The following is a 60948-nucleotide window of genomic DNA, read 5'->3' as shown; positions in this document are numbered from 1 at the left end:
TGGAGAGGCCCAAGTCATGGGTAGGTGGGAGGTATCTGTGAAGAACGCAGGCCTGGGTCTGGTGCCGCCCTGGCCCAGAGCCCTGAGGTCCGAGCTGGCCCTTGGCTTCTTGACCCAAGCCTGATAGCTCCGCTCCTCTGGGGGCCCTACCCTCGGGCCCACTGGCTGCTTGGACACCAGCTCCCAGATGCGGGGGAAGCTGCAGGAAGGCAACGCCAGGCATCTGCCGCACCCTGCCTGCCTCCTCGGCTGAAACAACTCTTTCCCAACAAATTTCCCCTTTATTAACTGCCTCACGTGATACTGTTATACAACCAGGACACGGTTCAGGAATCAAGCTGTGTGGAAGCAAGCGAGCTGGGGCCTGGGAGCCGCATCATCCAGAAGGGCACAGAGCCACGGGGGACGGTGCCGTGACGCCGCGTGGGCTTCCCCTCCACCAGCACACCTCGCGCCCTGGCCCCTCAGCCTTGGGGAGGCCTGGAGGCCCCCAGCTCCAGGCAACCCTGTCTCTAGGTCCTTGGGAGCTTAGGGATCAGGGTACAGACCCAAGCCAGGCCACGCACATGGCAGGAACTGGGCAGAGCTGAGCTAGTAAGCAAGGGACTTCCCAGTCCCCACCCTGACAAGGGATGAGCTCGGCTGGTTCCTCTCCCAGGAGGAGGCCGCAGCGGGTGAGGTGCTGGGCGCCTGGCCCGACCTCCTGCTCAGCTTCTGGACTCAGCCCGGGCGCGGCGAGGACCCATGGAAGGGCCTCAGCTCGGCGCCGCGGGCCCCGCTGGGGGACACCGTCCCGGACTTGGTCAGATCTTCGGGAGCCCAGGGGGAGAGGGAGCGAAGGAGCAGGGCCCGGTGGGTGGCCCAGCCCGAGGCGGCTTGGCTGTGGCGCCGGCAGGCCTGAGCAGCAGGGCTCAGAGCTTGGCCTGCGGGTGGCTCTGCAGCAGAGCGCGCATGTCCAGGAGCGCCTTCTCCAGGTAGTGCGCCAGGCGGGCCGCGTTGGTCTCCGCGCAGCTGTTGTAGGCCGACACGGAGAAGTTGATGTGCGCCTCCATGGGGTTATAGCAGACACCGTAGCCATCTGGGACCACGGGCCCAAAGAACATGACACAATCTGTCTTGGCAGGCACCTGAGAATGGCACAGCAACCGAGGCTCTCATCCCAGCCCCACGGTGGCACCAGCCTGCCCTTCCACGTCGGCTCCCACCGTGCTCTGCCCGCGACACCCTCTCCTCGTCTCCAGCCGACAGCTTGCTCCCTCTCATACTTTGGGGTGCGGTTCTGGTGTCACCTCCCTACAGAGACTTCCCTGATGTTCCTGGGGGGGGGGGGCCTCATTCCCTGTGCTTCCTGCCTCGACTGTGAAGCCCTGGGGGCGGGGACAGTGGTCTGTCCCTGCTCTATCCTGGTGCCCAGCACAGGCTGGCATGGATCAGACGTTCCTTAACATCTGACCAGTGAATGAATGAAAGCGGGCGGTGGGGGGGGCCCTGACCCCTTCTCATCCTGCCTGCGCTGCAGCAAAGCCCCCTGACCCCAGCTCCTCCTCCAGCACTCAGCTGCTTCGGGAGCGCGCCCGTGTGGGTCACAGCACCGCCAAGTGACCGTGTTCTGGACCTCAGCTCCTCTCACGGCAGCCTTTGTCCGGCTCCAGTTTCTAGTGGCTTCTGGTCCCTCCACCCCAGGGCACCTCGGGCAGCGGCCCACCTGGCTGGTGGACAGGTTGAAGTGCATGGCGATGGCGTAGGAGGTGTCCATGAAAACGTCGGGCATGCTCACCAGGTCTTCGATGGCCTGCAGCTTCAGGCCCAGGAGGTGCCGGTCGAAGGCCTCCCCACGGATGGCCTGCAGGAGGGCGAGCTGTCAGGAACGGGGGCTTGAGGTCCACGAGGCACTGCCGCCCTCCTCAGGAGCCTGTGGCGGCAATGCCTCTTCCATTCACTGGCCCCCCAGACCCGTGAGACCAGAGCAGCCAAGCACGAGAGCCCTCACTTCACAGATGGGGAAACTGAGGCCCAGGGACCCACCCGGGGGGCAGGAAAGTGCAGCCTAAGAGCACAGGACTGCAGCTGAGTGGCCTGGCCTCATCCTGGCAGGGACCTTGGCAGGTGACTCATACCTTAGGAGCCTCAGTGTCTTCATCTGTGAAATAGGGACAGTCACTAAACTCCCTTTGCGGGGCGGCAGTGAGATCTAAATAGACCTCCGCGTGTGACATGGGCAAAGCCTGGCACGTACAGGCGCTCGGGGCCAGGATGGGAACCAGACCTCCACCCCTTGACTGCAGCCCAAGCTGTCAGAGGGCAGGAACCCTGCTGCCTGCCAGCCCGAGGACACCGTCAGCATCCTGGGCTCCAAGGGCATCGGGGGGGAGCCCTGATGATGCCAAGATCCAGAGGCCAACCCGGGCAGTCACTGGGCCTTGCCCTGGTTTCTCCCACTGTGAAATGGGGATGTTCAGCTTTGCTCCAAGTGTCCCAAGCCTCAGGGGAGGGGAGTCTGAGGCTCAGGGGAGCAGCCATTCGCTGCAGGGCTGGACAGGCAGGCGGACAGGCCGGGGGGGAAGCGCGCGGGGCCGGGAGGGGCCGGCTCACCCGGTCGGCGTGGGCTCGGTGGGCGCGCACGGCCTTCCGCAGCAGCTCCACCTTCTGGTGCTCCTAGGCGGGGGGGTGGGGGGGGGGACAGGGAGCTGAAGTTTCCTCTTCTGGCCACCCTCCTCAGTGGCCCACTCCCCACTCTAGATCCTGAGCTCCCTGAGAGCGGGAACTGGAGCTGCCATCTCTCTGGCCAGTCCCCAGCCAAGGCCTGACACAGGCTAAGTGCTCACTGCTGATGACTGACCCGTGAACAACTCAGGTTTGAACTGTGCGGGTCCACTTTCACGTGGATTTTTTTCAATAAATTCGACAGTATGACACGACCCGTGGTGGGCTGAACCTGCAGATGCAGAACCATGGATACAGAGAGCTGACTACAAAGTTACATGTGGATTTTTGACCGTGCGGTGCCCCTATCCCCTACGTTGTTCAAGGGTCCACCGCGGTTTCCTTTTCTCTTTGGCTGAGAGAAAGCTCCACGCTGATAAATACATGGCTCCATCTTCCCCTAGATGCCCAGTATCCACCACAGGACTGGAGCACAATAGGCGCCCACTGCGTGTTGAGAGAATGAGCAGGAAGGGAGAAGGCTCAAACCCAGCTCTCCCACCCTTGCCCCGGGCCTCTCACCGTCACGTTAGGGTCATCCACGGCCTTGACGAAGGTCAGCGAGTCCATGGAGGCCGAGCGGATGGTGTCGGTACGGCCCAGGTGAAACATGCGCAGAGAGGCGCTTTCATAGGTGGAGCACGCCTGCCCGTAGATCCTGGGTGGGAGGCGGGCTGAGCACACCCCTGGCAGCCCCCCCCCCCCCGCCTCTGCCCCCAGGCTTCATCCCTCCTTCGTGGGGGGCGGGGCGCACCTGTAGTAGGCCAGCTGTAGTGCCATCTGGATGAAGGAGTCTGGGCTCAGCTTCTCAGACTTGGGGAAGTCCTTTCCAAAGTGGTGGAACACCGACATCGTGATGTCCAGGTCCTGGATCATGCTGGGGGTCGGGGGAGGTGGGTGAGGAGTAGAGAGCCGGCAGCCTCTGCCAACCCCAGGGAGGGGCCGAGGGCAGTCTCCGAACCAGCCAGGCACGATGACAGAGCTGACTCTTGGTCTGGCTAGAGGGGCCCGGCCCCGCCCGCCTGGCACCCAGCACTCACATGCTGAGATTCTGCTTGGCCTTCTCAATGTCGCTCTTGATCTCGGGGGTGATGTTGAACCGCAGCTTCTTGGGCATGGGCAGGGGCACCATGGGAGACCGCACGAGCTCGGGCTTCTTCCTGCAGAGGACGTGGGGGTCTCAGGCTCCTGCCGGGTGTCTCGGGAGCCTGGGTCCATCCCCAGGATTAGGATGAGGAGGATGGGTCCCCGAAGCTGGCGGGGACCAGCCCGGGGAGACTCTTGGGTTTGTTCCTGTGAAAACTGCCTTCATTTCAGCTTTTAAATGGCGAAACGGAGGAGGGGAAAGGGACTTGTCCAAGGTCACAAGGCTGCGAAGTGGCAGAGCCAGAATTCAAACCCAGGTTTGATCGACTCTAAAACCCATGCCCTCTTCTGGCTTCCTCTGAGGAAACAGATTCCCGGGTACAAGGGAGAATGCCATTGCTCCTTTGAAGGCTACTCTGTCGCCTCTGTGTCACCTGTCGTCAAGAGCTGGAGAACTGGCTGGAGGATGGGGGAACCACACTCACGTGAACTCAATGACGTGGTCCACAAGGGTGATGATGGGCGGCCCCTCTGCTGCCGCATGCTCATAAACGAGCCCACAGGAGCCGTCTTCCGCCACGATGAACTGCAGAGGAGAACGGGGACCCCGACAGCCCCAGGTCCCGGGAGCCACTCGCCGGTTGGGTCCCATGGGTAGCGTGTCCCTGAACCACCTCAAGGGGTTCTGCTGACTTATTACTGTTATTCCTAACAGCTAACACTCACTGGGGGCCTTGGAACACCTGTCCCAGCTCACGCTAAGCACATCCCGTGCTAAACAGAGCTTTCCGAGTCCTTGCAACAACCTTGCGGGTCCTGCCACCCCATTTTACAGGTACAAAGTCACGACCAAGGTTGTGCCACTTCGCCTGGCCCCGCATCCCAGGCTCTCTCTGATCTGCTGATGGATACGCTGGAGGGGTGACGCGGGTTACTGGGCCAGGCCCAGTAATGACGGGCCGACTGCTGCTAATTATAGCCGCGTCCACTTGCTGGCTTCCCCCCTGCTTTACAAGCTGGGAAGCCAGGGACTCTGGGCTCCAGGGGAGGGGCAGGAAGTCCCGGGGAAGCAGTGGGCCAAGGCTGGGTGCACGCGGGGGCGGGAGTCCTGGCCCTGCCCGGTCGTCACCTGCAGCGTTTTGTCGAACCAGCGGTTGCCGCTGTTGAGCTTGCTGCCGCCCCCGTGCAGCATCTGGCCAGCCACCTGGCTGCGGTACGTGTCTTCCGAGACCCAAGGCATGGGCGCGTCCAGGCACACGGTGAAGATGCTCTTCTGGATGGACTGCACCGACTCCCGGTTCACCTTGTCTGTGGAGATGCGTGTGCGCGTGTGTGCTGGGGGGCGTGGGGGCCAGGCCTGCGGGGGCCTCCGGAGCTTCCCTTGGCAGGGGCCTGCAGCCCCCCGGCACCCCGCGAGGCAGGGCTAACACCTGACTCACTTCAGAAAGGAGGAGACAGAAGCCCAGGTCACGCAGAGAACCGGTGAGGCAGCCGGGGATCCAACCCTGGGGCTGACTCTGGGGACAATGCCCCTGACCAACACGGGATTTGGAGGGAAGGTGGAGGTGGGCTCCTCGGCTAGAGGACTTGCATTCTCACTGCAACTTGCTACTTAACAGAAAGAATAAACTAACTGGACCCAACCGCACTGCAGTTTCCTCTTCTGTGGAATGGGGCCAACAGTACCCGCTCCGAGTTGAGTGGATCCAGTGAGACACGTGGCTGCCCAGGGCCTGGTGTGGGCCTCTGCTCCCCTCCCAGGGGTACCTTTGATGAGGGTGCTGTATGCCTTGGCCCAGGAGTTACGGTGGTTGGAGGTGAGGATGCCCACGGGCTCTTTGTTGGTTTGCAGGGATGAGTTCCAGATCTTCTCCAGCTGCAGGAAGATCTGATCCGAGGTCAGGGGCGTCCCATCGCTGTGGTACACATCCAACTCAAAAAACTGTCCGGGCACAGGCAGGTGGAGAGAAGGGGGTTCGTGGGAGCCTCAGATGGGCAGCAGTCACCTCCCAGCATAGCCTCCTCCTGGCCTTGGCAGCCCAGCTGAGAGGACGGCCGGCGTCAGGCAGAGGGCGAGGAGACGGGAGGAGGTCCCTGCACTGCTCTCCCCGGGCTGGCCGGGCCCATAGCCCTTCCTGGCCTCCCCCAGGCCGGGGCCTGGCTGGACACCCAGGGCAGAGAGAGGCCCAGGGCCTGCCTGTTCCGGGGGCACACGGGCAGGTGTGTTGGGGAAGCTGACCCTCGGTCCCGCCCCTCTCCTCCCCGGCGCGCGGGGGCTAAGGCTGCGGGGGCCCACCCACTTGGTAGTTGTGCACCACGGTGACGTGCATGGGTGGCTTCTTGGTCTTGCTGAAGCTGGTGACCGAATCCTGCTTGGGGCCCGGCACGCGGCAGGAGGACAGGATCTGATAGTACTGGTTCATGCACAGCGGCTTTCCCCCCAGGTACTCCACGGGCAGGCTCTCGCTGCAGGGGCAGAGGGTCAGGCAGGAGGGCGGGACCCACAGGGAGCTGCTGGGTATGGCTGCGGGCTTGGTCAGGCAGTGGGGCTCACAGAAGCAGTGCTGGGCCCCTTCGTGTCCCCCGCCCTCTCAGCGTGAGGCTGGGGACCGGGGGGGGGAGGGGGGCTCTCGGAGCCCGAATGGGTCAGGAGGCCTGAAATCCACCCTGCTGGTGAGTCACCCTGGAGACTCCCTTCTCCTTTCTGGGCTTCAGTTTGCCACAGGGAAGGCAAAGCGGCAAGTCAACCCTGGGGGGGGGGCGGGGTCCTCTCTGGCTGGGTCGCCAATTCCAGGGGTCTCTTGGAATAGGATCACCGGGAGGAGGTCACAGCAGCTGGAGCAGAGGACCCAGGTGTCCCAATCCCCACGCTCTGTCTCCCCAGCCCCAAAAGAGGCTGGGTCAACAGGAAGTGAAAGCGACTGAGCTCTGGGCCTGCTCAGCACCCAGGCAGGGGGTGCGGGGGGCAGGGAGGGGGCTCTGGCTTAGGGTAGGGCGGGGCCGGCTGGAGGGGCTGTGGCAAGTAGGCAATCGAGGTGGGAGGAGACAGGGTGGGGGCGGGGCCACTCACTTGTCAATCCTGGCCTTGAAATCCAACACGCCCTCGATTAATTTGGCAGCGAACCTGGAGGGACCAGTTAGAGATCAGAAGGCTGTGTGGACACCCAGAAGGAGGTCCCTGGGTCAGAGACACCAGGGTGATGGGAGCAGCCTCGTCCAGGGAAGGGACCTACTGCCTTCCTCCTCTCTCCCGCTTACAGAGAGCCCGAAGGAGTTCAAGTGCAGAACCTGCGTTCCAGTCCCAGCCCGGGTAATCTCTAGGGAAAGGGATTAGGGAGATGCACTGGCCAAGCGCCTGGCAGGAACAGCGGCATGACGGTGGCTGGGTTATGAGTCAGTGCCCTCTGACTCCACCGCAGAGGGCCTGAGGCCCTGGTCCACAGCCTGGAGTCCGGAAGGCCGTGCCCCTGCTCTGAAGCATCAGTTACGGAGGGACCTAGGACTGTGCGGGTAGGGGGAGGGTGAGTGGGGGGGCAGTGGCGTGAGCTGTTGCCCTCTCCCCGACCCCCTCCTGTCTCTGGGCCTCTGTGTCCCCCAGGCCTCCTTGCTCAACCTGCCCTTCATCCCTGGCCTGTCTGGGCCGTTTCAGCCCTGCCCGAAGCCTGGGGCTGCTCCTGGCCCCCGACATGGGGCCCACTGGCTACAGTTCCTGGGCCCGAAGCCCTGGCCCTTCCTGGGGTGCCCTGATCCCTTTAAGAGAAGCAGTGATAGCCGTGAGTGTCCAGTCCTTGGGCAGGAGATCCTCGTCACTGGTATTTTTACCCCTGGTAGGACTGGAACAGAGGCCAAGGCAAAGTGACATGGCCAAATGTGGAAAGGGGACTGTGTACAAAGGTCACCCCTGTGGCCAGCCGGGGAGAGCGGGAAGGAGTGGTGAAGTGCCAGAACTGGGGTGATGGGTAGCCTCAGGTTTAGGGGGAGGGAGGGGACCTAGTCTGCAGTTTGGTGGTTAACAGTTATGAAGCTTTGAAGCCAGGAAGATCCTGCTTCCTGTCTGGGTCAGCCAATCCTGAAAGGTGATCTTGGGCAGGTGCCTTCACTGCTCTGATCCTCAGTTTCCATACCTGTAAAACAGGGATGACGCTCCCTACTCCCTAAGGCTGTTTGTGGGGATGAAAGATAAAGAACAGGGCTGGGACCCCTCTGATCTCCTGGCAGAAAGCCCAGAGCCCCACGCCCACCTTGGCCACTCACCTGAGCTGGCCCTGCCGATCCAAAAAGTCTTGCCTGGGCAGCACCAAACCAGGGCTGGAATAGATGACTAGGGGCTGGCGGTACTGGAGATAGGCTGTTTTAAGCCACCAGTCGGACAGCTGGGGGAAGGACCAGAGCCTGTGAGGAGGGGTGGGCGGGGACCAGGTTGCCCCTTCCCCACCAGGGCCAGTGGACCTGGCTGCGCACCCTCTGTCCCCTCTAGGGAGCATAGATTCTCAAAGTGGATGTTCAGATCCAGAGCCCGCCCAACCCCTTAAACCCAGCAGCATCCCATCCTCTTCCCTTTAGATGGAGCCAATCGGCATTAGCGAGGGAAATCAGGCAACACTGCCAAGAAAAAAAGACTGGCAGGAAGCCTGGGGTGGGGGCAAGAACAGAGGCAGAAATATCAACCATCTTTCCGTATCTTACACATCTCAGCTCAATGATTCTAATACTTTTAGAAATAAAAACGTCCGTCTGAGAGACAGAAAGGAAAACAGAGAAAGCCATATAAAAAGAAAGTCTGATGAGTGAGTTTTTGCCCATCTCAGGTAGGCAGGAGCCTGGGGTTCCGAGGAGCCCTCAGGAATCCTGGTCCTCTGCGGCCTCAGTTTTGTTGCTGTCAGACTATGGAATGGACACCCACTTGGATCTCAAGGTCAGGGTAATCTGGGGAGCTCACTGTAAAGACAAATAAATCATTGTACTAGTGACAATTTGTAGGTGACACGTGCTGCAACTCTACTGGGCTGGCCGTCCTCCGCCCAGGGCAGGGTATGTCTGGGGATGAGCCGTGGACATGCTGCTAAAGGCTCCAGTCTTGGGACAGCCAGGTGACTGTCACCCTTGTACCTTAGGGGCTGATGGCAACATCGCCCCCACTACACACGCCCCCAAGCACAGGCCCAGTGTGCCTCTTTGTGGCAGGTCCCTCAAACCCTGGAGACCCAGGCCCCACTGTGCTTCCGCTTCCCATCTTAAATAGTACTGGGACGTGCCTCTTCACCTCACAGACTCCCCCTGGGAAACTGCTGGCCTTGGGCCCCTGGCAAGGGGTGAAGGAGGGCAACGTGCCCGGGTGGCACAGCAGGCCAGTGGGCGACTGCTGTCTCCTGATTGGTGACCTGCAGACAGGGCCCCTGATCAGCCAGACCCTCCTGTCTAACTCGGAGCCTCCTGGAGAGCTGCTGTGTGCCTCTGGGATTTCAATCTATCCCTCTGGGCCTCAGTTTCCTCATCTGTAGATCAGGGAGGGGCAGACAGGAACTCCCTCCCCTTGAGGACAGCCGGGCTGGGCTGCCCTTTAGCCAGGAGCCCTCACGCCACCAAGGACCTCAGAGCCTCTGACCCGAGCTCGGGACTCAAGGGGAGACCCTGTAGATCTGGGCATTCCCTCAGTGAGAATCTGCTGGGCAGTGGTAGAGCCCCTTCAGAGCCCTGTGAGTGGAGAGGGGGTGGTGTCCCCAGCCCTTTAACCAGCAGATTGTGTCTGAAGCAGTAGTTCTGGGCTAAACAAAGTTGGAAAACTGCCAGGCCTCAGACTTGCTGAGACCCTGATTCCAGGGTCCAAGGCCCTGACCCGCCAAGGCGCATCTGTGCCCTCCGCCAGCTGATGACTCCCACCTCCTCTGTGCAGCCCCCACCCTTCCACCCGCTCCCTCACAGCACCCCTCATGTTGTAGGGCCAGACCTGGCTCTGGTCCCCTCCTGCACTCCCGCTTCTCCCTCATTCGCCCCCTCTCAACACATCCCCCTTCGCTTCCCCCACACAGTTGCTTTAGGACAGGACTGTCCACCCCCCACCCCCATCAGCAAGTGCCATGACACCGAAATATGCCCTGGACCAGATGCCTTCCCACCCTCTCCCCACCAGCCTCCCCACGCGCTCCTTGTACCGCCCTGCTCCCCTCCCAGCAGGAGGGCAGTCCTCTCTAACTTCACGTTGAGGCCTAAGATGCGCACAGACGAGGGCCCGGGGCGTCAGCGCAGACACATCTGCACACGCGGAACACACCTTCGTGACAGACTGAGACACAGAACCAGGACCATGAATCACTGTCCATGTAATCACCCTGCAGCCCCCTCCCACTGAGCTCAAGTCCAAGTGCCGAATTCTCCCGGGGGCCCCGCCCCGCCCCCTCTGTGTCCCGGAACGCGCCGGCTGTTGCCACCTGTGCCCGTGCTGTTCCCTCTGTCTCAGACCCAGCAGCGCCTCCTCGCTACCCTCCCTGCGCCTTCAGAATGAAGATGCTGCTGTTCTCCACTCTCGCTCTCGCATCGCCCTTTTTATTTCTATAGAACTTCGCTGCCTGAGATGACCTCGTCCACTCGCGTGTGTCCTCTTCCTGCCCTGCTTGAATGTCAGCTCCAACAGGCCGCTGACGGTGCCCTTCTTGCTCACCCAGCACCCTGCCTGGTGCCAGGAACAGAGTAAGTGCTCAAGAAACTCCGCGGTGCAAATGGATGCACCAGAGCAGCCCGTATTGGAAAATTTGGGGTGTGCAGCCAGCAACAGGCCACAGGAGGGACGCTCACAACGACCCAGGGTCTATGGTGGGGGGCGCCCTGTTCCCCTAACCCTCCACGTGAGCCAAGGGGACTGGTGTGCCCCTGCCTTCTCACTCACCCAGTTCTCCATCTTCCTGGCCCTGCGCTCCAGCCCCTTCTGCAGGCGCTCCCCTACGCCCCCCGCGGTCTGAAACTCTTCCACCAGCTGCTTGGTTTGGGCCCACTCCTCCTCGCTCACGATGGGCTGCAGCGCCTTGAGATAATGGTCCAGGGTCTGCTGGAGCGGGGGCACGGGCAGCCGGGGTAGCGAGTCCTGGTGTGTCTTGAAGCGACTGGAAACCTTCATCAAGGAGGTGGGCTTGAGGAAGCCCAGGGGCTTCACCTGCAGGCGGCAGAACATCCTGTCATTCTCTCACCGGCTCCGGGAGGCCCTGGCCATCCCACAGCCAAAGTGCTGGGCACTTATGTGCCCACTCCTGGGGTCAGAGACGGTCTCTTGGGTGGTGCCCACCCTGGTCTCCCAGCTCTCCAGTTGTAGGTGTCTCCTCCTCTTAGGGGCCAGGAGATGTAAGTAGGGATGGAGGAGGAGGGGGAGCGGCCACTGATCTTGGCAGCACTCAGAGGAACCGAGTCAGGATGAATGGAACCTACTGGGGGTGGCAGAGCTCAGAGGGACCTCTCACCTATTGGATGCACAGGGCCCCACCTTTCTCACCCTGGGACGATGAGCCAGCCAGCAGTGAGGTGACCCCTCCCTCCCGGAGGTCCCCACCTCCTTTTCTCCCATCCTTACCAGGTGGAGACATAGGAGGGAAGAAGAGAAAATCAGATAGGGCCAGACGACGACAGTACCTCTGGGCGAGGGCGAGGTCTTGGGCTTTTTCCTGTCTGTGGGGTGGGGACAGGGCTGGCATGGGGGCAGTGCTGTGCCAAGAGAGAGCTGAGTGGCCTGGCAAGGAGGGTGAGAGCTGACAGAGAGGGAGAGTCTGGGGACTCTGGAGGCGGGCAGAAAGAGAGACAGGAGGGTCCGAGGCTGCTGGCAGCAGTGGGCAGGCAAGCGGCAGAGGCTCCGTTTCATACCTTCTCTTTCTGCTGCCCGTCGTCCATGGCAGGACTGAGGTTCTGAGCCCTGTCTGTCTGCCTTGGGCTGGATCTCTAAGCCTAACTGTGCTACCAAGTGGGTGAGCGGAACCTAGCAAGAGGCAGCCACTTGCCCGGGCTGGAAAGAAAAGACAAGAGCCAAGCTTCAGGGGGAGGCAGAGGTGGCAGTGGCGATGGCTACAGCAGCTGTGGTGGCATCTGGGGTGAAGGCTGTCGCAGGAGCAGCTGCTCCACCCTCCTGAGCTTCCAGAAGTGGAGGAATGGGGAGCAGGTGAGAGGGCTGGTGGTGCGCACCGGAGTAAAAGGAAACCTGGAAAACTTTCCCCTTTCTTCCCTGGGTGGGCCCAATGCCGCGGTCTTAAAAATGCACCTGTTGGAATCGACATAGGTGTGTTTGATGGGGGACAACTTGGCTGGAGGACAGAAACTGCTTGGCCGCTGAGGTTAAACCACAACCCTGAATATAGTCCTGAAAATTGGGGTTGGTGCAAAGGAGCAGACGCTGGGAAGGGAGTGTAAATGGACATTTCCCTCCAAGACTCTTGGGGCCCTTCTGGGCCACCCTTCCACCAAAACCTGGTTCTCTTGAGTTGTGACTCATTCAGCTGGGGGTTACGAGACTTTGGGGCATTAAAAATAAACCAGGGGGGCTTCCCTGGTGGCGCAGTGGTTGAGAGTCTGCCTGCCGATGCAGGGGACACGGGTTCGTGCCCCGGTCCGGGAAGATCCCACATGCTGCGGAGCGGCTGGGCCCATGAGCCATGGACGCTGAGCCTTCGCGTCCGGAGCCTGCGCTCCGCAACGGGAGAGGCCACGACAGTGAAAGGCGCGCGTACCGCAAAATAATAATAATAATAAATTTAAAAAAATAAAATAAAGTAAACTGGGGACTCTCCTGGTGGTGCAGTGGAAAAGACTCCGAGTTCCCAATGCAGGGGATCTGAGTTTGATCCCTTGTCCGGGAACTAGATCCCACGTGCATGCTGCAACTAAAGGGTCCGAGTGCCACAACTAAGACCCAGTGCAGACAAATAAATAAATAAATAAATAACTTAAAAAAAAAAAAACCCAAACAAAGAATGCTGGCTTTGGGACTGGACTAGATCTGAGTCCAGGGGACGCTGGCCAAGTCTCCCCTTGCCTCAGTTTTCCTGGCAGTAAAGTGATCAGGCCATTTAGCAGGTCCTAGAAGATGACCCAGAGGCCATCTGTGGGATGGGAACAGAGCTCAGGTGGCAGTGGCAAGGATGAGATGGAACTCTGAGGTCCTAGAAAATCTGGAAAAGCCTCTGGATGAGTACCTCAGCCCTCTGAGCCTGGCAGTGTCTGAATACCCTTCTTGGCCCAGACAGAGAGAGATACAAACAGAGATATGTTTGGAGTAGAGAGCAAAGGAATCCAAGTCAGGATAGCAGCACTACCTGCTCCAAGCTGCCCCCGGGGAAGACTGGGGGTAGGGGTGGAGGCATGGGGGTGTGTTGTTGTTAATCAAGTTGGGGGAGTGACTGGTGGAGAGGGAGGGCATGGGGCTGCCACCTGCTGCCTTCTGCCAATTCTGAGGACTTTCTGAGCAGCCCAGCTTGATGCCCTCACTGGAGTGTCTCTGGCCACACACAATCCCCCAGGGGACATCTGATAAGCCCGGGGAAGGTGACCAACTGGATGGGGTTGGAGACGTGGCTCTGGCCTGGGAGGAAACGGCTCAGGCTGAGCGTGCGACAGGTGTGTGACGCACAGAATAACCGTGAGGAGACACTCCTGGTCTCTCTCCGCTCCTTGGCTCCGGGCCTAAGGGTGGAGGGGCTGCCCGAAGCCGGGGTCCTTACTGTGTCTGCCGGGTCTTTGGAATTTGGCGCCACAGAGTGTGGCTTTGATCTAGCCTCTGACCTTAAGCCTCAGTCTCCCCCTCTGCCAAGCAGGGTTAGCCCACATGCCGACCCCGGCCCAGCAGCTGCTGGTGAGGCTGGACTGCAGGCACCGGGCCGCGGCGCCTTGACGGCCGGTTTTCCCACTCGGGCTTAGCTGCGCTGCTGGCCCGGTCTGCGGCCCGCCCGCCCGGTCCAGGGCCCGCTAGGCCCGCTAGGCCGCACTCACCACGGTCCTGGCAGCGAAGGCCAACATCTCTGCGGCCCGCTCGCGGACACACGGTCCGCTCCGTCTCCTGCGCTGGGCAAAGTCCGCGCCGCCGCCGTGGGTGGGTTCCCGCTAGAGCCTCCGGGCCAAGGTCGTCGAGTCACGGCCGCCAGCGGGTAGAGGCGGCCCCGCGCCCACCCATCGGGCCGGGCAGGCGGCCCGGGGTAGGCGGACTCCTGGGGCGCGGCCTCGGGCCAGTTGCAGGCCCCGGCGACTAGCCGAGAGCGCGGGGCGGGGCCGGGGGCGGGACCAGGGCGCAGTTAGCGGTTGGGGACCCCGCGAGGTGGTGGAACCCCGGAAGGAGAGCAAGGCGGAGGCCGCCGTCCAGCTCGCCCTCTCCCACCTCCATAAGACGTCCAAACTGTTAGAGGCAGTGGTGTGCACCCCTCTCAGTCCTTTTGGTGCCCTTGAGCGCTGCTCTCAGAGTGGTGGGAAAACACAACCATGTTGACAAGGCAATGTCTTCTACTAGTCCTAGGGATAGCGTCAGAACCACGCAACAAGATGACAGGTGGGGACCGCCCCGCAAAAGCATGGCTGCCGCGCTTCCAGGGCCCTCCCCGCAGGCGGTTGGCGAGTCTCGCGGCGAGCCGGCCGTTGGTGCGCATGCTCTCCGGCGCCCCGCACCAAGATGGCCGCCGCCTCCGGGTGAGCGCCGCCGCCGCGAGTTGGCCGTTGCTGGGCATGCTCCCTGAGTGCCCCGCACCAATGTGGCGGGCGTCCTCGCTGGGGTGACTTTAATTCTCGGTTTTCGGCTCTAGCCGGCCGGTGCTCATTTCTCTTCGGAAAGCTCTGAGCGCGTGGTGGGGCCGGGGAAAGGCAGGGTGGGTGCGGGGGTGAAAGGTGAGAGGGGACTGCAGGCATCCAGGCCGGCTCCTGGCGGCAGGAAGATGGCTGAGGGCGAGCGGCGGTCGCCGCCAGGTAGGGCGGAGGGGCCGCGGTGGAGTGGGGGGGTCGGGGGCGGTGCCAGGCGTGGGGGCGGGGACGGGTTGTGGTGTGTGGGGTGCTCGGAGAGGGGAGGAGGGTCGGGAGGTGGGGGAACTCGAGAGGCGAACGCTTTTGGGCCCCGAGGAGGAGCAAGAGTTGAGGGGCCCCGAGGGAGAAGTGCTGGGGAATCTGGAGGTAGGGCAGGATCCCGGGACTGCAAAAGGGCGATGGGTGGGGCGTAACGCCAGGACTTGGGGAGCCTGAGTTGCCCGAGGGTCGGGTGGGCAGCCCCGTGGCCCGAAGGGGAGGCGTTTTCCACACCTGGGCTGCGCCTGCTAAAGTCAGCTCTTGACCCGGCGGGAAAGCAGCCAGGGATGGGGGCTGCTGTCTCCCTTAGACCCTGCACTGGGGCTGGGGGCTGCTGCTCCGTGGGGCCTGCCTTGACCCCTCGGCCCTGACCACCCCTTATCACCTGCTCTCTTTTCCCCTTGGAGACCGGGCTCCGGAGTTTCAGTGGCTAAGAAGTTATCGAGGGAAACTGCCCTTGGTCGTCTAAACCACTGATTTAAAAACGCTGGTTGTGCAAAGAGACGACTTTCTTTCTGGCATCACCATCTGTAACTTTTATTTACACTGTTCATCTCAAATAACTGGGATGGAGGTGCGAGGGAAAGGATCCTCTTAGACCGGTAACGTGGGGAAATGGAAGGGTGTTTGCTGACCCCTCCCCCTCCCCTCCCTTTTGAGCTAAGAAGGACTTTTAAAATTCTGTCAGAGGTGCAGATAGGTTGGCAAAACAGCTAATGTTTTGAAACCATTCGCTGTTCCTTCTACCTTGTCTCCCCTTTTATGACCTCTGGGAAGGTCTCAGGAGGGAGAAATTTTGAAGATCAAAAAAGGCATCCCCTCCACTCCCCACCCCGCCTCAAAAAAGCAAACAAACCAAAAAAACCCAAAGAGCTGGGTATGGTCTGTTAAGGCATTTGAAACCAGACGTTTATTTTGTTTGGTACAAAACTTCTGTGCATGTGCCCTTAGGAGTTCCGGTAATGACATCAGGATATATAAGGCAACCAGAATTATCAGTGAGATGAACGTGTCTGTTAAGATGGGCCGTGGGAGGGGTGCGGGGAAAACCTGTGCACTGAGACGGAGGAAGGCTCAGGGAGGTTATCTATGGCTGAGAAGATTCAGGGAGGTTATCTATGGCTGAGAAGATTCAGGTTCCCAGGAGGTGTTCCTTCTTTGAAGTTTGAAACAAGGGATGTTTAGGAACAGTGGAAAGACCTGCTTAACTCAGACAGTGTAGTGATGAAAACCTTGGATTCTGGAGTTACATAGACCTGGCTCTACCTGGCACGCTGCCGCCTCTGTGAGCCTGTTTTCTTACCTCTCAAAATGGGGCTACTGTAGATTCCTCACCGAGCTGGTGTTGTGTGTTCCGTAGATGGGGTGGGCAGATCATGGGGCGTGGGGGTAATCGGTAAATCTGGATCACTGTTACACTTTTCAGAGATGGTACAGGTTAAACACGTAGACAGGTTCCCAAATTGTAGGTGATAACATATTATACTCTCTGGGATTTTTTAGGAACACCTCTAAAACTCTGGATGTTTCCATCTTATACTGAGGGGCTGTAGGGGATCCAACTGTCCCGTGGCACCTTTGTCAGAGGCGGAATAATCTGAGGCTAGAGAGGCTGTGGGTCTGACCTCATTGATCACAGTCTCAAGTTTGAAGGCTTATCTTTTTGATTTGGGATTGCATGTTCTGGCGAATTGTGTGTGTGTGTGTGTGTGTGTGTGTGTGTGTGTGTGTGTTTCATCAGTGATTGGTCGCAAAACTTCCAAGTAGCCTTTCCTCTGGGAACAGGGCCCAGCCCTGTGGAATAATGTCGGGAGGGCTAGTACCTGTTCTCGCAAATTTAGAAAAGGGCTCTGTTCCCAAAGATCATTTGCAAAAGGATAATTTGGAATGTAGAACACATTTTCCCATAAAAACAATGCCGTTAGGTCACCAGCCTGACTTACAAAGCTTTTAATTTAGTATCTTACTTGAAGTAGCAATTTATTAATAGTATGGTCGTCAATTTAAGGTTCTGGGAACAGGACTTGCAGAACAGGTGGGAGGAGGAAGAGAGTTTCCAGTCTGGTTTTTTTGGGCCCTGGGTTGAATTTGAATTAGGCAGAGGTTTGCCTTGGTCTTATCCCAGATTCTCTGTCTCCTTAGGTCTCCAGGTCTCCTGGCACTTTTCCTTTCCTCAGGACCTCTGGAGGCAGGCTCTAGTTCCCCAAAGGTCACATGTTCTAGAACCTACTTAGGTCTATGTTCCCTTTTCTCCATGCAGCTGATGTGAGCTAGGTTTTAGGAGGACAGCAATGGGACAGATTTATACTACATTGTGAGTGACTGATAGTCCTTTACACTTCTTGGAGAGTTTTCATTTTCATTTTTATTTATTTACTTATTTTTCTATAAATTTATTTTTAAAAAACTTTACTTATTTTTGGCTGCATTGGGTCTTCGTTGCTGCACACGGGCTTTCTCTAGTTGCAGCGAGCGGGGCATGGGCTTCTCATTGCGGTGGCTTTTCTTTGTTGTGGAGCACAGACTCTAGGCACGTGGGCTCAGTAGTTGTGGCTCATGGGGGCTAGAGCACAGGCTCAGTAGTTGTGGCACACGGGCTTAGTTGCTCCGTGGCATGTGGGATCTTCCGGGACCAGGGCTTGAACCTGTATCCCCCGCACTGGCAGGCGGATCCTTAATCCCAGCGCCACCAGGGAAGCCCTATTTATTTTTTTTTAAAAAATTTTTATTTTTTGAGAGTTTTCATTTTTAAAGAAAGGGGCTTACTAATCTGACAAATCTCCAAGAGTAGATTCAGGCCCACAACTCCCAACCCGTAACCTTTGGGACTAGGTGTATTTTGGAATTCAGAGTTTTTCAGATTTCAGGAAGCAGTGTCCCATAATCAAACAAAAAGATTTATGCAGCAAAACATAAACTTCAGCTAAATGAGATACACAAACTACCCTGTGTTTTCCTTTCCCTCAGCTTCTGAAAATACAGAAACTATTTAAAATAGTTTATTTTTGATTACAAAAGTACTACAATGCCAGTTTTTAATAGTAATATGTAGCTTAGAAAGTGGAAGTCCTTTATAAATCTTACCTCCTAGAGATGACAGCTATGAACTTTGGTGTTTAATCCTTTAGATTTTTCCAATGCATAAGCTAATAGGTATATGTGTTATTTATATTAGTATGTAAATTTTTTTTTACAAAAATTAGATAACATTGTATAATATACTGCAGTTTTGTTTTTTCATTTATTAATATTTAGGCTGTTTTTCTCATGTCAGTAATTTAGATTTTGTTCTATTCAAAAGCTAGGAAGATTTCCATCATACGGGCATATCATTATTAATCCATCACCTATTGATTGATATTTGGGTTGTTTCTAATTTTTTTCGATGCAGTAAGCACTTTTATATACATCTTTGTCTATTTCTGTGGGCACATCTGTAGGGTTGATTCCTACTGTTGGCTCAGTGGGTGTAGTATGCAGTTTTTACTTCAAAAGACAGTGCTGAGTTGCCCCCTCAGCAGATTCTACCATCTAAGACTCCCCCCAACAGTGCAGGAGAGTTCCTGTTTCCCCTTCCCCAATCAGTGCCAGATGTTTTTAATCTGCCAACCTGATTTAGAAAAGCAGTCTCATCTAATTTACATTTCTTTGCTTATTCGGGATGTTGGTAATTTTTTTCAAATGTTTATTGGCCATTTTTTTTTCTTCTTTTTCTTTGAGTTGCCTGTTTTTGTCTAGAAGGTCAACTTGGCTTTATTTTTCTAACCTTTCTGCCTGCTTGGGGAGCAGGAGGAGAGGGCATGGCAGATCCACTGGACGTATCAGTTGTTGAGGGGGTTGCCAGAATTGCCCAGCTTCTTGCAGAGTGGCAGGAAGCCAGTGGGTTTGGCTTAACAAGCCACTACGTTATCCTGGGAGTACGTGTCTGGTTTACGCTAGGGCTTGCGCGTTGGAGTCTTGGTTTAAAAGTAAGTGTGTGTGTGTGTGTGTGTGTGTGTGTGTGTGTGTGTGTGTGTGTGTGTTGGGAGGGAAAGATTCTATTTATCTGATTGCTTTTTCATTTTCTTTGTCAAGATTCTTCGGAGGATATCCCTGCAGCCACTCAGAACTTCATCATTCCCAAAAAAGAGATCCACACTGTTCCAGACATGGGCAAATGGAAGCGTTCTCAGGTAACAGTGGTCTCTGCACTGTAGGGTCAGAACTGGATGAGAAACTTGGGCTTTTTCAAAGCCAGTGGTTTTCTAGGCCTGAGTGGGGCTGTGAGCTCCTGACGCTTCTTGCTTTTGGAGCCAGAGCTGTTTAGCAGCTGTGGAAAGAGGTGACAGGGGAGCTGGCTGTCTCTTCCCCCTCAGGGGCAGTACTCAGGGCGCTTTAGTGGGAAGGTCTCTGGGGGCTGGGGTGAGGATATAACCATGGAGAGTTCTGCTCCAGATTCTTGTAAGCCACCGCCCCTTGGGTGTTACTGTATTGGCTGAACATTCTACATGGTAGAGTGGGTCACTCTGATGCTTGGTATCACAGGGAGAGGAGGTTACCACATGGAAACCTAGGCCAGGGGGGTGGCTGAGCCTAAAACACCAGGGAACTTGGATCCCAGTTTTCTGCGCTTCTCAGTCTTCATGGTGGGCAGAAGATAACAGCTTGTACCTTCCCGGCTTCTGGCACAGGCTGTGGAAAGACTGGGACTAAGAAAAAGAAAGCCAATGTAAAGTTCTCAGGGAAGGCCTCGCGTCCAGCTCCATCCAGTTGCCTGCACCTGGTCTGGGCAGCTGCAGTGGGGAGTGTCACTTGTATAGAAGGGTGGCCCAGGGTCCTGGCAAGCTTGGCAGGTTCTCTGTGAGGAGTCTGCTGTGCTTACGTTGAGCCCAAGCCCTACCGCAGCCATATCTTGGCCTTGTTGGGGCCGGGGTCATGCTAGCCTGTGTGGCTCCTCTTTCACAAGCCTGCCCTTTAAATATCTGGAGACGGTTATCGTGTCTTTTCTGAGTTGTTTTCTCCCCCAAGTCTTCACCAGGATAAACGCCTTAGTTCTTTAGCTGCTCAAAGGATGTGGTTTGAGTCCTTTCATCATCTTGGTTGCTCTGCCTCAGGGTTTCTGAAGCTCAGCACTATTGACATTTGGGGCAGATAATCCTTTGTTGTAGGGGGCTGTCCTGTGCACTGTAGGATGTTTAGTAACATCCCTGGCCACTACCCACTCAATGCCAGTAGCAGCCCTCCTCCCAGTTACCACAACCAAGAATGTCTCCAGACATGTTGGAAGTCTCCTGGGAGCTGTCTCGCCCGGGTTGAGAACCACCACTTTTCTCTTCCCTGAACCTGCAGGATTGTCTGAATCCAAACGTGGCTTTAGTTCCTTGCTTTCCCCTAGATGTTTTCCAAAGAACATTGGGTGTTTATGATGCGCCAGGTACTTTAGCTGATTTAATCCTCACAAAAACCCTGGGACTCTGACTGAGGTCATCTCCATTTTGAAATTGAGAAAACTGAGGCCAAGAGGTGAAGACATTTAGACATTTAGCAAGGCACAGTTAGTGGTCGAGATGAGAGTCCAAAGAGTTATGTCCAGGTTGCCTGGCTCTGGAGCCCCATGGGTTGAGCTGCTGTGCTCTAGGCTATAGGTGGGCAGCCTAATCTGGCCCTCTGCCTGTTTTTTTTTAAAATTTCTTTTTATTTTGGCTACACTGGGTCTTAGTTGCAGCATGCATGAGGGATCTAGTTCCCTGACCAGGGATCGAACCCGCATCCCCTGCATTGGAAGGCAGATTCTTAACCACTGGACCACCAGGGAAGTCTACCCCCCTCCCACCCCCCCGACATCCTTAAGTGTTGGATAAAGAGGAAGGAAGAAAGTGAGAGGCAAAAGGGATGAAGAAGAAACGAGACCATACAGAAGCTGTCTGCTGCCAGGAACTGCCTCTACAGGGGCCTGCACCTCAGTGCTTTCTTAGCCCTGTGCTGGCTGTAACCTGCAGCCCCATAGGAAAGAGGTTGCCCAGTTGGAAGCTGGGGATGGGTGTGCTGGGAGACCTGGCCATGGGCAGAAAACAGCTTCGTGTCCTGGGAGCAGGGCATCTGCAATGCACATACACAGCCTGGCCTGCCTGGTGGGGGAAACATCTGGAAAGTTACCAGGGGATGGACCCTTGGTGGTATAGTATAATGGTGGAGTAGTCGCCGCTCTACTTTGAGTTTGGCTGGCTGGGTCCTAGCTCCACGTCTAATGACATCTTGGTCTTAGGAGTCACTTCCCCTGAAGCCTTGGTTTCCTCATCTGTAAAATGGGGACAATGATAGTGTCTCCCCGGTGGGGTTGTTGTATAAAGAAACTGCTGGCAGCAGTGGTGAGTGCACAGTAGACCCCGGTTGGAGGTCCAGGTGTTACTGTGGTCACTGGCCTGCCAGTGGTTTGGGATGGAGGGTCAGGGTTGCGTGTTTGGCGTTATCTTTCTGCTGCCCCTGCTGTCGTGTCGGGAGCTGGGGGCGGCTTGGCGCTCTTTGGTAACTGGGTGGAGCTGGGGGCTGGCAAGGGTGTAGAGAGTGGGGCCTGACACCCTTCTCCACGTCCCCGCCCCCCCTCTGTTTGGCAGGCTTACGCTGACTACATCGGATTCATCCTCACCCTTAACGAAGGTGTGAAGGGGAAGAAGCTGAGCTTCGAGTACAGGGTCTCTGAGGTAGGCAAAGGCAGGAGCCTGCCGGGCAGGGTCTTTCCAAAAAGAGCTCCCAAGGGCCCACAGTGGGACCACTGCAGAAAAGATCATCCAGACACATGTGCAGCTGACATTTTAGTGCCTACATTTCTAATTTAAAAAAAAAATCTGTGAATAGATGTGTATTTATAAAATTGAGATCAAGGTATATAAGCTGTTTTATAGCTGCATTTTTGTTTTGTTTCATTTTGTTGTTTTTTTGTTTGGGGCAGCACCGTGTGGCTTGTGGGATCTTAGTTCCCCGACCAGGGATTGAACCCGGGCCCCAGTATTGGAAGCGTGGAGTCCTAACCACTGGACCCCCAGGGAATTCCCTAGCCTGCATTTTTGTCAACTGGTGTCTGTATATAACTTTTTAAATTAAAAGTGATCACAAAAGAGGTAAATATGCTCACTGAAGAGATTACTGTTAGCGGGGACTTCCCTGGCGGTCCAGCGGTTGGGACTTTGCCTGCCTTCTGGTGCAGGGAGTGTGGGTTCGATCCCTGATCGGGGAGCTAAGATCCCACATGCCTTGCGGCTAGAAAAGTAAAACATAAAACGAAACAATATTGTGACAAATTCAATAAAGACTTAAAAAAAAAAAAAAAGGTCCACATCAAAAAAATCTTAAAAAGAAAAAAAGAGAGAGATTGCTGTTAGAAACGTGTATAACACGAACAAAAAAGCTGGCCCCGCCCTGTATTCCTCCCCATAACCGACTCCCAGGGGCGGCCTCCTGCTCACAGCGTGGGGACGGTCGCCCAGACCTGCCCTGGGGGCTCCTCTGCCCCCTGAGCCATGCCCTCGCTGGTTTAAACAGTCCCCCGCTTAGACTTTGAGGCTATCTCCCTAAACGTTGCTGCTCTGAACACCCTCGCACGGAGACCTGTGGGCGCTCGTCCCCAAGGATTCACTCCGAGAGGCGGAAGTGCTGAGTTGCAGGCTGTGCACTGCTCGGTGCTCTTTGGCTGTGCTTTAAAGACCAGCTTGTTTGTAGAGGGAGGGTGAGAGCTGTGCGGAGGCTGATAGGCACGGGAAGGTGTGGTCTCGCAAGCGCCTGGTTCTTGCTGGATGCCATCCCAGCCCCGGGGCCAGGCCTCCAGCGGCCTCATGTGTTCCTGTCCCAGGCAGCCCGGAGCCCCCTTGAGCTTTATCTTATCTTAGACCCCAGGCCCAAGCAGCCTCTCGGTGCCTTGTCCACCCAGCTCTGCAGCTGCAGCTTCGGTCTGTCGGCTAAGGCCTGGCCCTGCCCTGTTCCAGTCCCTCCACCTTTCGCAAGGCTGGCACAGCCCTCATGCTCCTGGACCCTAACTGGCTGCTGGGTGGCCGAGGTACTGTCCTGTCGCTGCGGGGAGCCAGGCCTGTGCTGGGGGTGCGCAGCCTTCTCTTGGGAGCTGGCCCCCCGGTGGCTTCTTGGGTTCCTCTTGGGCCTGCTCAGTGCTCTGGGGCTTTGGCTGTGGGCGCAGACGGCGGCAGGGGTGGGGGGGTGCAGAGGGCCGCTCCTTGAGCCTGTGATAAGGAAGGCTGAGCTGTGCTCAGTGGGCTGGGGAGTGCGGGGGAAGCCTAACTAAAGGGCAGTGTTGTAATTACCCCAGAAGATCCTGAGCTGCCAAAGCCCTCTCAGGTCCCTTCAGTACCCCTGAGGCTTTGATGGTAGACGTCCATACCCCCAGGTGTCGGTGTCGTCTCAGCTCAGGAGCCATTCTTTTGGCGGGATTGCAGCCTGGTTAAGTGCTTGGGTTCTGGAGTCAGGCTGGTCAGGTTTTGATGACCTCTCACTTCTGAGCTGAGTGGCTTTGTTGCCCCGCCCCATCTTCTCATGTGTAGAGTGGGAAGAGCCGAAGGCCGACCCATGGCCCCTGGGGAGATCCCGCATGTACGTTTCTTTTTCTTAGCACAGAGCCTGGCACATACTAGATGGCATTGTCATTATTAGCTATTGTTACCGTTAGCCGATTTTCAGTTTTAATTTCCAGTAACACTGATGTTGTTTCACTTGGGGCTCCTTCTGAGCTGGGTTCATTCTCACTCAGGGGACAGGGGTGGCCCGTGTTTCCTGCCTGGCCAGCTGCGGCTGGAGGGGAGGGGGCAGAGTGGCCTGGGGGCGGCTTCCAGACCACCTGCAGCAAGGGGAACCGGCGAGGGCCGTGTATGAGGTTGTCTAGACCCATGTTTAGAATGCTCTCCTTCCTTCTGAAATTATGTCTGTCCTATTCTTTGGGGGTTAAAATGTTTTAGTTTTGTAAAATAAAGGTGATAGTAGATAGGAGGCTTATGTTTTATTGTTGTTCCGTTTGATTTTTTTAAAATGAGGGCAGAATTTAAAGTTGGCGAGTAAGATTTTGGAGAAAATTTTACTGGGCCATGAAATCTGAAAAGGAAGCTTTGGTCCAAGGAGGAGGAGGGTGGCTCAAATTATTCTTCAGGCTTCCTAGGGGCTTCAGCCCACAGCTCCCTCCCCTCCACCCCGCTCCCCCCAACAAGCCAAACAACAGAGGCAGCCCCTGCCTTCGAAAACCCTCTCCAGAAAGAGGAGCCAGGGGCCTTTTAATTATTCATCGGCCCAGCTGAGCTAGCAGCTGGGGCCTGGCTCCCTCTGGCTTCAAGCACCTTCTTTATATCCCGTTCAGTGCCTCACCAAAGACAGTTCTCTGGGGAATCTGTTCTGGTGCTTCTGGGGCCAGGATTACCGCACCATCCCTTATAAGTCCCAGCTGCTGCGTGGGGTTAGGTTTGCTCTGTCCTTATCAGCTCTTCCTGGTGACCTGGTTCTTCACAGAGCCAGGCTCTGGCAGTGCGTTGGTCACATTTCAGCAACGCAGCTCTTTGTCACCCTGGCCCTTGGCCACAGCCAGGTATAGAGGGAACTTTCTCCTCTTACAGATAACTTTCCTCTTCTCCCAGGCCCCAAGCGTAGGGAAAGGGGAGGTGAGGGAGGGCAGCATCAGGGCACTGTCACGTTGCCGTTTGTGTGGACTGCATGGACTGCAGTGCGGTTTGTGCCTCCCGGTGCGGGGGCCACTGGCTACCACATACCCCGTTAGCTCGAGGCCGCCTTTTCCCTCCCCACAAATACACACTCAGCTCTCGGGACCACTCCTCTGCAGAGCCTCAGCAGGGGCAGGCCTGACCATGCCTTGACCTCTGTGTCACAGCTTTCCCCGTGGGCACCTCTTATTAGTTCCTACCAGCGCCAGGAGCGCCTGGAGGTGTCTCCTTATACCATTTGTACCCGGCAGACACAGGCAAGGTCTGCTTCTGGGCAAGGCCCCTCCTCCCGGCCCACCTGTCCCCTGTGTCATGTGCTCCCCGAGCCTTTTGTTACCTTTGTCCTGGCCCATTTCTGCGAGCCACATGTGGAAGGGGCACTTTTGGAGCTGCCCTCACAGACCTTTGTTTTTGATAGATAGCATCACCTGATGCCCTCGATGAGTAACATTTGGTGTGCTAACGCTGCCTGGCCTGTCACACCGATTCCACTCCTTAGTCCCTGCCCTCTGTAGGAAAGATAGAGGTGAGAGATGAGAGATGGGTCTCAGACACTGCTGGCCCTGCAAAGCGTCACCCACGTTCGCACCTCTGACCCAGCATTTCTACAAAGGGTATTGTTCACGGAGTGAACAGTTGGAAGTAACGCAAACATTTAACAGTGAGGGCGTTGGTAGGTAAATCACAGCACATTGGTACAGTGAAATATTACTCACGCGTTAGAGGCTTTTGCAAAATTATGTTTCCGTGTTGCTGTGGAACGAGGGTCATGAGGAAACTGGTCGGGCTACAAAGCGGCACGTGCCCTGTGACCCCTGTTTTAGAGTCTGTGTGTGGATGTATACCATCACCCTGTGCCAGGCGCTGCGCTAGCATGCCTCATGGATTGTCACTTAGTCCTTGTGACGGCCCCTGGAGTTATTTACCGTCATGCCCGTTTTTGAGATGAGGAAACAGGCTCAGAGAGTTCAAGTCACTCGGTCAACGTCTTGCAGCAGCCAAATGGTGTTTTAGCTGTGATTTGAAGGCAGGTCCAGCTGCCTTCAAAATTCTTACCGTGATAAGCAATGGAAAACACTATTAAAGAGATGCAACAGAAGAGTACGTTAAAATGTTAATACAGGTTCCCCCATTATCTGGAAGTAGAGCGTTTCTATGAACCCTTTTGTAAACCGAAGTGGTGTAAAGTGAAAATCCTCTTTAGATTTCTTTCGGTTAGCGAAAGCAGCTACTAATGTAGTTCTTCCGTAAAAGTAAAGTGGCGAAAAGCGAACTCTCGAAAAGCGGGGGATACCTATGGTGTGGATTTCTGGGTGGCAGGATTATTGGTCAGTTTTGTTTTCTTCCTTTTTACATCTCTGTTTTCAGTGATGAGCAGGTATTGTGTACTAAACGGAAGACCCCCCAAAAAACGTAGTAAAACAGGTCAGGGCCGCAGCTCGTGCTTGTGCAGCAGCTCCCCCGGGTGAGCTGGCTAGAGAAACCGGGTGCAGAAGCTGCGCTGGTCCTCCAGCCTAGTGCTGGGCCCTTGCTGTAAGGCTCCCCGTGTTCACCTGTCCCCTCCCTCCTATTCAGGGCGGTTGGGAAGAAGGGGGACAGCAGGGACGTGCCAGTCGTGCCAGGCCTTGCGGTCGCCGTCCAGCAGCCGTTGGGACTCCCCTCTGTGGCTCTAGCTTGGGGACACGCGTCATCGTGGCTTGGCGCCCTTTGTTTGCCTCTGCAGGCCATTGAGAAGCTGGTCGCTCTTCTCAACACGCTGGACAGGTGGATCGATGAGACTCCTCCGGTGGACCAGCCCTCTCGATTTGGGAACAAGGCCTACAGGACCTGGTACGCCAAACTTGACGAGGTGAGGCTGCCGCAGGACAGGCTGGGGGCTGGGCTGAGGCGAAAGCTGTCAGATATCAGAATCGCTGGGGAGTTTGTTAAAATGGCAGTTCTGTTTCCCAAAGTACAAATGCGTTTACCCTCTCCCCCGGCCATCCTCCGGTAATCACCACTGTGGATGTGCAGTCCTCTGCACAGGGCTGTTTATTAGGTGATTGTAGCAACGGATGGAAACGTCCCACGTGTCCGTCTGCAGTTTATTATCCATTAAATAGACTGGAAAGTCCGCCCAGGGAGTACCATGCAGCTCTGAGAAAGAATAGGGAGGCCGACTAGAGAACTCAGGGGAAGGGACTGCAACTTCCAGTGGTCCCTCGGTATCTGGGGGGGATGGGTTCCGGGACCCCCCTCGGATGCTCAAGTCCCTTGTATAAAATGGCGAGGTTCGGTCAGCCCTCTGTATCCACGGGTTCTCCATCTATGGATACAAAGGGCCAACTGTACTGTCAGGTTAGAGGGGAGCTGGGGTGTTATGCACACGGCAAGCTGCCTTTTGGTAAGAAGGGAAACAAAAAAAGTATGTTTGTATTGCTCAGTTTGCACTGGAAGGATATGTAAGAGGCAAATAAAGCTGTGGTTTCTTTTTCTGAGGGTGGATGGGAAAGGGTGGAGTAAGACTTCTCAGTGCATCCCTTTTATAATGTATTTATTTTTGAGTCATGCAAAGGTAATACCTGTTAGAAGCAAACAAAAAATAAAAATGCAGGAGAGCCACCCCTGGGAGTCCAGATTCTCACCAGGTCTCCAGGAGATTCTCATGCCAGGTGATTTTTGGGGTTTTTTGTTTTTCGGCCACGCCACGTGGCATGTGGGATTTTAGTCCCCCCAACAGGGATTGAACCCTGCGCCCCCTGCATTGGATGCACAGAGTCTTAACCACTGGACCACCAGGGAAGTCCCTCGTGCCAGGTGTTTATAGACTGAACTTAGAGAAACTTGCATCCTAGTTTCTTTGGCCTAGTGTTTTCACATGGAACAGAGGGGAGTCCCAAGGACCCAGCAAAACACTGTCCCTGCGTAAGAGTGGCCTGGGGCTGCTTCTGGTCTCTAAGATGGCACATGGGCATATATTTTTTTATTAAGTTATAACTTAAAGAAAACTGACAGATCATAGTTATCAATCATGTACAGCTTGATAGATCTTTTTTTTTAATAAATTTATTTTTATTTATTTATTTTTGGCTGCATTGGGTCTTCGTTGCTGTGTGTGGGCCCTCCCTAGTGCGGTGAGCGGGGGTTGCTCAGCAGTTGTGGCGCAGGGGCCCAGCCGCTCCGCGGCACGTGGGATCCTCCCGGGCCGGGGCCCAAACCCGCGTCCCCCGCATTGGCAGGCGGACCCTCAACCGCTGCGCCACCAGGGAAGTCCCCTTGATAGACCTTAACATGTTTTTGCCCTTGCATCCATCCATATCAAGCCGTGGAGCATTCCAGCACTTCAGCAGGGCCTTTGTGCCCCTTTCTAGTTGATGTCCCGCAGACCCTTCTGACTGCTATCCTATAGATCGATTTTGCCTGTTTTTGAACTTCATGTAAATGTCTGGCTTCTTTTGCTCAACATTGTGGGATTCGCCTGTGCTGTGCGGAGCGGTGGGTCTTCCTCACTGCCACGCAGTCTTCCAGGGTATGACCGTAGCACAAGTTATCCATTCTACCGTGGACGGGCAGCTCAGTTGTGGGTTGTTGCCACGTTCTGGCCGCTGTAAATAATGCTGCCATGAACGTCCTCGGATGCGTCTTTGGTGGACGTCGGGCACAAACTTCCTTGCTGGGAGTATGAAGAAAGAGGACGTCTCTGGAGATGGCAGTGAGTCACTAGGTGGGAAAGTCGAATGGCTTCTTTTTAGATCCCTCCTGTCCTGCCCCCAGAACCGTGTCCCCCGGACGGGGGGTCAGCAGATGAAGAGCCACCCCAGGGTGGGGTCTCTGTTGTGTGAAAACAAATGCTCTCCCTCCTCTTCCTTCTGTGGGCCGTCAGAGCAGGGAGCCTGGACTGCTCGCTGTGACGGCCTGGCTCCAGCCGAGCTGCTGCCTCTGGGCGCCTGGCCACCGAGGTGCTGCCTAATCTGCTGCCACCACTTTGTGTCTCTTGTGTTATCAGGAAGCAGAAAACTTGGTGGCCACAGTGGTCCCCACCCATCTGGCAGCTGCTGTGCCCGAGGTGGCTGTTTACCTAAAGGAGTCGGTCGGGAACTCCACGCGCATCGACTACGGCACAGGTACCCGTTACCGGGGCGGCGCCTGCTTGGCTTCCCAGTGGCCCTTTCTGGGGTTGCGTCCTCTTTGCTCTGGGTTGTGTTGGTGGGGTGGGGGAGCCAGCTGGGGTGCAGTGCGGCAGGTGCAGGGACGCCCGCTGCTCTGGCCTGGTCCTCCAGGGGGAGCTGGTGCCGCGTGCGTGGTGGCTGTAAGCACAGAGCGGACTTCTGTTCCTTGTAAAGATGGCCTCGCCGTGCGCTCGTCGTCATCACCAAACTAATAATTTGTTGAGCACTTACTGTATCCCAAGACAACCGCTTATGGAAGCCTTGAGAACGGAAAGAGCCTGGTAGCGTCTGGCAGCGCTGCGGCGCGTTGCTGTTAGCCACTCGGTGCCCTTCGGGGGGAGCGCTGTGGGCATCTTAAAAGGGAGGCGGGGGGTTTTCGGTATCTAGGTCAGGCGTGGCTGAGGAGGGTCGCTGCTTTGATAGGCCCGCCTTTCTTTTCCTTTCCACACTGAAGCAGGCAAATGCAAGAGCTACCGCTCTCTCGGGCCCTTCCCTTGCCTCTGGAGGAGCCCAGGCCACAGGGGCAGGCCTGGAGAAGGGCCCCCTTGGACCTGGGTCATGGGAAATTTCTGCCATCTGCTCCCCTGATGCTGAAACAGGCTTATTATCAAGCGGGACTTTTAGGGGCGGCGCTTTGACTGAGACCGAGCAACCAGGAAGACCTGGAGGCGGGAGTGGCCAGGTCAGCAGGGCCTGGGTTTTTCCTCCACTCTCACATGCTCTTAGTTGTGCAAGGGTGATGACTGCCCCTGAGTGACGGTGGCTTGCACTCTGGCTGCTCATGATCAAAAACTGTGCAGGTGAAAGTAACAGCTCATAAGCTTTCCAGGCCCTGGGAAGGGACCCTTACTCTGCAGAAATAGGACAGGAAGTCACTGAAATATTCTCTCCTCCCCTCCCTCCAAATATGTTTATTATGACACCATGAACCATGGGATTCGGCCCAGAGTCCAGCCAGTGGTTTCTGTAGCGCTGACCATTTCTATTTGACATGACTGGGAAGGAAGGGGGGTGCCTTTTGACCCTGCCGTGTGGCCATGCTTAGAAGCCTTCAGTGGCTCCTATTGCTCTTAGGATAAAGTCTGAACTTTTTTACTGTGGCTGTAAATGCCTGTCTGATCTCCAGCCTCATTGTGTTACACTTTCTCCCTTGCTCTCTCTGCTTTAGCCAGACTGGCCTTCCTAGGGTTCTTCAAACATCACGGTTGGTTTGTTGTTGTTGTTTTTTTTTTGCCTCAGGGCCTTTCCATATGCTGTGTCTCCTGGCTAGGTGCTCTTCTTGCTTCCCTCACGCCCTGTGCCTTGCCAGCTCTTACTCATCTTTCAAATTAAACATTATTTCTGAAGGGAAACCTTCCTGAACCCTAATGTCAGGATCCCCTGTGATATCCTCCAATTATCACCCTATCCTTCTCCTTCAGAGGTAGGTTCATAGAAGTGATTGTATATTTAATGTCTGTCATCCTGATAGGTCTTAAACTATCAAACAAGGGCAGGGACTTTTGGCCTCTGTCCCTCTAGTGCCTGACATGGACAGTGATTTTTTGCCACCTATAGTAGGTGCTGAATAAATAGGGTAGAATTGATGAGTGAGTTAAACCTCCAAAATAAAATGTGAATGCCTATTTAAGAATCACCAGACTGGGCCTTTTTAGGAGTAGAATTATAGTACTTGTGGTTCTTAAAAGAACCTAGTTCTTTCTGGATGGGGAAGAGGCCCCGTTACCTGCATGTTGACCTCCCTCCTTAGACGGGAAGTTAGCAGTGATTTGGACTCTGGTGAGACCAAGAACAGTCCCACGCCTTCTGGAAGACTGTCAACCTCGGCTGTTTTTTCTCCCCCAGGACATGAAGCTGCCTTTGCTGCTTTCCTCTGCTGTCTCTGCAAGATAGGGGTGCTGCGAGTGGACGACCAAATAGCCATTGTCTTCAAGGTGTTCAATCGGTGAGTGAGCCAGGAAGGAGGGGTGGCTGCCAGTGGGAGGAGGAGCCAGGGGTCTCTTTCCTCCTTGTTACCATCAGACTGGGGACAGGGTGCTAGAGGGGGCTCCCGCGTGGCTGTTGGTTCTCTTGTCCTGTCCTAATCAAGCTGTGACTGTGAACAGGGTGTCCAAGACTCCTCCTTCCGACAGGTTCAAATTCAAGTAAAAATAAGTGAAGGGAATGTTACATAATGACCGCTACTGCTTCTGTGGCATTTATCACGTAGAGGTAACTTCTAAGCGCTTTACATACAACTCTTTTTGTTCTCACGAATACGCTCATTTCCATTTTATAGATGAGGAAACTGAGGCATAGAAATCAAGTCCCTTCACGGAGGTCACAGCCAGCTGAACCCAGGCAGTCAGGCTCTGACCTGCTCCCCTCCCCACCCAGACCACCTCCCGGCACGTGGGTGTGTCTCCGTCACCAGAGGGCGCTGACACATCTGTTCTGGGCCCCACCCTGATGCTGCTGGTGCCGCAGCTCCAAGGGCGGTTCCCGAAGGGATCTAGGGGATGATCTCCTTGGACTCCCATCAGCTTTCCTATGCGCAACCTGAAGCAAGAGAAGCTGCGGCTCCTGCCCAGGCTCTCAAGTTGTCAGGAGGTGATGGCACTGACCCCCTTTCCCAGTTGGTGTTTTGCCCCTTTCCTGGGCCAAAAGGAGGCTGCGTGTGAGAGAAGAAAATGAAGTTCCCTAATTTTGAGTGTATCAGCTGATGCATAACATAGGCATGTAGGTTGCAATTGAAAAGGAGACCTGTTACACTCTGAGGTGGTTATTTCTGGCCTCCTTTGCTCCCAGTGGCTGAAGGGTTGAGACTGGCTTTCTACTTTTTGCCACCTCCCCTCCCTTCCCTGCCCTCCTGTGCAGGTACCTTGAGGTTATGCGGAAGCTCCAGAAGACGTACAGGATGGAGCCGGCCGGCAGCCAGGGCGTGTGGGGCCTGGATGACTTCCAGTTTCTGCCCTTCATCTGGGGCAGCTCGCAGCTGATAGGTACTGAGGTACCCTGGCCCTCCTCCCTTCCCCCCTTCCCTCCCCGCCTGCCCAGGGCACACAGTGACAGCTTGTGAAGCAGGCGTTAGAGCGGCTATTGACGAGGCTGCGCTTGCTGCCGAGGTGCTGCTGCAGCTGGCGTGGCAGGCGGGGGAGGCCGAGGCAGATAATGGAAAGTGACGTGGGTTGGGGCGAGGGCGCCTGGCGCGTAATGGACTGGTGTGAAATGCGCCCCGGCTCCTGGCAGCAGCTGCGGGGTCTTATGTTGAAAATGAGGGGGTCTTTGGACTCAGTGACCAGCCTCATCCACTGTTATTATCGAGCCGTGCACAGGGGGGCCCGTCCAGGAGCTGCCGCTTGCCCCGGGCCCGCTCTGGGGGTTCCCCCCACTTTCCCACGGGCAAGCCAGAGTGGGTGAAGGGTCCACGTCTACGTCCACGTAGGATTAACCGCCGACGAAATAACGTGAATAAACGACCCTCTGTTGAGTACTTCCCCGTGCCGGGCACTGCCCTCCGGGCTTCAGGCAGGTCACCGCGAGGGCCCTGGCAAGGGTCTTTGCCGGCAAACCGCTGACCAGCACTTCCCTGTGCAGGCACCGTGCCAAGTGCTTTACGGTGGTCCTGGCGTTCAGGTGGCGCCCCACAGCCCCGCGGCGCGGACGAGGAAGCTGAGTTGCGTGGCTGGAAAGAAGCAGCTTGTGACACTAGAGTGCAGACCCGCACAGGGCCACTGATTGCTCCCGCGAGATCAGGCGCGGAGGGCGGCGGGCAGGACTGCAGCCCTGGGGCGGGCGCAGGTGGCACTGGGCTGCGGTGCCCTGGCGGTGCGAGCGCCTGGTTCTGAAGCCCGGGGCTCTTTGCTGTTTCCAGACCACCCGTATCTGGAGCCCAGGCACTTTGTCGATGAGAAGGCCGTGAACGAGAACCACAGGGACTACATGTTCCTGGAGTGTGTCCTGTTTATCACCGAGGTGAGGGGAAGGCGGTGAGGGAGGGGCCCGTGGCAGCCTCCGGGCTGAGCGGGACTGAGGCTGGTGGCTTTGGACCCAGGAGCCCGAGCTGCTGTCGGAAGATGGCAGGGCCAACCCCTGAAGTGGGTTATTGAAAAGGAAGCCCAACCAGGCCTCTCTGAAAGGTTAAGCCACCTTCTGACTGTCCAGGCTCTCTTCCTCTAAATCAGTACTCTAGAGTTTCTACTGGAGCCGACGGATTAAGACCTGGTCATTAGGTGGACTTGGTGACCGACGCAGCAGGTCTGAAGGGTGGGTGGGTATTGTTGGGGGGGGGGTGTCAGCATCTTGCAGGTGGGGGCCACAGGGTCTGTAGAGCTATGTGGGTGTGGACGTGTGCAGCAAAGCCATTGCAAGAGTTGGAGAGACGAGTGGACGGCGGGACAGATCCCTGCTGAAGGGACACACCTTTGCTGGACCTGGGCCACGGGAGGTGCTGGAAGCGCAAGTGAGCAGGCCTGGACCCCCAGCCCACCCAGCGGGGGTCGTTGAACTGGGTGTCGTTGTCCTGCTAGGGCCTCCCGCCAGTGCAGCCTTGGACCGCTTCCTCAGGGTCACCTGGGGAGCTTGTGAAAATGCACGTTCTCGGGCCCCACCTCAGCTTTCTGAATCAGAATCTTGGGGGACGAGCGCTAGGAACCTGAATTTAAACACATATGCCGGGTGATCATGCATGCAAGTTGGGGACCCACTGCGCTTGGGCCTCTCTTTCAGGAGGTGTGGGGACCTTTCATCCTCCCTGCCTGGTACCCGCCCCACAGACTTCCAGAGGGCACCCTGGCTCTGCCACCTGGAGAGGGTCTTGCCCCCGTTCTCTTTCCTGACGCCCGCAGGCATTCCTGCTGGCCCGGTGATGTCCCTCGCACAGCTGTGGACACCCCTGCCTGTGCGGGCTTCTCGGCTGCCCGTTCTGAGCCCCCTGCAGAGGGGGAGACGCCTGGCTAAGCAGCCATAGCTCCAGACTCCTGGTCAGCATTCGGCTCAGGCCTCCGCCAAACTCCAGAGGCCAGAGGGGAGTGCCACGTTCTTCCAAGTCAGCAAATGAAGGCCTCCTGACGGCTGGGCGGCCACCACTTGCTTCTCAGAGATCTGCTGCCTTCAGCACTGTAGGCAGCCCAAGGTCGGAAGGACTCCGGGGCAGCCTGGCTCGCTGCCTTGAGAGCCAGTCACATGCTGCTCCCTCCAGAGTAGAATGGGAGGGCCTGCGGAGCTGGGGAGACCCCAGGAGGAGCTGGGTGAGGAGAATGGGTGGCCTCGCCCGCTCCTGGGGGTAAGAGGCTAAGCTGTTTTGGCTGGCCAAGCCTCTGGGTCTTTGTCAGTAACTAACAAGGAGGAAGGCCAGGCTGGGCCTCAGGGAGTATGGGAATTGACTCCAGGTTAAAACTTTGTTTCCCTGTTTGTTTGTTTGGTTATGCTGGTATGAAAACCCCAAAGCTTTCCTAAAGTTTGGGACCCAGGTCCTCTGCTAGAGGAAATCCTACAGTGGCCACTAGGTGGCACTAAAGACACATTGAACTCGGAGGAGGTTTTCATAACAGTTGAGGGAGAGTCATGAACTGGGAGGAGGCCGGCAGGCCCTAGAGTTCCTTGGTGGTTCCACACGCTCTCTGCGAGGCCTGGTTTTCGCCCTGGGCCTCGGTGCTTGGGCCTGGTGGTGGGCGCTGGGCGCTAGCAGGGGACGTGCCCCGGAGCCGAGGTGACCGGCAAGAGCCCCTCTCGCCCACTCGGCCGGCCTAGAGCAGAGGCTGGCGCAGCTCCTGATGGGGGCGCACGTTGTGCTAGTTTTCCGGAGCCTGGGCTCACCGCCCAGGCCAGGGTTTTCGCAGCCCCCAGGTGGTGGTGAGGGAGGCCGAAGGCCTGGTGCTGCGACGTGGGGACCTGGCGGCCCGCGTGGAGCCCTGCGTGCTGTGGTCAGGAAGGGGGCAGTGTTGCCTCTGGAGACCCCAGGGATCGCTAGAGCTGGTGCAGCTAAGAGATTTAACAAACAAGAAGTTGGAAATGAGACTGTGCTTTTCCTCCCGCCGGAACCAGCCTGTGACCTGCCCCGGTGGCCCTGAGCTTCCGGATGAGGGACCTCACCTTGCACGGCTCCTGCCGCTTCGGGAAATGCAGCCCTGGCGCCTTTAAGAGCCCAGGGCAGGCAGGAAAAGAATTTCAGTTTCAATCTGGCTTCTAAATTTGGAGTTTTGGGAAGGGAGGGATCAGATTTCAGCTGGAAGGGAAGGAGCTGACAGGAAGGCGCTGTGCAGAGCCTCGCGCCCCCCCCCCCCCCCTCAGTTACTGACAGAGGAACCATTTACAAAAGGCCGATTCTCCTGGGAGTGGAGAGGCAGGAACGCTGCGTCTGTGAGTAATTTCCTGCTCAGTATGGCTGCTCTGACTCATGCGATTCCCCTGGGGTCGCTGCGGGCCTGCGGCTGGCTTGCTCCTTCTCGCTCTTTCTCTTCTCCCTTTGTGGCTAGAAGGAGCGATTTTTTTTTGTCTTCCCGATCCCATTCCTTTTCCCCCCTTATCTGCTTTCCTTTCCAGGGTTGCAGAGGCTCCTTCTGAAGGACCTAAGGAGACCTTGGGACCCTGAAGGCTGGGGGAGGGGGGAAGCGCCCCCCCCCCCGCTCTAAATGGCATCTCTGGCCTTTCCATGGAGGCGGCCCAGGCCACCGCGGCTCCGGAGCTCGGGCCTCCCCCCGGCTCTGCCCGCGGGCCAGAGAGGCCTTTTGGGTCTCCCACCCCATGCCCCTAGCGGGGGAGGCTGGCCCACAGGCAGAACTCCCTGGTTTCCCCACGTCCCTGGGCAAGCCTTGGCCACGGAGCCCTCGCTGAGCAGACCCCTGGAGCTGCGGCTGTGACAGAGCCGGCAGGGTGCCTCCTGGGTGGTTCGCTCACGGGGCCTAGTCCAGAGTGAAACTGGTTCCCCAGCTCCAGGGATCCCTGAGCTTCTCGGGGCCTGGAAGTACGCAGGAGAGGGCTGGAGCCTTGCGCTCCTCCCGCGGGGCAGAGAGCCTGGGGAAGGGGCGGGGCGAGGGGAGGGCGGGGTGGAGCCTGGCGGAGTGGGACTTCGGGAACAAAGCGCCCTGAAGGCCAAGCCCCTGCAGGCTGGGGGCTCCTGGCTGCCTTCCTGGAGGAGGGAGCCTTACAGAGAGGAGGGGAAAGATTCTGGGTGAAGGGACTGGACCAGGAGAAGCCCTGTGGGGACCATGGGCCATGGCCTCACTGCTCGAGGAAGGAACCTGTTGTCCTTGCTACTGAACCCCAGGGGTTGAGACAGGCTTTGGGGGGACTTGGGCCAGGGGAGGGAGATGGCAAGGGTAAAATGGCAGCTTTTTCGACTTAGATCTTACAGTTTTGTAAGAGTTGCCTTGCTGCAGGAGCGAGAGGCCTGCGAGAGTGGGTCACCAGGCGAGTCCACAGCTGAAGGGTGGGGGGTTTGTGTTCCTGGGACCTTATGCTTATGATGCCCGGTATGGAGACCCATCCCTTCTCTCTGGGACAGCTCTCCACCAGCTCTGCCTCCACACACAGCCTCTTCTGGAACCTTCCACTTGCTCAAGGTCCAAGTCTGCTTTCTTGCCAGCTCAGCCTCTTTGCTTTTCAAACTCTTTCTTCTGAAAACTGGGGCTCCGGGTGCTGAGCCCCGTTCCCCCCGGCATCAGTGTTGCTAATCAGTCCAGGAGGGGACTGTGTGGCAGGGGATTGTGAACTGCTTGTTAGTAAATACAGGCGTGCTGGCCTTGTGCTGTTCGAGGGGTTGTGCTCAGGTGCGCGAGCTTCCTCCTCGCAGCGCTGTGGTTTCTGATATCATGGGGGCTCCGCCGGGCTTGCCGCGGAATTTCTTCCAAGAGGAGGGACTGGGAACGGAGCTGTCCTTGCTCCTGCCTGCCCCTCGCTGCTGCCCGCTGCCCTCCCTTGCCCACTCCCCCGCCAGGTCAGCCTGGCTTTCTAAACAGACCTTCCTCCTGCATCTGTTGCAGGTACCCTGTGGCTCACGTCTGCCCCTCTTTTCCTTCTTCTGCCTGCCATGCAGAGGGCAGTCAGATGCCTGGGTTTGGTCTGGGCCCTCCCCCAAACCGACCCTCCCTCGGCTCTTCCAGCTCTGCCTGTGGCAGGCCAAGAGGGACCCTGTCTCTGGCACTTGTGTGTGTGTGTCCACGTATACGCACGGGCCTGCAACTTGCGCGCGTGTGTACGTGTGTGTGCTCCCGCGGCCTTGCTGCAGGGCAGCAGGGGACGTGCCCCCGGGCGACCCATCTCTCCAGCTTGTGGCCTCTGTTTTCCCAGATGAAGACCGGCCCCTTTGCAGAGCACTCCAACCAGCTGTGGAACATCAGCGCCGTCCCCTCCTGGTCCAAAGTGAACCAGGGTCTCATCCGCATGTATAAGGCCGAGGTGAGTGGGGACTGGCCTGCACGCTTGGTCCTGGGCTGCCGCCCCCTCACCCCCACCCCGCTGTTTGGCTCTGAATCCAGCTCTGAACTGTGGGCCAGCCCCTCTGACGCTTGAGGCCGCAGAATCTCTTGGCTGTGGCATGGGCAGCTAGAAGAGCACTGGGCTGAGGCCCAGCCTGCCCTGTGACTGAGCCAAGGCCCCGCTGCTCGGGGGTCTCTGTTCCCACTTGTCAAATGGCTGGAGGCCCTTCGCCGCCCTGTCTCCTGTGGGGACACGAAAATGAAAACAGGCTTGGGAAAGGGTTTTATCCTTCGGAGGCATCATCCAAAGCAATGTCTCTCCAACTTTGGTGGGTCTGATCGCTGGGCAGGTGGGAGGGCTTGTGGGGAGGCTGGGAGCTGGCATTTTTAATGACGGCTTGAGGTGGTCCTCCCTGCTCTCCAATCAGAGAGGCAGGGAGGGGTCTGGATTTCCTGGGCTCCCCGTGCTGGGCGGAGGCGGCCCCTCCCCTGCCCTCTCTGCTCGTCCACTTTGGCACCCTTTTCCCAGCCAAGGAGGTGGCTTCTTTTCTGGCAAGTAGGGAGGAGACATTTCTCGCCACCCCGTGCTTTCCTCTGGCTCCTTCCGCATCTCATGCAGACCAATCCTGGAGCTGCTTGGCCTTGGCCAGGGGAGGGCCCGGGTGTGAAGTCCCTCACCTGGAGTGGTGGGCCCCAAAGTCCCCCCTCTCACCCTCAGGCTGGCGGTCTCAGGTGTTGCCCTGCAGGGGCGCCTCTCTCGACCCTTGGTCACCCCTCTCCTGGGGACGGGGGTTCTTCGGGGGGCCTCCTGACACCCAGAGCTCACTTGGACCCGTCAACAGAGGCAGAGGAGCAGGGAGGGCAGGGTGTAGGGGCTTGGGTGCATTTGGTAGTACCAGTGCTTCCAGTGGGCCTGGATCCCTCTGCGTGGCCCTGAAGGGGTTAAAGGCTCTGGAACCGACCGGGCCTGGCCCTCTCTCTCCCTTCCGCTCCCTCCGCCTCGCCTCCGGTCCCCTTCCTCTGGACTTCACATCCTGTGTTTAGGTTCCAGCCCACATACCTCTCTAATCTGAGAGGAGCTTTTGCTGGGGCTGTGCAGGCCCCTTCCGGCCACAGCCCGGCCCTCCATGCTGGCCCTCCTGCTGGAGAGCAGCCGGGGTCCTGCTCTCTGCGTGTTCTGTTGTCCTTGACACCCCTGCCCGCCCCAGTCCCACAGTGGGCGCTGAGGGGGACTCACTGCTGGCCGCACCCCCCGCCAAAGGCGGGACTCTTGGGTGTCTTTCTGCTTGGGATCTTAAGTGCCGTCCTTTCTGCAGGCTCTCGTTTGAGTGACTAAACTTATCTTGACCTGGGCCCCTGAGGGCGGAGGAGACCCTGCCTCCCTTCCCTACCTGCCCTGTCTGTCCAAAGGCTAGAGAACTCTGGCTGACAGGTTGAGGGAGGAGCAGATTAAGATTAGAGATGGTGATGGGGCCACACAAACAGAACAGTCCATGGTGTGACAGTTGTCAGGATCTCTCTGGGTGTCCAGCACAAGGAGGTCAGCCGCTGAAAACCGCCCGCAGCTCGGGACCAGACAGGGGACACGAGCAGGTAACCCGGCGCCCTGCCTGAACCCGGGGACTCCCACGCTGGGTGCGTGCAGCCTGCTGGCCGCTGGCGGCCGCCGGCTTTGTAGGGCAGCGCTGGAGCTCACTGGCTTGAGTTTAAAGACACCAAGTGTCTGTGATTCGCGACACCCGTTGGGAAGTTGCTCGCAGGTTGCCCTTAGTCTTCCGTGTCCCTGCGAGTCCTGTGGTCATAGGCTCTTTGCTCGGAGGAAAGCAAGGAAAGGACTTGCTTTTCCAGACCAGTTCTTGGTCCTTGGGGAAGACCTTTGAGGCTCACCATTCTTGAAGTCCACATGGGGGTTAGCAAAGGCCAGAGCCCCTGGCCAGAGATGGCTGCTGGAGAGGAGCGGGTCCCCTGAGCTGCCATAGAGGCCTGACCGGGCCTGGCATCAGGATCTGGGACCAGCTGTCTGCATCTCCCAACTGCCTGTCAGTTCAGCCTTTCTGGACTGAAGAACCACATGCTTTCTGGGACCCCTGTGGGTGCTGGGGCTTGTCTTTCCTGAGGGCTGTCACCGTGCTGGTGCCCCCTTCAGAAGGGCCTGGCAGGACTTGGGGAGTCCGTTCTCCCCCCGAGTTGCCGGGACCTGGGAGGGCCTCCAGCTGGAAGGTCTGCACGTGGGCAGGCAGAAGCTGTTGCTCTGCCCAGGACACGGGAAGCGCCGGGGCACAGGTCACTGGAGAAAGGCCTGGCGAGAGGCTCCCTCTGCTGTGACCCTGGAGCCCCCGACTTCCTTTGCCCCAAGCAGCCTTTTGCCTTTAGCCCAGCTCCCTCTGCCCCAGGCCTTGGGGAAGCTTGTTCTGGGTCCCTGAGGGCGGAGTGGAGAGAACCTCTGCCCCTGCGCCCTCCCCCTAAGCCTCCTGCCTTTGCAGCTTCTCAGGCCTGAAAGCTAGAAGCAGGTTGACCTTTGACCCTTTCCGGAATTCCAGGACCCTGGGGGGGACCCCCCTTTGACAAACTCCCACCACTTCCTCCATGACATAAGCACAATGGCAGCTGCCTTTTCTTCTGGCCTGGATCTGCTGCTCTTCCCTCCCCCCACCCCCAGCTGCCTGCTCCCCACTTTCTGTGCCCCAGGCCCAGGAGCCTGGCTGTGGCCTGGAGCTCTGCTCCCACACAGAGCTTGGTTCCCCATCCTTCCATCGTAGATTTCCCTTCCTGCTCACCTCCTGGTCCCCCTTCAGGCCTTGTGGCCCACCCCCCTCTCTGACACACACACGCGCACGCACGCACGCACACAGACACACCACACACGCACGGACACACACGGACACACACACACACACACACCTGGGCAGAGACCTCCTTGCTTCTGCGGCTGGTTGTGGCGGTGAGGGAACCTGGGCCAGCGCGGGCGTGCCTTTATTCCTCTGAAGGAGGGCACAGTCACAGGATGAGACTCTTGCCCACTTGGAGGCCATAAGTCTCGTTCCACCCCAGCCGGGAGGTGCACATTCTGCCTGTTTCTGTGGCCAGAGGTCTGAGAGGAGGCAGATCCTTTTTCACAGGTGCGGCTGCCTGTGTGGTGGGCAGGCATGGCAGGGCTGGTGCAGGGGGCTGGGAGCTGGGGGCCCCTCACCCTCCCGGTCCTGTGTGGTGTGGGCCTGGGGTCCGGCTGCCTGTGGGCCAGGCCAGCTTCTGGGTCGGTCCTGCTTCTCTCTCTGCCAGAGCTCCGGGGCTGAGGCCTGGCGGGGCTGGGTTCAAGGAGCAGCGCCATCCGCTGCTGAGCCACCCCCTGCACAGGGCTGCTGCGAGTTGCTCTGGGGGTGGGGAGGCTGCCAGCTGGTTCTTAGTGTCTCGCTCTGAAGTGCCAAGATGCCTTTTTCAGTCTAGAGAACTGAACATTGGGAAAATGGGCCTTGGACCCTTCTCAGGCTTGGGTCCCAGTATCCCTACACCTCTTCTCCAGGGCTGGGAGAAACCCCATGATCTGGAGGGTTCTTTTCACCTCTGGTCCCCAACTTGTCCCTCTGGGCCAGGTGAGGTCACTTGGCTGCCTCTCTTCTTGGCTTCTGCCCTGCGGGGTTAGGCTGCCTTCTCTCCCTCCCCCTCCCTCGGTCCCTCTCATTCACTCTCATTCTCGTTATTTGGTGGACCTGACCTGATTGTCGTGGACTGGGGGGTCTTTGGATGGGAGGGGGTGATCAGGAATGGCTCAGAAGCTCTGCCCTTCCCCAAAGGCCTGGCTGCTTCCTGGGCCCTGGGTGGACTCCTGCTGGAACTGTGCTGCTCCGGGCCTCCGGAGTCGTGCAGGGGTCCCTCGGAGGCCCGAGAGGCTGGGCAGGCCTTGGCAGGGGTGCAGTGCGGCCCTCACCTCTCTGCTCTGCTCCCTCCTCGCAGTGCCTGGAGAAGTTCCCGGTGATCCAGCACTTCAAGTTCGGGAGCCTGCTGCCCATCCATCCCATCCATCCGGCCGCGCCGCGCTAGTGCCGCGTCCCCCCACCCCCGCTGTGTCCCCCTCCCCACCCCCTCCCTCTGTTCTTTCTGTTTGATGAGAGGCTGTTTACTGGGGTGGCTGGTGAGCGTGGGCTTGAGGGAGGTTCAGGGCATAAGGCTGAAGGACCCAAGTTGGGAGAAGTGACCAAAGTGTGGCCAGTTTCCCGACTTCCCCTGGGGCGGAGGGGCGGTACTGCGCTGTCACCGTTGCTTTCCCTTCCCAGGTTGCCTTCTCCCCTCGGCGTGGGCCAGTTTCCCGAGCCCTGTTTGGGTGGATGTCTGGGTGTCCTGAGGGCTGCGGGCTGAGGCTGGCGGCCAGCCTGGGGGGGTCAGGAAGGCAGAAGCCGTGGCTTTTCTGGCCGGTGACGCTCCCAGCTCCTCGTCACGGCTGCCCCCCGGGCCTGTGGGCCTGTGTCCACTGCCTCATCCTTGCTTGTCTGCTCTTTGGCTTTTGGTTCAAGGGTGGCCTCTGGGGGGCGCTGGCAGAGCTTGCTCACCAGCGGATTGGGTGAGGCCTGCCTTTCCAGAGCTCTCCCTGGCTGGGAGGGGCTGGCAGAGCTCCGAAGGAAGTGGCGGAAGTGGCGTGGGCTTGGGCCAGGGTGGCCGTGGAGAGCCCGGCCCGTCCTCAAGCCCCTGTAGCTGGGAGCTGGGTGAGCGGGCCGCGGGGGGGCTCCGGAAACAGCAGCCCATGCCCTTCGTCCTCCCGCCTCCCCGGCCTTGCCTGCTGGAGTTCCAGGATGAGCTCTGAGGGCCGGCAGGGCCTGGGCCGGGCAGGCCCACCTGGGGGGTGAGGGGGTGCTGGGAGCAGCAGGCCAGTTCCCGAATTTTCTTCTGCAGGGGGCTGCTCCCAGGCCTGGGTCTCGCAGACTCTCCCCTGCCCAAGCCCGGGTCGGCCCATCTCCACTGCTTCCTCCCCCTATCTGGGTCCACACAGCCTTTGGGAAGGGGGAGCACCCGAGAAGCACAATTCAGGGGCTTGGCCTTCAGGTCTAGGCCGGCGGCCGGGGCAGAGGCTGGGACAGGAGCTGCAAGTCACAGAAATCGTTTTCCTAGTAAAGGCTCAGTCCCTCCCCTCCCTCCCTCCCTCCCTCCCTCCCTCCCAGGGTCCAGCCCGCAGCTTCCTGGCCCCTCCTTCCCTGGGCCCCCCCGGGCCCCCCAGCCCTTGGCGCCTTCATTGCTCTTCAGATTAAAGCCTCTGTTTACACCTGTCCCCTGTGTGCGGTGTGTCTTTTCATGCCACGTGATTGTTCCTTCTCCACCTCACGGTCTGTCCCCCATCAAGTACCCTTCCCTTGGGCCACGGAATCTGGGGCTTGAGCTGGTCCGGCTGGGGTCTGGGTTGCCTGAGCGGGCTCGAAGTGGAGACCCGACTTCAAATGCTGGTTGTCTCCACCCTCAGCTACAGGGTCTTAGGTAAGTTCCTGAATCTCTCTGAACCTCAGCTTCGTCATCTATAAAATGGGGATACAGGGCGATTGCCAGGAGAAAATGAGGGGTATGAAGTCCTCAGCACAGGGCCTGGCACATAGCAAATGCTCCGTGGTTGCTGCGGCTGTTTCCTGATCAAGGCAGCCTTTCTGAACCCCTGGGCCAGCCCCGAACTGGCCTGCGGAGCCAGTGGACTGGGCCTGGCTGTGAACCGTGCCCCTGCAGTTTTTAAGGGGGTGCCCTCTGCTTTCCTCCACGCCTCGTGTCCCTGCTCTGCTGGAGTTGGGAGTCTCTGTGGGGCTGCTGTGCCTGAGACTTGGCTTCTGTCTTCAGACGAGCCGCTACCTCCGAGAACAAGAGCCCTTGGCCTTTCTACCAGCCTCGGAGGGGAGGCCTTGCACAGGGCACAGAGAGCCTGGTGGCCAGGAGCCAGGCCGACGTGAGTTCAACCCAAAGCCCACTGCTTGGTAGCTAGGAGACCCTGATAGTTGACTTCATGTCTGAGCCTCAGCTTCCTGATCTGAAAAATGGGCATAATAGTACTTAGATGACGGATTGTGAGATCCATTCATTTCACAAACTGTGGCTACATATTTCTCATTCTAGTGTTGGTGACAGTAAATCCCCAAATACCAGAGTGTTAGGTAGTGGCGTGTTACTACAAAGAAGATGAGAGCAGTTAGAGAGGGTCAGCGAGGGAGTGTGCCTGAGCTACAAGGGTCAGGAAAGACACGAGCTGAGACCCCACCGAGGAGGAAGAGCCATGGGGAGAGCTGCAGGCCAGGGCAGGGGAGCAGCTGGGGTGCAAGAGCCTGGCTCCAGCCAGCGGGAGGAGGGGCAGCGGAGGCCAGGCTCTGAGGCGGCGTGGCGCGTGGGGGTGGGGCCCTCGTGAGCTCTGCTGAGGGGTTTGGGGTCCAGGCTGGGAACTGTCTGTGGGAAGGGCCTGGGGGGATGGGGGGAGGCAGCCCCATCTGCGAGGCTGGCGCCCTAGGTTAGGGTTCGGCGTGGAGGTGGTGAGGAGCAGTCTGCTTTAGGCTGTGTTCAGAGGGTCGCCGACAGGAGGAAGGGGGAGAGGGAGAAGAGTAGCCAAGGACAGCCCCAGGCCCTGGCACGTGTGGCTGGATGCCGCTTCCTGAGGTGGGGCTGGGTGGGGAGGGCGTTTGCCGCCGGGCGTGGGGATGCTGTTAGCCGCCAAGCGGGGGTGTGGGCTGGGCAGGTGGCCCCGGGGCAGCCGGGCTGCCGCGGTGCACGAGGGACTGCGCAGCAAGTGATGGGTCCCAGGCTCCCCCGCTCGCTGGATGGTGGGAGGTGAAGGAGAGAAGGGACCGACTCTGGACACACCAGCGGGTAGCCTGCGGGCAGTGCCGTGAGGGACCCTGGAGGTGGTGGCGACACGCCCGGACGTGTGACTAAGGACAGAGGCAGGGCCCTGGGTCTTTGTGTCCTTGCGAAGGGCTGCTCCAGGTGGGGGGGAGCTCGGGAGTGGGCTCGGGAGGGAGCGGGGACGGAACACGGAGGTGCAGGTGAGCCTGGCGCCCGCGCTGAGGCTCGGTGAGGGGCTTGTGGAAGCACAGCGGTCCCCCATCCGAGCCCCCCTGCCCGGAAGCAGGGGTGTGGAGCTGGGCGGTGTAGTTGCTTTGCTCTTTACCGATGCCCCGCTTCCCCCTTCAGCAGTTTTGTTGTGAGGGGAGCAGAGACTGGGAGGGCGGGCGGGGGCTCAAGGTCGGGGAAGCCTTTGGAAGGGGTGATGTTCAGGCCGGTTGCAGGCTGCTGTGTCCGCTGTATGCTGGGGGCGACCCGGGAGAGGGGAGAGGGTGGCGATGCCGGCCTGAGGGGAGAATTGATGCCAGCGGGCCTTGGAGAAGGCGCCAGGCTGCGGGTCCTTTCTCACGGAGGGAAGGCAGACCCTTGGCATCCATCAGGCGGACTGTACTGGGTTTAGCTCTGCAGGGAATGACGAGGCCATCAGCTGCCGTGGGGCGGGGAAGGGCGGGATGTGGGCACGGGCTTCGGGGCAGGGTGGGGAGCCCACGCAGGACCTGGGAGATGGAACACGGCGACGGTTCCTGCCGCCTGCCCACCTGTGCTCTGTGAAGGACGGCTGCGCTGCTGCCATCCCCCGAGGGCCAGCGGGTCCCAGGGAAATCTGCGGGTGGGGCTGGCCCCCAGAGCTGGAGGGGCGGGGGTGTCGGCTTCCCAGCATCCTGGGCCATAGAGGCCCCAGGGAACAAGTTGAACTCCAGCTGTGTTCCCTTCTGGCTCAAAGGGGCTGAGGCCAAGCCGTGCTCAGGGGAGGTGAGAGCAAAGGGGCTTTCTTCTAGGAGGAGAATTCCAGGCAGGAGCTGGGTTGGAAGGAGAGCAAAGATGAAGGCTTCTTGTGCCCCAGACTCGTACCCAAGTCGGGTGACAGGTTTTCCATGAATCCGAAAAGCATGAAGCGTACGCTCCGTACTAGGGAACGTGGAGGTGAGAAGGTGAGAGTCCTACTTTCCAGAAGCTTCTGACTTAGTGGGAGGAATAAGAGCCAGCGGGCCGGCCGCGGGGGAGGGGGTATGAGGGACTCTGGGGGAGCGGGGGGTGGGGTGGGGGGGGAAGGCTCTGTGGAGGAGGTGACATTCTAGCAGGGCCTGGAATGTGGGCACGGGGGGGGGGGGGGCTTTCTGGCGGGGGCGCGCTGTGAGCAGAGATGCCAATGTTGGGCCACAAGAGGCAGCGCTGCAGGGCGGCCGCCGGCCATGAAGGGCTCTGGGCCGCCTCTGCGAGACTCCCAGAGCCCTCTCCGCAGCCCCCCCCAGACAGGCCACACGACTGCATCCCGTGATCTGCGAATGGGTGTGTTTGATGGCTTTTCTCCACTAGAAGATGAACCACAGGAGGACACGGACCAGCTCACTGCTGGATCCCAGTGCAAGCAGAGACTGGCACACAGCGGGCAGCGGTAAACGTCGAAGAAGTGACCAGGGGGGGCGTTTAACTGGCCGCTTTGTGTGTGTGTGGGCGGGGGGAGAGTGAGAGTGAGAGTGAGAGAGAGAGAGAGAGAGGGAGGGGGGGGAGAGAGTGAGGGAGAGAGAGGGAGGGGGAGAGGGAGGGAGAGAGAGAGGGAGAGAGGGAGAGAGTGAGGGAGAGAGTGAGGGAGAGAGAGAGGGAGAGAGAGAGAGAGAGGGAGAGGGAGAGAGGGAGGGAGAGAGAGGGAGAGAGAGAGAGAGGGAGAGAGGGAGAGAGGGGGGAGAGAGGGAGGGAGAGAGAGGGAGGGAGAGAGAGGGAGGGAGAGAGGGAGAGGGAGGGGGGAGAGAGGGAGGGAGAGAGGGAGAGAGAGGGAGAGAGAGGGAAGGAGATAGAGGGAGAGAGAGGGAGAGAGAGAGAGGGAGGGAGAAAGGGACAGGGAGATAGAGGGAGAGAGAGGGAGAGAGAGAGAGAGGGAGAGAGAGGGAGAGAGAGGGAGAGAGAGGGAGAGAGAGAGAGGGAGAGAGTGAGGGAGAGAGAGGGAGAGAGAGAGGGAGAGAGAGGGAGGGAGAGAGAGGGAGAGAGAGGGAGAGGGAGGGAGAGAGAGAGGGAAGGAGAGGGAGAGAGAAAGAGGGAGAGAGTGAGGGAGAGAGAGAGGGAGAGAGAGAGGGAGGGAGAGGGAGAGAGGGAGGGAGAGAGAGAGGGAAAGAGAGGGAGAGAGTGAGGGAGGGAGAGAGAGAGGGAGGGAGAGAGAGAGGGAAAGAGGGAGAGAGTGAGAGAGGAAGGGGGAGAGAGAGAGAGAGAGAGGGAGAGGGGGGGGGAGAGGGAGAGGTAGGGAGAGAGGGAGAGAGTGTGGGAGGGAGAGACAGAGGGAGAGAGTGGGAGAGGGAGAGAGAGGGAGAGAGAGGGAGAGTGAATGCTAGATTGCCCAGTTGCGATTTTGGAAGCTCAGGGCAGTTTTCTTGGTGCTGAGTTGGAAGCTGTGCTGGTGCCTGTGCCCAGGTAGGAGATGTTAAAGGACCTGTGAAGGGTAGAGAGAGTCCTTGGGCGTGGAACAGGAAGATTGGGGTGGCATTTGGTGCCGAGGGAGAGTGTGAGGTTCTTGATGGCCCTGGGGACACCCCCTCTGTGCCAAGGAGGACCCCAGGGGAAGGAAGACATCTGGGTGGGAAGGGGTTCTGAGTTTTGAAGAGCTCTGTCAGGTAGACATGTTAGACCTGGCTGATTGGGAGGCTGGCAGGGCTGCTGAGACCCAGTCCCCAGTGCGGAGGGGGAGCCCGAGGCTGCAGGGACTTCCAGGACTACCCGCCCCAAGTCCACACCCCTCCCCGCCCCGCACCTCCGCTGCCCTGCCAGTGCTGCAGCCTGAGGCTGCCTTCCCACCCCCTGCTCTCTGAGCTCCAGAGGCCCTGGCCTCCTCTCTGTTCCTCAGACTCTCCAGGCCACTGAATAGTTCGGATTTGGCCCCTTCCCCAGAACCCTTTTCCCCCCTGGGAGCCCCTGGCCCCTCTTCAAGGCTCAGCTGAGGCCTCACTTCTTCTGAGAGGCCTCACCTGGCCCCCTAGACCAGGGCAGGTATACTGAATGTGCTTGCGTGGCCGCCCTCCTGTCCCTGCTCTGAGCGCTGGGCACACCCAGCTCTGGGCACTCCGTGTGTCTGTGCAGCTGCTCCAGGATCTTTGGGGAGAATGGGGGGGGCAGCCATCTAGTTGGAAGATGGGGTGGTAGGGGGCTGCTTGCTCTGCAGACACAGCTTCCCTTTCCTTGGGGTTCCTTGGTGGGGGCTGAGGCCCTCCCCCCATCGCTCAGCGCCCACTGTCACTGCTCCCTGCCACGTCCCTCTGGTCTCCCCGCTGTCCCTCCAAGGGTGCTGGGGGCGTATCTGTGAATGGCTGTGATGGAGTTAGGGGCACTGCCCAGGAGAATCGGGAGGGAGGAGAGGAGGCTGGGCACCCGGCCTGGAGGCAGGGAGACGCTGCTGAGGCAGAGGGGGTGCTCAGCCTGTCCACTGCTGTTCTGAGGCCAGCCGGCCAGCACAGGAGCTGGGTGCGCGGGGGACCCCGAGGGGTCCCCCTGAGGCCACGGGGACAGCGGTGGAAGTGCAGTGGGCAGCGCTGGGGAACCTGAGAGCAACGGCAGGCTGAGGACCAGAGCCACGGGGGAAGGGGGTGCTGGAGAGGCTGGCTCGCATTGGTTCATTCATCCAGCAAACGTCACTGGAGCCCACTGTGCTCCAAGCCCTGTGCCAGGCGCTGGGGTGCTGCCGTGGGCAAGACAGACAACTCCCCCTGCTCCCCGGCACTCCTCCTGGAGCCTGTTCCAGCATGACTTCTCCCTGCGGAACACTGGACAGCCCCTGTGTGTCCAGCAGCGGGGGATTGTTGGAGACCAGATGGAGAAACCGTACAATGGGCCATCAGATGATGTGCTTATCCATTTATTCTTTTGGAGGATGCTTATGACCAGTTGTGAAGCAGGGAAGGCAGCTGTAACAACTATGGGTGAAGTACACCCGCTTTTTGTAAGGAATTGAAAAAATCTACATTTTTGATCGCTCCGTCTCTCTCTTTGTCCATCTACACGGACAAAGGACCAGAAGGCTGTTTCTCTAGATAGTAATGTGCTTATCCCTGGGTGGTGGGGATGTGAGGGTTTTGGTGAAATCCGTAGTGCTTTTTCTGCCTCCAAAAGATGGTTATGAAAATGTTTAACATTACTGAACCGCAAAAGAAAAAGCAAAGGATTGTGGGTAAGTTTTAACTTTGCTTGTTGTTTTTCACATTTGATTTTTAAATCTTTCTATAGTGTCCACATATCATTTTTTTAAAATTAAAAAAAAAATTTTCCCTTCAAGAGCGCTGGAGTCTGGTGTACCTCTGGCAGAGAGGCAGGAGGGAGAGAAGCAGGAGGGGAGACTTGCTCAGATATATCAGGAGGCAGGACGTGAGTTCTAGCAGTCTTCCTGCGAGGGAGGAGAGCTACTGGGGGACCTGTGATGAGGGCTCCTGCAGGCTGGACCCCGCGAGGTAGCTGGGATTCCTCTCGGAGCCTTTGGATGCGGAAAGTTGAGGTGAGTCAGTGGCTCCTTGCTGGGCACCTGCAGGATCCCAGCAGACAAGAGTTGGGTCCAGAAACCAATCCCAGAGGGGAGGTGCACTTTCTCCTGCCTGTGACGTGGATTGGCGGTGGACGTGGTCGTGGTTATAAACCAAGGGACAAATGGGATGGATGGTTCCATTTTTCTCAACACTTTCAGTACCGCAGAGGCTGGTTTCCTGAGTCCCAACAAAGGGGCAGAGCCCCGAAGCCCCATCCCCCACTGAGCACGGGCCCCGTTGAAGGCACCATGTCCAGCTCCAGGGAAGCTGGGAACGGCGCAGGCTCTCTAGGGAATGTGACAGTGGAGAGGACCCGGGAGCCAGGCAGGCCTGTGTGATGACTTGAACAAGGCCCTTCACCTCTCTGAACCTCTCAGTTCTCTTCTTTGTGTGTGTGGATGGCAGTCCAGAGCCGTGACGCCGAGGTAGCGTGTCAACAGTGCCCGGCACAGAAGTCGACTCCCCACATGCAGAAAGAAGCGGGAGGTGCAACCCCTCCCACGGGGCATCCGGCTGTGTCCCTGGCTGGTCTCAATTCGCCGCCACTGCTCCAGAACACTTGGCACCCTCTCCAGCTGGATTTTTGCTGACCTCTAGACAGACCTCTTGCGTGTGGACACACCCCTTTCCCCTCCTTATTTGCTTGGGACTAGATTGGGGCTTTGCAGAAGGGATAGCGCAAAGGCAAGCAGAGTGCAGGCACTTCGTCCCCAGATAACTAGAGTCCAGCCCTGGGCGGGGGGGCCGCAGGTGGACCAGACTGCCCAGACCTCCACCTGCAGACATTCAGGATGGTCTGCTCCCTGAGCAGACCCTTCTGGACCTGGCTCCCTAACTTCTGCAAGGGGTGGGGAGTGCAGTGGTCAAGCTGAGCGTGGGCTCAGGACTCAGCTCTTGTACTTGCAGCTGTGTGACCTTGAGCCAGTTACTTAACCTGTCTGAGCCTCAGTATCCTCATGTATAAATTGGGGATAAACAAACATGGCCTTACAGGGGTTATTGCACGATCCATTGGAGGGGGACCTCTCAGCACTATCTTGTTTGATCCTCACAAGTCCCCCTGTGGGATGGGTGTGTGGTGACCGAGGCACAGGGCTCAGGATTTCCCGGGTAAGAAGTATTCACACCCAGACCATCGAGCCCCAACACGGACATTCTAACCCTTGAGCTACCTTATGGCTTTTAGTTCCTCATAGAGGTTTCAGGATGATACAAGAGGGCCTGAGGGGGGTGATGGGCACCGTAGATGATGGGAGGGGAGTGGGGAGGCTTCCCTGCGAGTGGGACCAGCGCCCCTGGCAGCGAGAACCCCTGGAAAGGCTCTGAGGTGCAGCTAGGGCGTGACTGTCCCACTGCTGGCTGCCGACCCAGGCCTGACCTCCAGCCTGGAACACACTGGCCTGGTGAGTCCTCCTGGATGAACGAGCTCCTCTAGGGGCTGCTCCCGCCCCACTCTATGCACGTTCCTGGCCCCCCATTTCCTCATTTGCCACTGCTGCTCCAGGCCCCAGAAGCCACATGCACCCTGACCGCTGGAGGTGTCCCCACGGACCCTGGAGCTGGTGGCTCCTGAGCTCAGCCTGTATGTCTGAGCCTGGGTGAAAGTGCCTAAAAGCATGTCTCACCTCATCCTCACCATGGGCCGACTATGTACCCATTTCTCAGAGGAGGAAACCGAGGCTCAGGTGGGTCAAGGCACTGGCTGGACAGGGGAGGTGTTGGGTCTCTTTCCTGTCAAAGCTCATGCTCCTCTAGCCTCTCCCCGGGGCCCGAACTGAAGCCTCGGGGTGGCCCTGGCTACCCTGTGCTGTCTCCACTCAGGTGACCTGAGAGCCCTCCTCCTCTTCCTGCTTTTCACAGCCCATCTCTCCAGGACTGGCCCTGTCTGAGAGGCACCTTCTCCCAGAGCCCCGTTTCTGGAGGCAGGGCTGGTTCACACAAAGACAAAGAAGCAGGATAGCAAGGCCGGTAATGACAATTCTGGCAGATAGCCATGTGTCAGCCCGCAAGATGTGCTTTACATGTGCCTTCGCGGAGTCCCCACAGCGAGCCAGGAAATTGGCATCGCTTTCACATTTTAGGGACAATGAAACTGGGACTTGGAGGATTTTAGTGACGGCCCAAGCTTTCTAGCTCCTCCTGTGGAGTCAGGGTGGAACCAGGCTTGTCTGATACGGCTCCTCCGTTGGTCAGCAGGACGAGGCACTTCCAGCTGCGCGGGAGGAAGACGTCTCTGCAGCAGTGGAAACTGCTTACGGCCCGTGGCCCCTGGCTCTCCCCTCAGACCCAGGCAGCCCCTCCCCGTGGACAGCACCCATCTGGCCCCCAACTCAGGCATCAGCCTGTCTTCCATTCCCCCAATCCAGCCCATGAGCAGGTCTCATTGGGTCCATCCGACGTATAACCTCAACCTGTCCACTTCTCCCTGAACTGCCCCGTGGCCACCTTGGTCTCAGCCACTGTCAGCTCTCATTGGACCCCTGTGGCAGCCTCCTCTCTGGTCTCCTGACTCCACTCTGCCCTCTGAACCCACATTTCACGCTGAGCCAATCAAAGGGGTGTCCCATCGCTTCTCACCGCCGACGGAAAAACCCACTACGTGATCTGACCCCTGTGACCCTCTCCACTCTCCTCCCGCTTGCTGAGCTCCCTCCCTGGCTGTCTAAGGTGCCAAGCTCACTCCTGCCCCAGGAGTTCCCTCTCCCGGGAACCTGCTGTGCCCTCTGCTTGGACTGCCCGGGCCCCAGGGGGAGCAGTGGCTCTGTCTGGTTGTTTCGGGCTCAGCTCAGATGCTGCCACCTCCCGGGGGCCCTCCCTGCCTTCTCTGAGTTGAGAGGGAGCCTCGCCCACGCCCGCTGTTCTCCGGCCTGACGTAGGCCCCTGCGGTCGTCGTCTTCCTGACTCTCATCATGATCTGCGATTCTGTTGTCTGCTGACTCGTTCGCTTGGTGACCCTCTCCTCTCTCCGTAGATTGTGAGCTCGGTGGGGGCAGGCCGCGGGATAACCTGGTCACCCCTGAATCGCCAGTGCCTGGAACAGCGGCCGCCTCACGCATGTAGGTGCCCAGTAACTCCTTGTGGAGTGAATGAATGCATACAGCTCCCTGTCCCTGGACTTGTTCTAGAAAAAGCTGGACTGCGTGTGCCGGACGGGGGCCTCGGGGGCCGAGTTGCCCTTCCCCCGGGTCCAGCGCAGGAGCTCTGTGGCGCCACGGAGGGTCAGGCCGGCGGGACAGGTTCCCAGGGTCCCGAGCTCTGAGGAGTCACCGTTCTGTGGTTCACTCAGAGAACCGCAGGGCAGCACTCTTTTTTTTTTTTTTTGCGGTACGCGGGCCTCTCACTGCTGTGGCCTCTCCCGTTGCGGAGCACAGGCTCCGGATGCACAGGCGCAGCGGCCACGGCTCACGGGCCCAGCCGCTCCGCGGCACGTGGGATCCTCCCGGACCAGGGCACGAACCCGCGTCCCCTGCATCGGCAGGCGGACTCTCAACCACTGCGCCAGTGGGGAAGCCCTGGGCAGCACTCTTGATGGACGCAGGATAGACCATGTGAACCTGGGTAGGCTGAGTCTGTGGGAGCTCCCCAAGGGTGGAGAAGCAGAGCAGCAAGGACAGAGATGGAGCGGGAGTGGTCCTGCTTTGGATAACGTACAGATGCCCCCTGACATAGGAGGGGAAGGTCCAAGTGTTCATCCTGGCACTCAGGGCCCTCCCTGAAACAGTTGAGCCCCCTTGCTGGCCTCCTTTCCGCATCTGAGGCCTCCCCCTTGGGTCTCCTCTGCTTCGTTGATGGGGGCCAGCACTTATTCATACCATCTTTCCAGTGCCTCCCTGACCCAGAGAAGTGGGTCCATTCAGTCAACAGAAGTTTATTGAGCGGGGCTTCCCTGGTGGCGCAGTGGTTAAGAATCCACCTGCCAATGCAGGGGACATGGGTTCGAGCCCTGGTCCGGGAAGATCCCAACATGCCTCAGAGCAACTAAGCCCGTGCGCCACAGCTACTGAGCCTGCACTCTGGAGCCCGCGAGCCACAACTACTGAGCTCACGGGCCACAACTACTGAAGCCTGGAGCCCGTGCTCCGCAACAAGAGAAGCCACCGCAATGAGAAGCCCGCTCATCACAACAAAGAATAGTCCCCGCTCGCCGCAACTAGAGAAAGCCTGTGCACAGCAACAAAGACCCGGTGCAGCCAAAAACAAATAAATAAAATAATTTTTTTTAAAAAAAGAAGTTTATTGAGCACCTACTGTGTCCAGGAGCTGGGGGCAGAGCAGTAGGGTGATGACTTCCTGCCCTTGTGGAGTCTACAGTGTAGTGGGGAAGAGGGACAAATGGACAAATAAACCTAGAGTAAAACATCAGGCAGTGATAAAGGCTATGAAAAAAATAAGGGGGCTTCCCTGATGGCGCAGTGGTTGAGAATCCGCCTGCCGATGCAGGGGACACGGGTTCGTGCCCCGGTCCGGGAGGATCCCACGTGCCACGGAGCGGCTGGGCCCGTGAGCCATGGCCGCTGAGCCTGCGCGTCCGGAGCCTGTGCTCCGCAATGGGAGAGGCCACAACAGTGAGAGGCCCGCGTACCGCAAAAAAAAAAAAAAAAAAAGTTGAGAAAAAAATAAGGGAGAGTGCGATAGAGGGGTATTATCTTAGAGAGGTAGTCAGGGTGACATGTGAGCAAGAGTCAGCCACGGAAAGAGCTGTGAGAACAGGCCCGCAGAGGGAGCAGCACGTGCTAAGCCCCTGAGGTGGGAACAGCCTTGGCCGGTAGAAGGACAAGGCGGAGGCTGGAGGGCAGTGAGTGATGGGGAGGCGGGGGATGAGTGGAAAGGCAGCCAGGCTGGGCGGTGCAGAGCCGCCGTGTGGGCCCTAGAAGGACTTTGTACTTTGTTCCGAGCAGGCCGGCAGCCGTGGTGCGCTGCAGTCCCGCCAGCAGGCTTGCGAGAGCTGGTCGTGCAGTCTCTTTCCCACTGTGCGTTCGGTGATGTCACATCGGTAGCTTGGAATTGCCAAGGTGGGGAGTATTTGTACCACAGGGGTCGGCAGGTTCTACAGACGACCTCTGCCCCCCAACCCCCAACTGGTTTTAAACATTTACAGTACTGGGAAGTTTTGTTTTTGTTTTTTTGCCACACCACACGGAATGCAGGATTTTAGTTCCCCGAACAGGGAGCGAACCCGTGCCCCCTGCAGTGGAAACATGGCCTTAACCACGGCACCGCCAGGGAAGTCCCACTACTGGGAAGCTTTGAGTTGGGGTGGACTGTGACCTGCCATAAACAGTTTCAAATGTCAGAGGATGGGGAGAAGGAGAGTGGAGTGGACGGTAGGAGAGTGAGAGCAAAACTAGGAAGCCTAGGGACTTCCCTGGTGGTCCAGTGGGTAAGGCTCCATGCTCCCAATGCAGGGGGTCCAGGTTCGATCCCTGGTCGGGGAACTAAGATCCCGCCTGCCGCAACGAAGATCCTGTGCGCCACAACGAAGACCTGGCGCAGCGAAAATACATAAATAGAAATAAATAATAAAAACAAAAACTAGGAAGCCCAGTTAGCAGGTTAGTGCGGTGATCCAGGTGAACGATGGTGTGTCTGGACCAGGAGAGCAAAAGCAATTGTGGTGAGAAGAGGACGGGCTGTGAATCTCTTCTGAGGGGGAGCTGCCAGGATTTGCTGATGGACTGGATTTGGGTTTCTGAGGAAAGAAGGAGCCCAGATGTTCTGAGGTTTTTGGTCTGTGCAGCTTACTGGATGATGGTGCCATCGATGGAATGGGAAAAACTGGGGGTGGGGAGGAAGCAGGGGTTAGGGATCGTTCTCAGGGGGTTTGGGTTCAGACAGGTGAGCTCTGAGATGCTGGTACCCCGAGAGGACAGGTCATGCAGGTCTGGGACCCCTGAACTGCATTCAGCATAGAGGTCCCAGATGGAGATGGAGTTGTCAGCAAGTTGATGGGTCTGCATGAGTTTTGCTGGGAGGAGGTGACAGGAAAGGAGAAGGCGACCAAGGTCTGAGCCCAGAGTCTCCCCGCATTTAGAGGAAGGGGAGGAGGGCCCCGCAAAGGAGACTGGGGAGATATGAGCCAGGAGAATAGAACTAAATTGCTCTCTGCCCAGCTGATACTTCTGTTTTTTTGTTTTTTACACTAAGCATGAGGGGTGTGTCAAGGAAGGATATCAGGGGTTGGTGGCTGCGCAGCCCTCATTCTTCTGGGAAGAGAATCTCCCTTCCCTATGGAGAACCCATCAAAAGGGGCTGAAGTGGGCTGACCAATCCCCTAGTCTTAAGGATGGACACATGACCAGACCTGGCCAATCAGAGGACTCCTGCCTCCCCATCTGCTAAGACTAGTTCAGGGATTGAGCACATGACCCAAGCCGTGCCAAAGAGTGGCATCCCTGATACTTCCTGTTGGAGCTGTGGGAAAGATGCCCCTTCTGCCAGGGTTGCTAAGGTGGGAAAATGTTATCCCGCGGATGCTAGTGGCAGGGCCAGCTGTGTAATTGTGGGCCCGGTGCGAAATGGAAATGCAGGGCCCCCTGCTCAAAAAGCAGGAAAATGTGCCACTAATGGTGCCTAGAACGTGTTTCCTTCCTTCCGCAGGCTCTCAACTTGTCATGGTGTTTTTTGTTTGCTATTTAATGTCATTCTAAGTAAGGAAAAATAAACATTTTAAATGATTAACATGAATTTTACCATTCATCTCTATATTGTGCAATACCATAGTTTAAAATGCAAATATTAAGGTATTTAATTCGTGTCACACGAATTACACGATTTGTATTTTGTGGCTTGTCCCTGAGGGTGCCTTGAACTGGGCAGAAAAGACAAGCAGCAACCAGACTCGGGAAGGTTATAGGAGGAGCAGCTGGCTGAGGGGATATTCCAGAACCTCCCAGGCACCCCTCCATCCTGCCCTGCATGCCCACGTGCATGTTCCCTCCCTCCCTTGGGCCTGACGGTTGCTGAATTACCCCTTCCATCAACCACCAGACTAATGTCCTGAGTCCTGGCCCCGGGCTGGGACCTAGGCACCTCCCATTCCCACAAGCCCCGCCTCAACCTCCAACAGAGGGGTAACTCCCAAGGATGTCAGTACCCAGAGAGAGGGTAGGTAAGAGGCTCGCCCCCTCCTGCACATGGTCTCTGGTTGGCCGACCCAGGGCAACGAGGGCGGCCACCACGCCCTGCAATGCTGCTGGGCACGTAGCCTGACCCCCAACCCTCCCTAAGCCTGTGCCCAGGGTAGAGGGCAGTAGTGGTCACGCGGAGGAGGGAGGCCAGGCAGGCCTGGGGGCCAGAGTGGGGGCCAGAGGACCCGTCCCAGGGAGGCAGGATGGCATGTGAGTTGAAATTCTAAGCCCTCAACGGATGCTCTATTGTCCCATCAGACTTCACTTCCAAAACACAGATTCCAAGGCAAAACGATTATGGATTTCAAGACGGCATAAATGTGAAGCCCCATTAAGACAGCAGAGCGTTAAACCCCAGTCACGGAGTCTTTTGAACACATGGCCCTGGGTACTGGCCATGTGCCCGTGAAGCTGGCCTTGGCTGGTGGCCATCTTGCTCACGCCCCAGAGAAAACCTCAGAGGAGGCCAAGGAGAGACAGGAAATGCCAAGAGACAGTGAGCGAGCCCTGTTGACGTCATGTGAGCCTCTGGGTCCAGCTGTGCCTGGAGCTAAAACACCATGGACTTCCCAGTTCCAGAGCCAGTTAAGCTCTTCTTTGCTTAAGCCAGCTTTGGTTGAGTTTCTGAGGTGTGAATAAATGTGGGACCTGCCGAGGTGAGGATCCAGGCCTGGGAATCTGGAGACCTGGATTCCTTTCTTGGCTTAAAGAATTTTGGAACTGTCTGCCCATCCAAAATGTCTGTGGGTCACTCAGAGATCTGACTGCCCCCCACCCCCCACCCCGCTGCCGCCACATGGACTCGTTCTGTTCTTGGCCAGGTCCGTTATCTGTGTTAGACCTCCGGTTCTTTGTCCCAACAAAGGGTAGCTTTATTCCTCAGCCTTCCAGAGTTCCTCAGGCTGGCCGACGCGGGTGTCAAAGGAGACCCTCACGTCCCACCCTGGGGTGGGGGATGTATGCGTGTGTGTGGCTTGGTGCGTGGCTGGGAGCCAGGGGAGGAAAGTGAGCAAGCTGTGTGGGAACGTTCGACAAATGCCAGAAAATGACTGGACTGGGGGGGCAGAGCGGGGGTTGGAGAGGAGTTAGAGAGACCCAGGGGGTTGGGGGTGGGGAAGGGGCTGACTGGGGGAGGGTAGGCGAATCACCTCTCACCCACTGTTTCTCCTTTAACCCACTCCCTGGACAGGACAAATAGTCCATTCATTCATACGTGCATCCATCCCTTCATTCATTCCATCGCCAAGCCTGTGTCCTGAATGAAATTGTTAAACACGCACGGGGTAAATATTGACTGTGAGGCGTAGCCAGGCCTTGAAGATACCCAGACACCTTGTTGGAGATTCACCTTGAAAACACGACCGCAGGGCTTCCCTGGGGGCGCAGTGGTTGAGAGTCCGCCTGCCGATGCAGGGGACGCGGCTTCGTGCCCCGGTCCGGGAGGATCCCACGTGCCGCGGAGCGGCTGGGCCCGTGAGCCGTGGCCGCTGAGCCCGCGCGTCCGGAGCCTGCGCTCCGCAACGGGAGAGGCCCCAACGGTGAGAGGCCCGCGTACCGCAAAAAAAAAAAAACCCCAAAACAAAAAACACGATCGCAAATTTATGGAAAGACACCAAAAATCCAACGGAGTTTACAGGACACTTCCTCTGCTCTCCTTCCCCAGCCCCAGAGTGAAAAGAACTTGACAGGGTCCCTCTGGAAAAAGGTGCATCTTCTTCCTTCTTAGGTCATCAATTTTGTTCAGCAGGAGAGAGTCAGTAGAATAACTGTCCTGCATTTTGCAGGGAAAATGTATTATCTGAGCAGAGCTGACCAGTGATGATATCGCAGCGCTTGTTTATTGCGCACCTACTGTGTGCCAGGCGTGGTGCTGTAGAAGGCTCACTGCACAGGTGGGTACCCACAAGTACCCTCATTGTGCAGAATAGGGTTTGGAGACTTGGAAAGGGGAAGTGAAGAGCCTAGCGATGCCTAGAAAGTGGCAGACCTCGGTTTGTAATCAGGTCTGTGTGGCTCTGGAGTTTGGTAGGACAAGCCCCGGCTTCGGACAGGCGCCCTGTGGGGAGGTGGCCCTGGGAAGCCCTCTGGCGCCTGGCCTCTGCCTGCAGGTCCACGCTCACTCATCTGATATTAACAACTTCCAGGGAGGGGACGTTGCACAAGGAACCTGTATATAGCCCTAGGTCCACCCACTCACCCTCCCTCTTTGCTGAGGGTCCTTTGGATGGGTGTGTCCTTGGGGCTCAGTCCATTGGACAGAGGGACAAAGCTCAGCTTGGCCTGGAGCCTCAGCCGAAACTGGTTGGGGCGGCTGCTCCAGACTGTTGTTCTACTGGTTTATCCCCTACCTCTACCCCCACCAGGCACACGCCCCCGCCACCCCACTGACCTGGGGGAAAGAAGGAAGTTCCTATAACACCAAGGATCACTACCATTTCTTTCTTTCTTTTTTTTTTGCGGTACGCGGGCCTCTCGCTGTTGTGGCCTCTCCCGTTGCGGAGCACAGGCTCCGGACTCGCAGGCGCAGCGGCCATGGCTCACGGGCCCAGCCGCTCCGCAGCACGTGGGATCCTCCCGCACCGGGGCACGAACCCGCGTCCCCTGCATCGGCAGGCGGATTCTCAACCACTGCGCCACCAGGGAAGGCCCACTACCATTTCTGGAGTGCTTGCTGTGCGCCAGGCACTGCGTGAAGTCCCTTCATGGGTGGTAACTGAACCCTCCCGTCCCTGCCTTCCTTTTTGGTCCCATCTCCTGCCTATCTCCCCGTTGCCCTCTCCCTCTTGGGAGCCTTCTTCCACTTCCACCATGCCAGTGAGTTCCTGTGTTTACTCTTTGCACTTGCTGTTCCTTCTGCCTGGAACGCTTTTCCATCATTGTCCTTCCAGCTGGTATGGTAGAGAGTTCTAGGGTCCACCCATCTGCCTCCCAGGCTGCCAGGGGCACTGACCCTCCCAGACCCCTCGCAGTTAGGCGGGGTCATGGGACTAATTCAGCCAATGGGCTGCGAGTATAAGTAAGGAGAGTCGCTTCCATTGCAGGATAACCTAACTCCTGAATCGCTGAGTCACCGCATGGGGGAAACCATCCTGGGAGTTGTCCGATTTAGTTGGACTTTGCATGGTCAAGAAATCAATCTCTGTTGTGCTAAACGGCTGAGATCTGGGGATTAATTTGTTACCCCGGCAGAGCTTATCCTACACTGACTCACACAACTGACCTATTTAGATCTCAGCTCATATATCGCCTCCTCTGATCATCAAAGTTAAAGTGGTGCCACCAGCTCCTCAGTCTTCTCTAGCCCTATTTTATTTTCCCGCCACCCTTATCTCACTGTTCAGTGGTTCCCTTGCTTGTTGTCTGTCTCTCTACTAGAATGTAAGCCCCATAAGGGCAGGGCCCTTGGCTGTCTCGTTCATGCTGCGTCCTTGGTGCCTTGCACAGTGCCTGGCATCTATAGGTACTCAATATATATTTGAATGAATGGATGAATGGATGCATTTCTTGAATGAATCAGTGACATAGGCAGCTGGCCATGCTCATGGGTAGACGTGGAGTCTGGTATTGCCACCTGCAGTTTTCTTCCTGTGATTAGACACAAGCCTCAGATCATCAGAAGTCTGGAAGCAATGGGTCCTTTTTCTACTTTTGGAGCATCAAGACTGGGTTAGGGCCTTACTTCTTTCCTCCCGCTCTATGTCTTCCGATGAGGGGATCTGGGCCTGCTAGGAAAGCAGCTCATCCCAGGCCCCAAGGCGAGCCTGTGACCCAGAGCCAGAACCTGCCCGTGGGCCTCCAGACTCCCCGTCCGGAGCCCTTTCTGCTGAGCTTTGCCACTTCGTCTTTACTTTCCGCTGAAGTTGCTGAAGACGTTTCCCAAGCACTTTTGCCTCTTACTACCCACCCGGCCAGGTAATCTAGCAACTCTGAGCAAAACATTCTGTGATGATTGATGGGAAGGACGGGGCGGAGCTGGGACAGGGGTCAGAGGTGAGAACAAGCAAAGGTCCCTCCAGGATGTGTCCTCGATGTTTGTCCTTTTGTCTCACAGTCTCTTAACAGAGACGGAGGGCAGGAGGCTGACTTCTGGTGAGCCGCGGCTTTTCGGTTGAGTGTTCTGTTCTCAGGGGTGGATCGCTGCTCCCCTCTCTCTGCTCTGTAGCAGACATAGCACATCGATGTGCTGTCATGGGATGTGATGATCCTGTCACATCCCAGTTTTCTCTGCAAAATATCGTGTTAAGTTTTTCTTCGAAATAGAAAACTGATACACGCTCATCGTAGAAAACTTGGAAAACATAGAAACGTGCATATGATAGAACAAAGGTCATCTATATGGCCTCCACCTTTCAACCGTTTCAACGTTTTCCAGCTTCTATTCCGTTCTGTTTTATCTGCACATGTGAATCGATAGTGTTGCCTGTACCCCAGATGTCCCTAGGCCCTGCCAGCTGGGGGTGTACAGGTGGGCATGTTCATTTCAGCATGTCCCTCTCCATCCCTCTGGCCAGCACCTTGGCCTCCCCTCAAAGCCTTTTCAGTTAGGTCTGGGAGCGCCTGGGGGAGCCACATATGAGCTCCAGCCAAATTCCTCCATTTTGGCCTCCTTGTGGGTACCCACTGCCCTAGTTTCCCGAGGGTGGCTTCTGTTGCTGCCCCTGTCCTGGGGCCTGCAGCTCCCCTCCCCTGGTGATTCCTGAGGGGCAACGCTGGGGAGAATCAGATGACCCTGGAGCCTCATTATCCTGCTGAGGAGCAAGGGAGTGTTCCTTTTCCAGAGCTGTGTTGGCTGTACTTAATCACCCAGGCCCTGAAGCAACCATGCCTGTGTCCTGGGTTTCCCCATGCCCCACGTGAAAATGCCTCCTTTTGCTTGGCTTGCAGCCCCTCTCTCTGGAGGACATCTTCGGTCTGTCACCTGTACCACCCTTTTCTGAGAAGAGCGTCCCTTCTCTGCCCAAGAGCTTCCAGTAGGTACTACCAAGCCCCGTGCAACCCTGGCTGCAGGTTCGGGACAGGACAAGGTCCTTCCCTGAGACCTTCTGAGTTGGAAACAGGAGAAGAGGACAGTCCTTCTTGGGTGGAAAAGCCATGGGATGGGAGTCCAGGGGCTGCCTCTTAACAGCTGTCATGAGAAGTGGATCTGCAGTAGGAGAGTGGCGTGCTCAACGCAGAGAAGAAAGTCACAGGAGGCAGAGGGAGCATCTGGAGATTTGTCCCTGGATCCAACTGTACCTGAAGCCAGCTGCACCCCTGCCCACTGTACAGTTCAG

At 57.7% G+C, this 60948-nt stretch overlaps 2 protein-coding genes and 1 long non-coding RNA gene across 10 annotated transcripts; 2 read left to right on the top strand and 1 right to left on the bottom strand.

The window, feature by feature from the left end:
• Window positions 1–261: 261 nt before the first annotated feature.
• On the bottom strand, window positions 262–14364 carry CRAT (carnitine O-acetyltransferase). 5 transcript variants are annotated; one of them, XM_067040548.1, is made up of 16 exons: window positions 13750–14273; window positions 11635–11773; window positions 11348–11442; window positions 10673–10936; window positions 8044–8162; window positions 6860–6913; window positions 6090–6255; window positions 5557–5731; window positions 4919–5097; window positions 4275–4375; window positions 3744–3863; window positions 3458–3580; window positions 3226–3361; window positions 2593–2655; window positions 1706–1843; window positions 262–1127 (listed from the first exon to the last, which is right to left on the bottom strand). In XM_067040548.1, exons 4-16 carry the CDS (start codon window positions 10898–10900, stop codon window positions 912–914), a joined length of 1818 nt encoding a protein of 605 aa, XP_066896649.1. In that variant the 5' UTR covers window positions 10901–10936; window positions 11348–11442; window positions 11635–11773; window positions 13750–14273; the 3' UTR covers window positions 262–911. The 5 variants fall into 5 exon arrangements, with proteins under 5 accessions (XP_066896649.1, XP_058927956.1, XP_066896650.1 ...); XM_059071973.2 differs by lacking the exon at window positions 11348–11442 and having other exon boundaries at window positions 13750–14316; XM_067040549.1 differs by lacking the exon at window positions 11635–11773 and having other exon boundaries at window positions 13750–14289.
• PTPA (protein phosphatase 2 phosphatase activator) lies at window positions 14351–42288 on the top strand. Of its 3 annotated transcripts, XM_059072011.2 has the most exons (10): window positions 14390–14709; window positions 18877–18974; window positions 21396–21482; window positions 26212–26337; window positions 28474–28591; window positions 30482–30581; window positions 31493–31617; window positions 32490–32590; window positions 36905–37012; window positions 40984–42288. In XM_059072011.2, the coding sequence occupies exons 1-10, from the start codon at window positions 14679–14681 to the stop codon at window positions 41068–41070; spliced, it is 981 nt and encodes a 326-aa protein (XP_058927994.1). In that variant the 5' UTR covers window positions 14390–14678; the 3' UTR covers window positions 41071–42288. The 3 variants fall into 3 exon arrangements, with proteins under 3 accessions (XP_066896653.1, XP_058927994.1, XP_066896654.1); XM_067040552.1 differs by lacking the exon at window positions 21396–21482 and having other exon boundaries at window positions 14351–14709; XM_067040553.1 differs by lacking the exon at window positions 32490–32590 and having other exon boundaries at window positions 14397–14709.
• Window positions 42289–47538: 5250 nt separating this feature from the next.
• On the top strand, window positions 47539–52448 carry LOC136794709 (uncharacterized). Of its 2 annotated transcripts, XR_010841838.1 has the most exons (4): window positions 47539–48199; window positions 48305–50233; window positions 50409–51604; window positions 52372–52448. It is a non-coding gene; the product is annotated as an uncharacterized lncRNA (long non-coding RNA). The 2 variants fall into 2 exon arrangements; XR_010841837.1 differs by lacking the exon at window positions 52372–52448 and having other exon boundaries at window positions 50409–51849.
• The last annotated feature ends 8500 nt before the right edge of the window (window positions 52449–60948 follow it).

Source organism: Kogia breviceps, chromosome 8 (assembly GCF_026419965.1).
Source record: "Kogia breviceps isolate mKogBre1 chromosome 8, mKogBre1 haplotype 1, whole genome shotgun sequence".
In the NCBI taxonomy this organism is placed as follows: domain Eukaryota; kingdom Metazoa; phylum Chordata; class Mammalia; order Artiodactyla; family Physeteridae; genus Kogia; species Kogia breviceps.
This window is presented reverse-complemented; position numbering and strand designations above follow the sequence as displayed.

What these genes read in the sequence shown, in the direction of transcription:
- PTPA (XM_059072011.2), top strand. Translation starts at nt 14,679, where the DNA reads ATGGCTGAGGGCGAGCGGCGGTCGCCGCCAG. An exon ending in GCAAATGGAAGCGTTCTCAG is followed by an intron (nt 18,975 to 21,395) that starts GTAACAGTGGTC and finishes TCTGTTTGGCAG; the next exon opens with GCTTACGCTGACTACATCGG. An exon ending in GGTACGCCAAACTTGACGAG is followed by an intron (nt 26,338 to 28,473) that starts GTGAGGCTGCCG and finishes TTGTGTTATCAG; the next exon opens with GAAGCAGAAAACTTGGTGGC.
- CRAT (XM_059071972.2), bottom strand. Translation starts at nt 13,776, where the DNA reads ATGTTGGCCTTCGCTGCCAGGACCGTG. An exon ending in ATACAGCACCCTCATCAAAG is followed by an intron (nt 5,098 to 5,556) that starts GTACCCCTGGGA and finishes GCATCTCCACAG; the next exon opens with ACAAGGTGAACCGGGAGTCG. An exon ending in GGTTCGACAAAACGCTGCAG is followed by an intron (nt 4,376 to 4,918) that starts GTGACGACCGGG and finishes TCTCCTCTGCAG; the next exon opens with TTCATCGTGGCGGAAGACGG.